This window comes from Quercus lobata, chromosome 4 (assembly GCF_001633185.2).
Source record: "Quercus lobata isolate SW786 chromosome 4, ValleyOak3.0 Primary Assembly, whole genome shotgun sequence".
NCBI classification, from domain to species: Eukaryota; Viridiplantae; Streptophyta; class Magnoliopsida; order Fagales; family Fagaceae; genus Quercus; species Quercus lobata.
The window spans coordinates 1,003,271-1,066,443 of record NC_044907.1 but is presented as its reverse complement, the minus strand read 5'-3'; the positions used below and the strand labels follow the sequence as shown (position 1 = coordinate 1,066,443).

General features: G+C 37.0%; 1 protein-coding gene across 2 annotated transcripts; it reads left to right on the top strand.

Annotated features, from left to right (window-relative positions):
• Positions 1-7,407: 7,407 nt before the first annotated feature.
• On the top strand, positions 7,408-35,955 carry LOC115986857 (callose synthase 2-like). Of its 2 annotated transcripts, none has more exons than XM_031110208.1 (43): positions 7,408-7,623; positions 8,014-8,239; positions 10,036-10,136; positions 11,834-11,955; positions 12,057-12,150; positions 12,346-12,456; positions 12,542-12,658; positions 12,741-12,833; positions 12,926-13,017; positions 13,272-13,398; positions 14,578-14,715; positions 14,812-14,888; positions 14,984-15,077; positions 17,502-17,624; positions 17,719-17,836; positions 20,964-21,298; positions 21,491-21,543; positions 21,638-21,698; positions 24,471-24,552; positions 24,629-24,678; positions 24,771-24,857; positions 26,207-26,344; positions 26,734-26,828; positions 26,954-27,035; positions 27,117-27,277; positions 27,384-27,507; positions 27,595-27,692; positions 27,778-27,910; positions 29,566-29,717; positions 30,001-30,113; positions 30,220-30,342; positions 30,451-30,519; positions 30,615-30,804; positions 30,888-31,047; positions 31,405-31,524; positions 31,783-31,901; positions 32,018-32,101; positions 33,292-33,404; positions 33,499-33,728; positions 33,818-34,612; positions 34,700-34,750; positions 34,916-35,101; positions 35,286-35,534. In XM_031110208.1, exons 2-43 carry the CDS (start codon positions 8,056-8,058, stop codon positions 35,532-35,534), a joined length of 5,844 nt encoding a protein of 1,947 aa, XP_030966068.1. In that variant the 5' UTR covers positions 7,408-7,623; positions 8,014-8,055. The 2 variants fall into 2 exon arrangements, with proteins under 2 accessions (XP_030966068.1, XP_030966067.1); XM_031110207.1 differs by having other exon boundaries at positions 7,409-7,646; positions 35,286-35,955.
• The last annotated feature ends 27,218 nt before the right edge of the window (positions 35,956-63,173 follow it).

Here is a 63,173-nt window from a genome sequence, read left to right as displayed (position 1 = left end):
TAGATCTCTTGGTTGTTGTGCTTTTTGCCATGTTTTATGTTCAGATCTACATCCTCACATGCTTATATGTTCAGATCTATATGTTTAGGGTTTATGCCATGCTTTCCCTTGTTTCGTGCCTCTTTTTGCTTTGAGTTAATGCTAGGGTTATGTGCTCACATGCTTGTCATGCTTTGCTTGGATCTATGTGTTTATGTGCTTTTTGCCATGTTTCATGCTTAGATCTACATTCGTACATGTCTATATGCTTGGATCCATGTTCTACCATGTCTATGTGCTAAGCTTTCACATGTTCACACACGCATTTCCATGCCTATGCTTAGATCTATGTTTTCACATGATTGTGTACTCGGATCTATGTTCTCTACACACTTTATGCTATTTTCCATGTGCTTATGCGCTCCATGCCGTGTTTGTGTGCTTAGGTTAGGTTATGTTTGTCATGCCATATGCTATTGTAGCCCTTTTGTCGCTTTATCTTTCTTTCTTGTGTTTTGGCCTATTGGTTCGGACCCAATCTAGACCCTATGGTCTTTGTCACTATCCGTTCGCCTTGGCCCATATCAAAGGGTTTGGATCACCCAATTTTCATGTCTATGCTTGCTTACTTTTATGCTTTATGCCTGTGTTAGTCTCTCTAGTTCTAGGCTTTGCCACGTTGACACCCTTGGCGGGTTTGCGGTTGTGTAGCTGCATCCGACACCTATGACGTTGTGTTCAGATGTAACCACTTGAGATGCATCTTCGTGATGCCGGTTGCCTTATGCATACCTTTCCCTTTTTCGCTCCGTGAGATGATATGCTTGTCATGCTTGTCCGTGCCACCTGTTGGGTTTATAAGCAGGCCAACATAAATCCAGCGGCTGCAGTCAGTAGGTTTAGGAGTTTAGCCTTCCCCTTTGGTTATGTACTTTTTAAACCCTCTCCTTCCTCCTCTCTTTCTCCTTTAGATGACTTGTATTAGGTATATCATGCTTTGTACCATTCGTCCTCATCTCTTGAGTATGGCGATCCCTGTTTACTTTCCTACATCTATATTTTGGGCCATGCTCTAGGGATGTAGACATTTACTTTCCCGTTCTGTGTGCTTGCATTATGCATGATGTATGTATATACTTGCTCTCCCTTTTCGGTGTGATTGTCACAGTCTGTGTCATCTAAGGTAAGCGATATCTAATTTCCGCTATGAAAGTGAAGTGACATGTTGCCGAATTTTCGCTGTGGAAATTTGGTACTCTACCAAATGCCTTAGGAAAGCATAGATTGAGACCACATCCATTTAAAAGCCAAATCTCATGACCTCCATGCATGTAAAACCCTGAAAGCCAATGCCAAAATCTTGTTTTTACTGCCAATTCCAAAAATTAAGGTTTTATCAAAACAAAGGATTGTCCTTGGATAGGCGTTGTGGGGGTGCCTAACACCTTCCCCACACGTAACCAAACTTCCGGACCTAAAAATCAAGATTTTTTGCCATCCACATTAGATTAGGAAAAATGCCCATTTTCTTAACCTAGGGTAATAAAATCAACTAGAAATAGGTGACCAATCACACTTTAGAAAAACCCAATGATTGGTAGTGACTCCACTTACCTTTGGTAATCCCTTAAAATTTGGCCCAGATTTCTACCATAAAACCAAAATGATAGGCTAAGAATATATTGACCCCTTAAGTAAATTAACCAATTTATTAGCCAAGTGAATTAATTAAGTCAATTTAACATGCAATAAGCGTGGTAGTACAAACAAATCACTAAATAACTAAATGCAGTGGAAATTAAATTTAACACGGGTGATTTGTTTACGAATGGGGAAAACCACCGAGACAAAAACCAACCGGGTGAATTTAAGGTCACCACTCCCGAGAATCCATTATTATCAAAACAAGCGGTTACAAGTAAAGGAATTCCAATACCTTATACTAACCTACAGTTGAACCCTTATCGTAATACACAATTAGACTTGTAATGTAGTGACAATCTCTCCTTTTCAATGCACGACTCCAAGTACGTGACTAACCAATCGATGCGTAGATCCTAGTACGTGACTAACACACCAACTTGAGAAGGATGTTGGTTGCAAAGTTTTTCAGTTCATTCACATGATGAAGATCAAGAAGCTCTTTGGTTACAAAACCCTATGGCGCACAAACGTAGTAGCTTCTTCAAGAGAAAGATGAACTAGGGCAAATTGTCTCCGGTCACAATTTGAGTGAATAGTCACTTTGCATCAAGTTGCATCACCTTAGACGGCCCTTAAAATAATCCTTATATATCTTTAGGGTTGTGAGAAAAGAAACCCTACACAAATAGCTTGGATATGTGTGAAAAACAGATCTGGAAATCTAAATTTCGTAATTCTCTGTAGATACAGTTTCTGTCAAGAAGTTGTTAAGAATTTCTCATTAGATCTTGATAGATACATCTATCGAGCTTTAATGAACAACACTTCTTCACTTGATTCTTGGACAGATTTGCATGACTTTAATATTTGGACTTAAACTCTTGTTCCCTGAAGTATTAAACACATCCTAGATCTACCTAATTACAAGTAAAGTGTATTTTGTCAAAGGATTAGCCAATTCTATATGACATATGTTCTTAACATGTTCCACATATGTCTTAACAATCTCCCGCTTTGGAAATCCATGACAAAACCACAACAAACAAATGAAATATGAAAGAAGTCATAAATCACTCAACTCATAATCACTTGTTGAATACAATAAATCTGATCCTAACACAAACTCTTGAAAAACTTTGCAAGAAGAGAGTTCATGGCATGATAGATTTTGACAACTTGTCTTTCTGAAATACTTTAAACAAAACTCATCAAGACATCTTAGTGTAAAACAGAAATAAAAGATTGCACACATAAGAAACATGTGTATAAAGAGAGAAAAGAAACAACACATGAAGAGATAGGTGAAAATGATAACAACATCATCAAATATATATATATATATATATCAAAGATATATACAATGTTTGCTATCACTAAGTGGTCACAATACTGATGTACAATAAGATAATGTATCTAAAAGAACTTAGAAAAAAAAAAATTAACGAAGGTATCCGGAGTTTAAATCCCACTCCCAACAATTAAAAAAAAAAAAAAATCAGCAATACATCTCGTCATCAATGGCTATGATTTAATAATCAACACTTTTGAACCGGTCACTACTAACATGAAAATGCAGACTATCTTTTGACCATTAATCTCTACCATTTTGGACACATGTAGCTTTTATTTTTTGGGCAATGTTTTCGTAATTGTATGTAAATTATTATTGACAACTATCTTAAGAGCACATGTTAAAGTATTAGCAAAAAAAAGAGCACATGTTAATGAATATTTAGTTTTGAATTGTAAATGATTTAAAATAGAAAAATAAAAGACTTGATCATGATTCATTGGTTGTTTGCGTTTCCTGTGTATACAAATTCAAAATTGCTGTATGTTTTTTTACTTAATATTTGTGTAGTGGTACTCTAAATGAGAAATTAATATAACATATAAGAACATCATTTTACCTAAAGCTAAACATATGAGGTAAGCCCCAATTATATTGTATTAACCACTTATTTTTGTCATTAGTATTTCCTGTGTGACTTTAAAACATAACTAATCACACAACTCACAATGAATATTGTAACAAAAATACTGATAATGTGGTAGAATTCATGATGATTTAATCCATATATAAGTCTTGAATTAAAAAATTTGGATAGAAGTTTTTATTTTATTTATTTATTTATTTATTTTTTTAAAATTTTAGAATATTGATATTAGGTTTGATTTGTGACAAACCTAACATCCAAACAGTTAATTCTTCAAATTAAATGTTGAAGAGCCAATTTAACACTTAGGTCAAATTCAATTAATTTTTGTAAAAATAAAACCCCTTATAATCAAAATAGTAATTTAATTTTAAATTTAGTATTAAGTAAAATAAAGTTTTGCATAACATAACTTTTTCTTAACAAAAATGAGGCTGTGACAAAGCTAAAGAAGTTTTGAAAATTTTTTGGTAAATGAAAATATAAGATAATTGTTCGTTTGCTAGAAGCCTCAATTCTTATTCATAAGAGAAACGAAAAAGAACCTCAATTAACTCTTCTTCCATGCGCTTAGCTCTTACTGATGAAAACTTGGCTTAACCAGTAGTACCATAAAATATGAGACCATCTCAAAGTCACACCCGGCCATTCATATGATACAAGAGTCATATTAAATTTTGACAAAAATACACTAGTGGTCCATAAAATTTACCGATTAAGTGCTTTTGGTTCCTGAAGTTTCAAATGAGCATTATTAGTTTCTAAAGTTTAAAAAATAAGTGCTATAAATCCCTCCGTTAACTTCTGTTAGTTCCTTTTATTATTTGTTTAACGAAGTGGTGACAATTCATTTTTTTATTCACATGACAACTATTTTATTAATAAAAAATTACACATCAGATTCAAAGCAACCCATTTGTATTACCCACCCAATTCAATCAAGTCTAATGGATCTGTCGCTCAAGTTCCTCGGAAGTCTAATGGATCTCTCTTTCCCAAATTAAAACCGGTTTGAAAACCTCCAAACGTGGTCTGGTCACCAGCCTTCCTTTTTGTCGTTATGATCTCTCAAGTTACTTGTCAAGACTGCAACTTTAATGCAAAAGTGTTGTCCCTAGGAATTTTACGACCACCTCTTTATTCTTGGTTTGTACTTCATCTTTGATGATATTTTGTAGTTAACTTTACACCATCTTCTAGATTGTAGAATAATCCCACTGAATCAAGATCTAAAGCCCTAACTGGAAAAGAGAGTGGATAGATTCAAAATTAACCTCAATTACAAGATTACAATTACTGGGTGGATCCCCATTGTGCAAAGTTGATCTCTTGACAAATAATTATAATTAAATCACTCTTTGAGGCTGAGCCTTCTTGATCTTGCAATGCAAATCATTGGACTTTGGGGTTCCTTTCGCTTCGCAGTTTTCTTTTTTCTATTCTTTCTCTCCTGTTGTTGATCATGAAGCTCAATAACGGGCGAAGGAGACTCGACAGAAACCGGTTTGAATTGGGTGGGTAATAGAAATAGGTTGCTCCAATGTGTAATTTTTTATAAATAAAAGGTTGCCACATTAGTTAAAACATGCAATGTTATTGTTTCATTAGACACATAAGCAAAAAAAAACTAACGGAAGTTAATAGAAGGACCAATAGCACCTATTTTTTAAACTTCAAGGACTGATAGTGCTTACTTGAAATTTCAAGAATCAAAAGCGCTTAGTAAGTAAACTTTAAGGACTAATAATGTAGTTTCGCCGTAAATTTTCAAGGGAGCAGTGATCATCTGTGCTCAATTCTATCCAAGCAAATGACGTCATGACTCATGACTCAGTTATTGAAACTAAAATATTAACCCAGCTTTGCTTGTACTCTAAAGTCCTACCAACTCCTAATTTTTCAGATTCTTCTATTATTATTATTATAAAAAATGGGAGAAGGGGATGTTACGAATGTGATTTGTAAAGCTATAAGGGTTATTAATCTAAAAGGCGTTTTAAGATTAAAAAAAAAAAGCTTTTGAAAAAGCAGTTTTATCCAAAATTTTGCAAAAATCACCTTTTAAAAAAGGTATACCAAACCAAGATTAAAGTGTGAAAAGTTAAAACTATTGACAAAGATTCTATGATATCTTTGTGTGTTTATGTAGCACATCTATTAGTAATAGAAAAAATACAAATGATAGTGGATCTCTTAGTAGCTCCCATTTTATACAAAGGTACATCACGAACTCTACTAAAAATTTATGATAACATTTAAGAAAAGGTGGAGCAGGTTAAGTGACTTGCAATCTTCTTAAACATTAACTTCATAGTTTTTGTAGATTCTAAATAGTTTAACTCATAAAGTACTATGTCGTCAAATAAAGAACTTTAGTTCAAATTCCATCTACACCAATTACCAAAAGTCAATTGATGTATTGAGTCATCAATCATCATGAAGTAAATTTCATAAGTTTAATCTTATGTATTTATCAAAACTTCATAGTGTTTTAGTATTTTTTTTTTTTTTTACTTCATTTTTTCTCATTAGATTATGATAGGTCAAATAAGATAGTGTCTATATCAAACCTAATGGTAAGTTTGGCCACATCATAGGATAACCCATGCTTCTTTTTTCTTTTTTATTCATCTTGTACTAAAAGTAAAATAGTCACACATGATACTGATTTTGTTACATTCATCAATCCATAACAAGAACTTTTTTATTATTTTAACTTCTTAAAAAAGCTATTGTTATAGATTGAACAACGGCTATATGCTATATCGTACCTGAAAAATATTATAGATACCATAGAAGGGAGGTGGTATTTTAGAGTATTTACATCTAGCTTTTCAAAAGCCATTGAAAGAAAAAAATAGATAGTACTGTACATAAAATGACATAAAATCGTTCTTATATCTAGCTTTTTGTTATTGTTCAAATTTTTTTAAAATGCTACATTATTATTAAATTTTAAAGAGCACTATAGTGTTTTATATTGGTTATTTTTTAATTTTTCTCTCTCTCTCTCATGAATGGTGGTTAATCTAGTCGTAAGTTGATGTCTTCAATGATGGCAAATTTGGCTATGGGGCATTGTGATGGTGGTCGTTAGACAGTAGTGCTGGAAGCAAGATAGAGTGAGATTATTATTTTAGAACATTTTAATAAAATATATTGCAAAATAAAAAGTAAGATGTATGATATATTGCAAAAATGAACCGCTAATGTGAAAAAAAATTAATTCTTTAAAGATGCTATTTAGGGTAAAAAAAACTTTACAAAATGGAATGTGACTCAGATGTTGTGCTTAGTGTCTTGCAATAGTGGGGTCGAATAGTTATAGGTCTTGTTGTAATATAATATGCAGGAGCCCTTCTAAAAGGAAAAAGAAAAGTGTTGCATGATGTTAATCCATATTTGTAGATTGCGTGCAGGTGCAACCGATTTACAAAAATATCTTTCTCCCTCCGATTGGGCATCCAATTTCACACGAATCACAGCATGTTGCCACTTGCCAAAACCGGAAAAAGGAAACGTTTGAATGACTTGGCATGTTGTGATTGGAGTATTAATTAAAACCCATGAAACAGAGCAATTTGACTTTCGACGTGTATTAATATTTGCATCCGCATCTTCTGATTCTGCGTTGCATTGGAACAATATTTGCCATTTGCTTTGCAATATTATACCTCACTTTCCTTCTTCCTTTTTAGCCCCTAAGTCACTCACCAACCTCTCTCTAGATCTATCTTACTTTTATATATATATATATATATATGTAAGTTTTCACTCTCTCTCCTTGTTTATGCTGTACTATTTTTATTTATTTATTATTAACAATAAGTGTTTGCATGTTTAAAGCTATATTATATATTTTTGTTTACTTAAAAGTCCTCTGCAGCTGTCACACTCTTTCTTCTTCCACTTCATTTTACTTCTGTTCCTGTTTTTCTTCGAAACCCACTTCTTCAAATTCGAAGATTTTCTCTTTTGCTTCTTTGGTTTTCTGTCTAAGACACAGTTCTCTGTGTATATCTGTGCCTCAGTAATTGAACAAATGCTTCAACCATTTTCAGAGGTACATATAATGGCTTAGTTGAGGTATGCTTTACATTTGGATTTGGAAACACTCCATTATTTCTTTTGTTTCTGTACTTCGTTATTACAGAAACAATACTATTCCACTTTGTTTGATACTAAGGAAGTGAACCAAAAGAATAGTAGGTAACTAGATACACAGTTTTTGCCTCTTCTGTCTTTTGATGTTTCTCAATATCTTGAATTTGGGGGAAAAAAAGGGAGTCAAGTATTGAGTTATGTCTCAGTTGGGTGAAGTTTTTTTTTTTTTTTTTTTTTTTTTTTTTTTTTCAGGGGTTTATACTTTTATATATAGTGAAATTGTGGCAGACCTATAATTTGGATTCAAACTGATGGGAGTTTGTCTATTTTGCTTGATTGGTTTTGGCAGGTAAACAAGGTGGCTTGAGTTGATATTTATTGGGGTCTAGAGATGTCAAGTAGAAGGGGGTCTGATCAGCCACCGCCTAGGCGGATTTTGCGGACTCAGACTGCCGGAAATTTAGGAGAGCCAATCTTGGATAGTGAGGTGGTGCCTTCTTCCTTGGTCGAGATTGCTCCAATTCTTCGTGTGGCTAATGAAGTTGAGTCTAGCAACGCAAGAGTTGCTTATCTCTGTAAGTTGCAGTTTTATTTTATATGATTTGAGTTGTATATATGCTTGTATGCTTTGTGTATGTATCTACACCTGATTAAGTATACTCTTTGATCCACTAGAATTAAGAAGTCAGTGGATTTAACATATTTTAAACTATGTTGATTTTTACTTGCTTTGATCTGTATCCAAATAAAGAAAAGAAAAAAACTTGCTTTGATCAGTTAGCTGTATATGATGTAAATATTGGGTCTTCCGTTGTTTTCTGGAGGTAGAACTTATGTTGGAATTTGGATTAGCAAAAGTGAATTCAGAAAAACAAGAAATAAAAACATTCATATAAGATATAGAATTTTAACATGGTTCTGCCAACTTTATGCCTACATTCATGGATGATGCAACCAAAATTCACCATCAACAGTATCACATGATTAATTCTCTTAAATCAAACTGACAACTCTCATGATCATTACAAACATAAACACTCTCAAAACTCTTATGAACATAAACTAACCCAGATCCCATTACATCCAAAGTAAACTTTCAATATCAATTAAAAAACTCACAAAGGAGACACTCACTATCCCAAAAGTACAATACATCCAATGATGCTCTCTCATTCACACAATTATTTGAAGAAACCCACTCTATGTTTTTCTAAGAGTCTTTTCCTCTCCCAATGTGGGAGGAGCCTTTATCACCACTATATATATAAAACTTCACTACATATTCCTTGGCAGAGTATGAATACCTTCCATAGTTAACAATGAATACCAAATTACTTTCTTAACGAGGCATAGACTATAAACCCACACTAAGAAAATTCAAACCAAGTAAAGTTAAGAATTTGAGGCAAATTCTAAATAATATTCCACCAAGCAATTCACCTTAATCTAAGAAAGTTTTCATGAACAAATTGATCATTTTTTCTACATCTGAAGTTAAAATTGAGTGTGCATATATTAAACCAATTGCAAAATTGTACAAAAACTCTTTTCTTGAACCACACTAGAGCTTTGATATCAGTTTGTAGGAATTTTTGGGGCTAGAGAAAGTGCATTAAAAAAAAATCATATAAGACACAAAAGTTTAATGTAGTTCGGCCAACTTCATGTATCAATGGACAATGACAACCAAAATTTTGTATCAATGATATCACAATATCACATAACTAATTCTCACAAACCAGACTCACAGACACTCCCAATATAATATTGATGATATTTTCAATCACAAACACGCTCAAAACTCTCACAAACACAAACTAACCCAAATCCCATTACACCCAAAGCAATCTCTCAATACCAACTAACAAAATCACAAATGAGACACCCACCATCCCAAAACCCCAATACATCCAATGGTGCTCTCTCACTTAAATAATAGAAAAATACTCAAAATACTCTCTAAAGAAACACACTCCATGTTCTTCTAAGTGTCTTTCCTCCTCCTATGCGTGAGGTCCCTTTAGCAAGAAAATATCCATTCTGTCTGTTTGACAGTTTTTCACTTTTGGTAACTTATAACAGGAAGTACTGGTCTTTTATTTCTAACTCACACTTATACTATTTATATGGTTTTTTCTATAATCAATAACATTTGAGTTTGCTGTTCAATTGCTAAGACATTCTTTTCTTCGTTGATTCTATTGTTTATCCTAACTAATAAATCACCACATTTGGTTTTGTCTATTTTTATATGTTATATTATGTCAGAATTTAACATGGTGTATATCTCTTAATGAATACAATGGGATGCTTTCTGAACTCTGATATGTATCTGAACTCAAATGCATATTTTTGTCAATGCTGGAATTAGGTCGGTTTTATGCCTTCGAAAAAGCTCACAGACTGGATCCTACATCTAGTGGACGTGGTGTTCGCCAATTTAAAACTGCACTTCTTCAACGTCTAGAGAGGGTGAGCTTTAAAATCACTTGCTCATTAAATCTACTTTTTCTTCTCTAGTAAGCAATATTATTCTAGAAGGATCATGATCAAAGGTGTAACAATTTATAGAAAGAAAATTCATATACCTATCATGATTTGCGTTTTTTTAGTGAATTAGTAATTTCATTCAACTGAATGGAGAAATATAAGAGGAGAAACTGTAAGCACAGTACAAACATACTGGCAAAAAAACTGCATACAGAAAAAAAGGAATATGCCACGTACTATGGAGAACCCTGTTCGGAATGGAATTTTTCACCTTTTTTCTTGTTTCAGAATGCAAATTCTTCATTTTTGTGCTTGCAGCAAGTATCAATCTAACAGCATTCATGATGTTCTGCCAAACTTGTCTCACTATCTTCATCGAACACGTAATTAATATAGTCTGCCAAACTCTCTTAGTGAAATGATCACTCAGAAAGTAGGTGACAGCTGCTTTCCAGTTCATTCCTACAATCAGTGCAGAGAATGTCTCCCATATAACTGCAATTAACCTGTTTGATCCCTGGTTGATAGCTTATTCGTGATTGCAAGTTAGTTTATAAAGGAATGATTTGGAATAGATTTTGTAAACCATACCAACTTCCACCAAGAAACAAAGGGGAATTTTGTTCTAAGTGCTTCCAAGTTTCAGTACATTAATATTTAGCATTCTTTGAAGGAAGCTAATTAATTGAGTCTGTGGTACTCAAAACAACTTCATGTAGTCTGGTCCTAATAGACAGTGAGTGTGTCCTCAGATCTAGCTAGGGGCCAACATGGCAGCACCATTTATCATCTTGAAGTTAAATTTTTTTTTACTGTCATTTTGTTTGCCACGTCACAGAGAGCTATATGGTCGTATTCATAATATATATATATATATATATATATATATTTTGATAAGTAATGAACTTCATTGAAAAAAGAGAAAAAACAGAGGAAATAAATTAGAATATGGTGGTCCATCAGGATGCCAAAAATCATGACAAAAGAAGATAGTATCTCCTTGTCCCACTGAGAATTTCAAAAAATTTCTTGCTCTGTTCCTCAAGCTGAGGATCCTTTTCCATTCTCATATGCTCTCTTGTGGGACTCTAACTACCCAAATGCTTATTGCTCTAAGATAAAGCTTTACCCAAGCAACCATGATAGAGCATGCCTGAGCAAAGAGATTCCATATTTGTCTCATAACTGCAGCTGTATTATTCTACTCTTCCACCTTCCTCAAACTGTTAGGACCAAGTTAGAACTCAATGGAATCAAGAAACAAAGGAGGACACTCGAGAATTGGAGTTTCTGACCCTAAGTGCCGATCAGCACTTAGCTTAGAAAACACCTCACTCTAACCAGAATTGGCTGTCAAACCAGACAACATTTCAAACTCATCTTGTATCTGCTTAATAGTCTCAATTTTGATTTGGTATTTTTATCTCAGATATTGCTTTTGTGTGAGGACTGACTTTAAATGATATACATGTTCAGTGCCTTCTATTTGGTTTCTCCTTTTTTTTTTTTTTCCTTTCATTTTTCATTTTTCTTCCTTTTGAAGTAAAAGTAATTTGCTCTACCTTAAAAAGTGTTCCATAATGTTTCAGGATGTCATTACCTTTTGGCTTTAATTCCCTACAATTTCTAATCAAGGGTCTCTCTGAAGAAATATTTATCCACTCTTATTTTATTTTCAGGAAAATGAAACGACATTGGCAGGAAGGGCGAAGAGTGATGCTCGAGAAATGCAGAGATTTTATCAGGATTACTACAAAAAGTATATTCAAGCTTTGCAGAATGCTGCTGATAAACATGACCGGTTGGTTCTCTGAGAGAATTGATGTCTTGTTGATTACTTTCTTGATGGTTGGCTCTAGTGCATTATATTTATTTGATATTAAGTTTATGTTCCTGACTCAGTGCCCAACTTACCAAAGCATATCAAACTGCTTCTGTCCTATTTGAGGTTTTGAAGGCTGTAAATCAGACTGAGGCTATTGAAATGTCTGATGAGGTGAAACTGAATGCATTTTACATCTTACTTCTGAATGATATCAAGCTATTGGGACTTTCTGAAAAGAATACTTTTTTTGTCCAAGAACCCTCATGTGCTGTGGTTGCATTTATATATATGGATGAAGTAATTATTTTCATTTTTCTCTTTTGTTGTGGTAATTGGACAGTATTTCCCTTTTGATTTCTATTGTAGATTTTGCAAGCTCACACTAAGGTCGAGGAGAAGAAACAGTTATATAAGCCTTATAATATTCTTCCTCTTGATCCAGATAGTGAAAATCAGGCTATTATGAGATATCCTGAGGTTTGTTCCAGTTTTCTGGTGTGAAATAGTTGATTTTCCTTAGTTCTTGCACACTTGAGTTTGATTTTGAATTATTTATTTGCAGATTCAAGCTAGTGTTTCTGCACTTCGTAACATCAGGGGTTTGCCATGGCCAAAGGACCACCAGAAGAAAGTAAATGAAGACATTCTAGACTGGCTTCAGGCCATGTTTGGTTTTCAGGTGACTTGCCAAATTGTTTGTTGACAATTACTTGGTTTTTCATGTTTAATCAGCAGGCTACTTTCCATTTGTTAATATACAGAAAGATAATGTTGAGAATCAAAGGGAGCACTTGATTCTGTTGCTTGCAAATGTGCACATAAGACAATTCCCAAAGCCTGATCAGCAACCCAAGGTCTTATTTTCTTAGATTGCTCGGGATTTTATTTTTACTTTCTGAGACCATCTTTAATTTTCCATAACATATGCTACTTTTTGCCTCTTTAGTTGGATGATCGTGCTCTGACAGAAGTGATGAAGAAACTTTTTAAAAACTACAAAAGGTGGTGCAAGTATTTGGATCGCAAAAGTAGCCTTTGGTGAGGCTTCCTATTTTTTATTTTTTATTTATTTCAAAAATATGTTTTGTTTTGAAGTGCCAAGTGGATTAGTTATAGTGTTGTGTGCAACAGTGCTATACTGCTGCTTCCTTGTGCTGTAGTTGGTACTTAAAAAGCACCTTAATTTCTCTGTTTCTGTATTTCCTATTCTCTTTCATGCTAGTTGATGCTAAACGGTCAGGCACTCATGATTTGATATATTGCTCTTACTTTATGGCTTTTTTAATTGGCAGGTTACCAACAATTCAACAAGAAGTGCAGCAGCGAAAATTACTATACATGGGTTTATATCTTCTTATATGGGGAGAGGCTTCAAACTTGAGATTCATGCCAGAATGCCTCTGCTATATTTATCATCATGTATGTACAGTTCAAATTGTTCCTGAGATTGCAATGAGAGAAAAATGAATTAGCTTTTCTTTTTCATTTCTTTAGGGCTCTAAATCATAAGGAGATGTATGAGAGATTTAGATGCTTATGAGAATTAATTCAAGTGTGGGGATGTTGCATGGAAGTTGAAGGAACCATAAAGACAAAATTACTTTTAATAATACTTTACTAGATATTATAAAGAGATTATAACTGAAAAAATGTACATAATTTGTTTTTTCATTTGATTTTTGATGTGCTATAGTGAGTAGTTGGGAATGCCAAGGTCATGATGTGAAGGGCTACACGTTTGTTCCTATTTGTAATTTTATGATCTATTGGTAGGAGAGGTTTGGAAGATGTATGTGGGGTTGAATGGGCTGCAAGAATATGCAAGTCAACTCACTGACTTGGTGGTTTTTTGAAATTACTTTATACAATATGATAGAGGTGCCACCCTAGTTGTTCTCATAGACTTCATAGGTAGTGTAATTTTGCAAGCTAAGGACTTACTAATAAATATATTAATTAGTAAGCAATATCTAGCTTGTTCAGTCTAAACATTTTGATGAGTATGTACTAATTATGTCCAAATATTTCTTTTCCCCCCTGTTTTAGGAAACAGAGATAGAGGTTTTTCTCTTAAAATAATAATTCCATAAATAAACCTTTACGGTTTATTCAAGTTATGAGATATTGTCAAGTGTCTAGTCATTAGAGGTTGGTAGGTTTAAAGTATGCAGTGATATCATTGTTACAAGTATACCATTGCAAATTTCTAAAACGTGGAACCATGGTGTATATTAGAATTTTCCATAAACTTATTTGTAGTACATTCTGGTCATTACCATGTTTCATACATTCTGCCTTACACTTAAAAAAATTTCTTTAGTTGAGTTGTGGAATTTTGGGTCTCAAACCAAAAAAAGTAGAAGAAGAAGAAGAATAGGTATGGAGTGGTTGAACTTTGGCCAATTTAAAAGATAAATTATGGATGTTCAGAATAAATTTTACTAGACTTGCTCTGAATTTTCAGGTTCTTATACATGTTTCATATTTATAGTTTTTATGATATTTATAGTCTCATTGAATTGGTTACTATCATTGAAAATTGAGTATCTTGATTGATTTAAGTATAAATATTCATTTGTTGTACTCCAATCTTTATAGATGGCTTTTGAGTTGTATGGAATGCTGGCTGGAAGTATTAGTCCAATGACTGGTGAGCCTGTAAAGCCAGTCTATGGTGGTGATGATGAGGCTTTTCTAAAGAAAGTGGTAACTCCAATATATGAGACAATAGCAAAGGTGTTGCTTCTGCACGTTCTGTTGGGTCTATAAAAATGCAGTTTGTTCTATTGATATTTGACTGCTTTGTCTTACCATTTATTTTGTGCTTTACAGGAAGCTAAAAGGAACAAAGGAGGAAAAGCAAAGCATTCTCAGTGGAGAAATTATGATGATTTAAATGAATACTTCTGGTACAACGGGTTTTTTTATTTATTTATTTTTTATATGAATTTCATATGTACAGAATGTAGTATATTATTAAAAATTATGTTGGTGTGAATTGTAGGTCAGTTGATTGTTTTCGGCTAGGTTGGCCTATGCGTGCTGATGCTGATTTCTTTTGCCAACCTCCGGAAAAGCTTCGAGCTGACAAAAAGGATGTATGTTGTAATTTTGGGTTATATGTTGCTTGTTTGTTAGTTTTCTAGTCTTGTTTATCTTTCTTTGAAACATATAAATCTAAATTTATTTCTTTTATTGATGAAGATTTTTTTTAATGAATCTTAACTTATTTCATTGTAAATTCATGAAATATTGTCCCTTGATGGAACGGGGAATTTTCTTGCTCTATCTTAAGCTTTTTTGTACTAAATATGCTTCAAACATATATCCATACAGTCAGGGTATGTTTGGAATGGAGGGAGATGGAGGGAGAGAAGATGAGAGTAGAAATGTAAAAGCTGTGTCTTGAGGAGACGGTTTCATGCTCCTAGTTATATTTGTAATATTTGCCTCTTACATGTGGCTTATATTGCTGTTCATTACTTACATGTACAGAGACACTGCCTAGGTGAGGAAGAGTTAGAGAAGAGAAATATAAGGTTGGGGTAAATACTAAATAGGGAGGAATCAGATGTAACAAAAAGTAAAGGCTAGGTTACTGTAATTATTGAAATGAAAAGAGAGGGGATAAGGGAATTGAATCTGAGAAGAAAGAGCCAAATCCCAGGGTTTGGGAGAAAGATATAATGAAAGAGGATAGACTAGAGCAAAAAAGCCACTTGTTGCAGACCTAGGTTTTGCGGTAGAGCTTTAGTGGGATTGGAGAACCTTACTAGAATAAGTCCTGAACAAGTTTAAACTGGGGTTCAACAAATCAACAACAAACAGCCAGGAAACAGTAGTAAGTCAATTGTAACCAGATTAATTTGAGGAACTATTTAGATCAGGAGAAAGCTAGCAACTATATCAGGAACTTGAGTAGAAAGCCACAATTGAATTTGTCCAATCAGTCTTTTCAAACTCATTATGGAAAGAACAGGAAGCCTATAATGGATGGTAAACAGTGCTGCCTTTCAAAATACCATGCACTAATTGATTTTTTCTTTTTTCTTGTAAATATGTGTGTGCGCACGCGCGCGCGCAATTAATCTTACCAAATTGGGCGAGGATCTTTGAAGACAACCTGCACATGAGCACTTATTCTCTGGAGTAAGGCCCCGGACTAACTGAAGTATCCATTCCCTGTGTGTATGTTAATACAAAATTCAGATGCAGGTGTACAAATATGGATACGTTGATGCCCTTCTTGAGAGCAGTAATGACTTAAAAACTACTAGTAGTACTAGCATAGTTAGTATCAACAGCTATTGCTTTTGTTGCTATACCCTTAATTATGATTAATAGATTTATAGGTTTCTGTTTTTGTATCTACACATTTATATTCTGCTCTCTGTCTTCCTAAATTCCTGTATTTATAGTTACTGTCATAGTCAATGATATGGATCTTTTATACAATATGCCACTAGTCCACTTAGTTTCTTAATCTTATTGATGGCATTTTAGAGTAGCACATACATTGAAGACCACAAACTGCTCCACTTAATAAACAACATTCTTTTAATTTTGGGCTTTAAATAGCTGACATGTATCACTCTGGGCCTTACACACACAAACACACACACACACACACACACACACACATATATATATATATATATATATAAGTTACACCTAGTGTAATTTTAGGGAATATGACATCTCTCAATATCTTTTTATTGGATCCAACTTTTGACAAATCCACTTTTGGATTACATTTTCTTCACATCCCCTCCATGATCGAAAAATTTCAAGACGATCAAACATTTGTAACTATGTCATCATTCAAATTTTTAGATTTCAAGTTTTTGTACTTTAAAATTATGTATAAAAGATGATTTTGTGGATTGAATAGAAAGATGATTAACACGAAATTTGGAGTATGTTAAAAACATAGAGACCATGTAATCCAACAGTAGGATTTTCATAATATTAATAAAAGTAAATAAGTGGTGTAATATTGGTTAAAGTCACACTAGGTGTAACTTGAAATCATTCCATATGTATATATATATATATATATATATATATCAACTTAGTTAACCATGGTATCAATACTCAGCTTGTAAGTTATGTTCCCCTTTTGTAGGAGAATATAAACCCTATTGCTGGAGTTGACAAAGTAGGATTTTTAAGAATTATAATTTGCATTTAAAAAAAAAAAATTTGGCTAAAATGCAAACTGCACTCTCTAAGTTTGACAAAAATTCATTTTAGTCTTTTAACTTTACTTTTCTTCAATTGAGTTCTCTAAGTTTCAAATTTATCTAAAATGCAAATTGCACCCTCTAAGTTTGACAAAAATTCATTTTAGTCTTTTAACTTTACTTTCGTTTAATTGAGTTCTCTAAGTTTCAAATTTATTCAATTGCCCAATTTCATTAAAAAATTGCCATTAAAAAAATATTTTTCTCACTACTAAATCTGTCAACCTGATTTTGGTTAAAACTATTGCATTTCTAATTGTGGAAATTATTGATATTCAGGATGAGAAACCTTATACTGGTGATCGATGGATTGGGAAAACTTATTTTGTTGAAATACGCTCATTTTGGCATATCTTTAGAAGTTTTGATAGAATGTGGAGCTTTTATATTTTGTGTTTACAGGTAATCCTTTTTCTAATTTTCTTATCATTGTGTTTCCTGCCTTTTTTCCCTTCCTAATATTATGAACAATGTTCAAATACTCTGTCTAATTTAGGCGATGATCATCCTTGCTTCGAATGGGTCAGGGAAATTAAGTTCCGTATTTGAGGGTGATGTTTTCAAGAAGGTGTTGAGTATCTTCATAACTGCTGCAATATTGAAGCTTGTACAAGGTAGGAAACCAGTTGAACGGGTTCTGTTGGTGCATTATTTATTTCTAATCTCATGCATGTGGACAAAACTGTATTTGGCTATTTTCTTTCTATTTATTGCTTCTCTCCTACTTGTACTATATCTCTGTTCTTCAGCCTTAGAGAATTAACATCAGATGTTCTAAAAAAATGCTATTTGGACATATCAAAAAGTTACTTTATCTTTTTTAACACACCACTTTACAATACACCCTATATCACATCTTCTATTTTTAGATTACAACAAATTAAAATAATCTAAAATAAACCTGATCTATGTTAAAAAAATTAATAAAAAAAATATATTTTATCATGTGGCTCCATTTGATGAAGAGAGGCAGAGAAAGAGGGAGAGAGAGGACGTGGGGATGTGTGTGGGAGAGAAAATTGAATAAAAATAAGAGAGGAGAGAGAGAGAGGACGTGGAAATGTGATGTGCCAGAGAGAAAATTGAATAAAAATATCAAAAGATGAGAAGGTAAAATCTATATATTTTTCAGTTTGGCACAAGGAAAGAAAGGAACAAGGTTTCCTCTATATTGCTATGGTATAAAATGCCTTTCTCTCTTTCAAAAAGACATGCATTAAGTGGTTTATATAGGTGCACAAAATAGGGTAAAATTTGAGCACAAATCCTTCTTCTAGCAGGACTCGGATTGCAAGTCTTAATTTTTTTTTTGATAAGTAATAAGAATTCATTGATAATAAAAAAGATACACCCAAGCACACAGGGAGTATACATGGGGGAGCAAGTCAAGAACGAAAATTACAAAAGTCAAGTAAATCCAAAATAGAAAAAGGATGGTTTCTCCACACAGAGAACCATTCAAGTAAGGTTCGGATGAAAAGAAGCTTGAGGTCAGGCATAGCACGCTCAAAGTCTTCAAAGCATCTACTATTCCTCTCCTTCCAAATACACCACATCAAACAAAGAGGAACGACCTTCCAAATAACTCCATTGCGGAGGCGACCAAAGTGACCTTGCCAGCAAGCAAAGAGACCAACAACAGACGAAGGCATGATCCAACACACTCCAAATAAACCAAAAACCATATCCCATAACTCCGAAGCAACCGGGCAATGAAGGAAAAGATAGTCAACACTTTCACTACTACACTTGCACATATAACACCAATCCAAAATGCAAACCTTTCTTTTCCTTAGATTGTCAATAGTCAAACATTTCCCCAAGGCTGCGGTCCAGACAAAAAAAGCCACTCTAGAGGGGATCTTCTGCTTCCAAATACTTTTCCAAGGGAAAATATGCTCACTATGGCCAACAAGAAGATGGTAGTAAGCACTAACCGTGAACCCCTTACTCTTACAAGGCAGCCAAAATCTCTTATCCTCCTCGATTCCCCTTACGGGAGTGCTATAAATGGAGTTGATGAAGCTCCAGAAAGCTTCCAATTCACGATTATGCACCTCCCTACAAAACTGAATCTCCCAATGGAGGACTCCATTGGAGAATCTCATAAGATCCGCCACACTTGCCTCTTTGCTACAGCTAATCCTATATAAATCGGGATAGCGGACAGCGAGAGAGGAAGTCCCACACCAACGATCTAGCCAAAACTGCACTTTTGAACCATCTCCAATATCATACATAATAAACTGAGATAAAGAGTGCCACCCCCTGCTAACATTCGCTCAAGTGAATGTTGGTGAAATACTGGAGAAGTTTCTGTCTGCATTATTTTCTTGCTCGAGTGAGTCTTCATTTTTCTTGCACAAGATTCATTTTGCTTGAGCAAACTTAGTTGCGCTTGGGCGAAAAATGAAAAAGTTGTTCTTAAATTCTTTCAACGGGAGCTCTTGACAGATTTTTAAGCTAACCCAAAATACAACCAATTCAAAAACGTTTGACACGTTTTTTCATAGGAAGCAGCCAACACTAAAACCTAACAGATATGTTTTCATCAGAATTGCATCTAGGAGTCATGGCAAGATAGGGTTGTGGGCCCATTTGATAATCTATGATTTATGGATTCTCCAATCTGAAAATAGGCTTGCCAAACACTTCGGAAGCAACATCCATGTCCAAAAATAATATCCAAACTAATAAAATATCATCTTCATTTTTTTTTAGTACATTTAGAATTATAAGATTGTTAAACATAGTATCCTTATTAAATGTTTCATTATACATTGATTTTTGGCATGCAAACAGTGAAATAAATATGTCAAATATATATTCAGTCAAATACTTGCCATCTCCACATATCTAGATTTTTGGGATTTACCATTTATGACACCCATGTCGAACTGTGAATGAGTAGACATGTCTGTCTCCAAATCAATTATCGGAGGGAAAATCAGCTGCATAGGAATTAATACAGCTGCTTGGGAGTTTTGGTGAATTGACGAAAAGAAAAAAAATTTCTTATTTTGTCTCTAGTTTGCTAGTCCTTAGGCATGATGACATCAAATAATTTTGCCACAATTCATAATAGTATTAGATTGACTAAAATTTAAACTGGCTGTCAACATACCGCAACCTTCCACATTTTTCCGGGCTTGAGGCTGGTTATGAACAAAATCAATGACACAAAGCATAGGCATAGGTGATAGGCGGAGTTAAAATGACCCACTAATCTATTCAAGGAAGCAATACGTGGCAAGAATTAATACAATGTACCAACAAGAACATATTTCTCCATCAAGATGTCAAAATCATTAACATTGCATAAAACTTAAAAAAAGAAGATGTACTTTATTAGGGCCCAAAATAGAGATAGTGAATTCAAGCACCTCGATTTACAAGATTAACAAAAATATCGAAGTGTGTCCTAGAGGAGAGTGGGGTGAAAATTCCCTAGCAACCATTAGTTCTCTTCAACATTTTCATGATTTTGGTCTTTTTAAGTCTCCTGCTTGTTTTGCTAAAACCTGTTTGGGGTTTTTGGTTTTCGTTGCCTAAGCATATTTTAGTTTTGGAAAAGTTTGGGCATTTTCTTAAGACTCAGTGATATAAAGAAGCCCACCATATCCTTCGCATACATCTTTACATTCAATTATCAATATGACATTCTCCTGCTTTATAAGATAGTTGTGATTTGATTATTTTTGTGTTACTGCTATTATTATTATTATTTTGGAACAATTGCAGCTGTCCTTGATATAGTCCTGAGCTGGAAAGCAAGGCAGAGCATGTCATTACATGTCAAGCTAAGATACATTTTGAAGGCTGTTTCTTCTGCAGCATGGGTCATACTTTTACCAGTAGCATATGCCTATAGTTGGAAAAATCCTCCGGGGTTTGCACAGACCATTAAGAGTTGGTTTGGAAACAGTCCAAGTTCACCATCTTTGTTCATTTTGGCTGTCCTCATTTACTTATCTCCAAACATGCTCTGCACAGTGTTGTTTCTGTTCCCATTCATTCGCCGATTTCTTGAAGGATCAAACTATAAGGTTGTGATGCTCATGATGTGGTGGTCTCAGGTATGCAGATGCATGTTTTAAAACTTTTCAATGATAATTGTCTATTGCTGAATGAACATTACATTTTGCATGCCTATGGGTATGACATGTGAAGCTCATTTTTAGGTTGCTGTTTAACTTAATTCATTCCATACAGCATCTCTACCATCTTAAGTTTTTCTTTCTTTCTTTCAACCTTTTGATATCTTGCAGCCTCGGCTCTATGTTGGAAGGGCAATGCATGAGAGCACGATTTCTCTTATCAAGTAAGAGAACAGTGTTTGATTTTTGGGTCAGCATGGCTTGAATGCGATTCACTGATGCTCTTGCTGATTATCTTCTAATTTTTCTGATTTCTAGGTACACTGTGTTTTGGGTTCTCCTGATTGTATCAAAATTAGCATTCAGTTACTACATAGAGGTATTTCATTTATCTTTCTTCAGAGCTTATGTATGAGTCTTATTATTGCTGCTATGTCTTTCTTTGTTGTTATTTCTTGTATGGTATACCTTTATTTGTCTAAATCATATACATCAAACAAATTAGTGCTAATAAGTGAAATATTGGATGGGTTTATTTACCAAATAATCATTGATTTTATTCAACTTTTATGGTCAAATTATTATCTATGAATTGCTCTGGCAAAGAACTGACCTTTTGGGAAACATTTGTGCTTATTGTGGAAGTTAAGGGAATTTTTTTTTTGGTATTGATTAGTTAGTTCTGCACGTCTGTTCATTCTCATGATATGTAATTACAATATCCTTGGGTGTTTTACTGACAAAGTTGTGGGTGAATTATAAATGCTCACTATTTTTTTTTTTTTAGTAGTCACTAGGTATTGCTAGTAGATAAATTATGGTATTAGATTTCAATGAGTGGATTGTTTCAATTGGCAAAAAAGTTGAAACATTTTGGATTGTTTTTGAAATTCAATGGAAACAATTTGAAAATTTGGAAAAGCATTAAAGCTCTAGGAAATATGAAACAAAGCTTCTTACCTTTGATGCTTGACCAACTGGAATGCAAGAGATGTTTGGATATATGGAAGGAACCTTTCACTTTCACTGATAAGCCTTGTAACTGACTATTTAAGGTATGTTGCATGCATATTGAGCATCGTTATCCAATGATATTAGTGAGGAATGGAAGAAAGATGCTACCATGACTTTAAACTACTTTAAATATTTGCTCTGAATTTGTTAATCAGTTAAAAAATTCAGAAAGGCATGAAAATGTTTGGACAAGCAGGGAAATTCTTGGTAATATAGAAGGAACCTTTCACTTACATTGATAAGCCTTGTAAATGACTATTTAAGGTATGTTGCATGCCTTTTGAGCATCTTTATTAAACGATACATGTCAGGAATAGAAGAAAGATGCTGACATGAATTTAAACTGCTATAAATATTTTCCTTGAATTTTGTCAAGCAGTTAGAAAGTTCAGAAAGGCATGAAAATGCTTGGAATGGCAAGGAAATGTTTGGTAATATGACAAAAAAATTTTAACATTACTAAGCATCCTTTTTTTTTTGATAAGTAATAAGAATTTTATTAATCAAACTGAAAAATAGAATAAAGCAAGTACAAGGTGTTCATGATGGTGAACACAGAAATGCTACAAACAAACAAACAGCAACAAACAAACAAACAGCACCAAACAACAAAAATAAACTTAATGAGCAATACTAAGAGACGAAATAAACTCCAAGATAGTGGAACAATCTGAGAAGCCCCAACATCTAGACCAATCAAATACAGTCCTTTGGCATAGCGCTTGTAACTGAACCAAGGATTTCTCGGTATCCTCAAAAGAGCGCTGATTTCTTTCCGTCCAAACAATCCACATCAAACAGCCAGAAACCATATTCCAAATGTCTGAATTAAATTTTCCCAGCCAAAAACTCCAACAATACACCAAACTTTCCACAGAACCTGGCATGACCCATTGTGTCCCAAAGATTTGAAACATATAAACCTACAAAGAGTGAGCTATAGGACAGTGGAGGAAAAGATGATCCACTGTTTCCTCATTCCGATGACACATACAACACCAATTCACCAAAATGCGACCCCTAGGCATAAGATTATCCAATGTAAGGATCTGCTCATGAACCGCTGTCCACACAAAAATAGCGACCCTCTTAGGGATTATAGCTTTCCAAACACCCTTCCACGGAAAAATGGATACAGCTGCATCCCTATTGGTATTATAATAGGACCTGGTATCAAATTTGCCATTCCCTTTGAGACACCAATGAGAAGTGTCACTCCCACCTCCCCTAGGGATCCGAGGTTGAATAATAGTACCATATACTATTAATAGTATTTTGTAGCTTGTTTGTGTGGAGGGGAAGGAGAGAGGAGTAGTGAGGAGGGGAGGACTGAGGAGTATGGTTTAATGTACCTTGTCTAAAAGCTTTTTAAGGGGGGAGGGGGAGGGGTTTGAAGGGATTTAGGAGGGGTATCTTACCGCTCCTAACCCCTCTTTTTTAATTCCCCAAAATTGGAGGAATTTGGAGGGGGAGCGGAACGGAGGGGTTCCAGTTCTGCCTATATTAAAAATTTTAAATTGTCAGCTTTTCCCCTATGATGCCAATTTGTATCTATTTCTTTGAAATTAGCAAATGAGAGTCATAATTGTCAATTTATAAGACCATTCCCCTCCCCTCCCCTCTCCTCCCTCTACTTAATTTTTAAAACATCCAAACAAAGGATATGGATATCTATTCCTGTTCCCCCGCTTCATGTTTAAAACATCCAAACAAGGGTAAGGGGTAACCATCTCCCTCCTTCCCCTCTCTTCTCCTCCCCCCTTACCCCTACTCTCCTCCTTTTCCAAACTTCCAAACACACTTTTTGCCTGTGTATTTAAGACTATATAACATATACAAAGTACAAAAATTATTTTTAGAATTATAAGTTGCGAATGAATATATGTGCATATGCATGGGTGTGCAAAAGAGAATTTTCTGCAGTCCATAGGAGATCAACCATGTATAACATTAATTGTAAGTTGGATAGAATCTAATATGGTAAAACCATGAACATTTGACTGAATTGGTTTGACTGATTCCACAAATTCATGTAGTCGAGTGATTTAAACATATTGTTTGATGTTAGATCTATAGATGTAATATATTCTAGGATCTAGCATTGGTTAAATCCATCTGAAAATTTTCTTCTTTGCAGATTAGGCCTCTTGTGGCTCCAACAAGACAAATAATGCAAGCTACTGTGAGAACATTTCAGTGGCATGAGTTCTTCCCTCAAGGTAATAGCTTGAGTTGGAAGAATTTTTTTAATTTATTGTGGACATGGTTTGTAATGTCATTAGTTGCTGTTTGCAGCCAAGAACAACATTGGTGTTGTGATTGCAATTTGGTCTCCAATAATTATTGTAAGTTATGTTTGTCCTGGTGTCTATCTGCTCCATAATTCTTTAGCTTTATTCATTTTCATATGAGTTTCTAATGAAAGTAACTTTTTCAGGTCTACTTTATGGATACTCAGATTTGGTATGCTATCTTCTCCACGATATTTGGGGGTCTATATGGTGCATTTCGCCGTCTTGGAGAGGTTGGTGGAGCTCCTTCTTTTGTTCTTTGTTATTATATGGCTTGAATTTTAAAAGGTTGCATGAATGGCACCAAGAGGATTTTTTCCTGTTGTCTACATTTTGAGAGAGAGCTCTTTGGGTGTATTTGGGTTTGGGTTTTGTGATGCTCGTGTGCCACTCTTGTAATCTCCTTATTTTCCCAGTAAAACATTCTCCTTGGCACTATCCATGGATATAGGTCTAAGACCAAACCATGTAAATCTTGAGTTTCTTGTGTGATTGTTTTTTCAAATTTTCTATTTCTATTTCACGTAAACCCACTATAATTGACTACACTCACAACAAATTGATATCAGAGCTTTCACCTTCTCAGCATTCTTGGTAACCTATATCCTTAGATTCAAGACTTTGATGTTATAATGGGGAAGATGGTTTAGAGTATAGTTGAATACCATACACTTCGTGCATCACCAAACAACAGTGAAAGGGTCCAATCTGTATAGTTCTTTCAAGAGGAAATCTTTATATAAATTATTAGTGGTAGAAGAAGTTAGAAGAAAGAAAGGAATTGATAAGTTTGCACATGTAGTACAGTTCAGATGTACCTGACCCATTAATAGTTGGTGCTTGAATGGAGGTACATCACTCTTTCCACGTGCTTTCAAAGGATTTTGGTCTATTATGAAACTATTGATTATTAGAACATCGTGATAGAAAATGAGAGAGAATATGAAAAGATCGTGAGAACACACACACACACACACACACATGTATATGTTATTTCCAAGAGACTTGTAGTTTAGTGGCATAGCCTACTCTCCTTTAGTAGGAGAACTAGGGTTCAAATCCTCCCTCCCCTCTTGTTATAACTATCAAACTTTCAATATGTATTATTTATTCTATGTTTATATATTTTTAAGTAATCTCCACTCTCTTAGTCTGTTATCATTTTTGATGGGCCTTAATGTAGATTAAGATGTTTTTTGCTTGATTAATTTTACTTTCATTGGTGCATTGTTGGCATGAACTCCATGAGGATTTATATTTTCAAGCATGTTTTGACCTTTACTCCTGATTTGCTGCCAAGGAATTAAATGTCCTAATGTAGATATATAACGGGATCTTGAATTCCATGCATATACATGTAATTTTCTGGTTTTGACTACTCTCAAACCTTCTGTTTAGATAAGCTCTTACATGAGTACCCCATTCCTATATGTTAATAGCACAGAATTGCTCTTTCTCCTTTGTTGTTTACATAAAATTTATATAAAACCATTGAAGAGTTTAATAAAAACATTGAGGTTTCCTTTAGCTTGAATTCTTTAATAAGTGTCTTGAACACTCAACCCATTGTTTGACTTCTCAGATTCGAACATTGGTAATGCTGAGGTCTCGATTCGAATCACTGCCAGGTGCTTTTAATGCCTGCTTAATTCCAGTGGAAAGGAATGAGAAAACAAAGAAGAAGGGACTGAAGGCCACTTTCTCTAGCAAATTTGATGAGGTTTGGTTATTGTTTTTTATTATTAAATACCATGATAATGATCCATTAACCCCATTAGAAGTATGTTTAAGCGAATTAAATTCACCATTTCTTAAAAGCATAAACTTTTGGGAGAATCGGTGATTTAGCATGGTATCAGAACAGGAGATCTTGAGTTTGATCCCTGTCTCTACTTTACCTTCCATTAAAAATGTTAAAAATCCCATGTGCTGGGCCTACACGTGAGGGGGAATGATAGAATTATGTTTAAGTGAATTAAATTCACCATTTCCTAGTAGTTTAAGCTTTTTGGACAATTTTTAATTTAACAAACCCAATTCGGCACCTGTTTCTTTTGGTGCCTACAAGGCAGTTTTTTCGAGTCTTAATGAGTTGCTTGTTTATTTCAGGTTCCATCTGATAAAGGGAAGAATGCAGCACAGTTTGCTCAGTTGTGGAACAGAATAATCAGTAGTTTTAGAGAGGAGGATCTAATAACTAACTGGTAAAATGATGTTCCAGCGTTGGATATGTTTTCCTTGATTCTTGGGTGAACCTTAAGTGTTGCTCTTCTTTTTTAATAAATATTTTGGGCCTTGGGAATTAAAACCTTAGATGTAAAATTTGCAGGGAAATGGACCTGTTGCTTGTTCCATACTGGGCAAGTGGTCTGGATCTTATCCAATGGCCTCCATTTTTACTTGCTAGCAAGGTTAATCTACTTCTGAGTTAAATTTCTTCCATTAGCTACACTAAAACCTGTAACTGAATTAAACCTGTACCTGCTGTGTAGATTCCAGTAGCATTGGATATGGCTAAAGACAGCAACCAAAGAGACAATGAGTTGAAGAAGAGATTGAAAAAAGATCATTACATGACTTCTGCTGTTTGCGAGTGCTATGCTTCATTTAAAAATATAATAAACTCTTTGGTTCTTGGAAAACGTGAAAAAGAGTGAGTTTGCTACTAATTGATATATATCTAATCAAAAGAGCAAGGGAGTATAATTTCATCTGTCCTAATGTATTGTGTTTTCTCTTTGATGGTTTGCTCTGTCCAGGATTATAAATGAAATTTTCTTGAAGGTTGACAATCACATAGAAAACGAAGATTTGATAAAGGAATTGAATTTGAGTGCCCTCCCTAGCCTCTATGAACAATTTATTACGCTCATTAAATATTTGGTAATTGTTTTACCGATGACCTTCACATTTTTCTTTTGAACCAAAGTTGGCAATAAATCATAACTGGATTCTAAATACTTACAACAGTTAGAGAATAAAAAGGAGGACAAGGATCAGGTTGTAATTGTCTTGCTCAACATGCTAGAAATTGTGACCAGAGACATACTGGAAGATGAGGTTATCAGGTAAATTATTTGGGTGCAACTATCTCCTTGAAGTAGATTAATGTGCTAATGTTATTATCATCCTTTTGTTATTTTTCTTATGTAGTTTGGTAGAGTCAAGTCATGGTGGTGGTTATCATGGAAAAGATGAGGGAATGAAACCCCTTGATCAACAATATCAGTTTTTTGGTGAACTTGGATTTCCTGTTAAACGAGAAACAGAAGCTTGGAAGGAAAAAGTAAGTTATATTTGTAGTTGAAAGATAATACCTAACACCCTATGTATATATTTAGACACCAATTACCAATTTTATGGTTAAATCACACGTTGATGTTGGTTTTTCTCTGTATACCTGGCAATTTTGGCGATTTATTAAAGTTTATTACTTATGAAAAGAAACAATTAATGCCCAATATAAGTGATTAACCAGATTCCATTTCATGCATATTCATATAGAAATGATTACAAAGCAATTAAAGTATGGAATAATAAATAAGCAAACCAAACAAAAACACAGGAATGTGTTTTTGAAGAGGTAACCAATGCCCCCAACAAAAAACCTCTCTGTGGCACCGTTGCAAAATCTCCACTAGTGAATAGTTGCATTACAAGATTGAATAAAGACCCTCCAAGCCTAAACCTCCCCTAGTACTTGAGCCCTTCAAGCTCTAGCTAGCAACTGACTTCTCAAAGTCCACGCGTTGAGTGGTCAACGGTAAGCCACCAAGACCTCTTGAATTTGTGGTGTTTCTTCTCCAATGGTTCCTAGCAATAATTACTCGAGGTATATCACTCAAAGATAATATGGAGTGTTTGGGAAATCACAACTCAATATATGAATATGGTGAGAGGGAAAGAAAAGGCAAAAGCTATGGATTTTCTCTCTCAAAGGATGAGCACACTAAACTTTCACAAAATTCTCCATGTACTCTCTTAGGGTTTTCTCATTTTGTTCTTGCGGATTGGAATGGGTTGGGGATGGTACAAATTGAGCTAGCTTAGGATAAGAATGAGGTGCTGGAATTTTGTCCTCAGGCAAGTAGTGACCGCAACTAGGTTGCAACATGCTGAAATAAAGGACTCTCCTTTTTATTACACTTGTGCAGCTCGTGGGCAACTCAATTTGCAGTCAGGTTGCAAGTTTTACTCTTCAGCAGCTTTGACCACGGCTCAAGTATACAACCCAAATACATGTAATTCCCAAGAATACATCAAACACCAGAAGTACAAGCAAATTTGGCATGGAATGAAGTCAAAAAAAAAAAAAAACAAAGACTTTACTGTAATATTACAAGTGTAGCTCAAAACGTGAAAGTTACTATGAGTAATTTTACCATGGAATACCTATGTTACATTTACAAAATAAAGGAGCCAGTTCTTGCCTACATAATTCCACCAATGGACCTAGGGGAGGGCTAACAGGGCCATTGCATTGATTAATACATCAACCCTACTTTAATATTCTTTGTTGCAATGATGTTAAAAAATTTGATCATGACTCCTGTTAACTTCAGGAAGTGTGCTTAGGGTTCATTAATATATACCCTAACACACATGAATGTTATTTATATGCAGGTAATTACACTAATAGCAAAATTTTACAATTTTCCCCCAACCACAAACGTACTCATAACAACTCCATACTCCAAAATTGAATTCTTCTTTGAACCAAAGCCAATTAAATATGTAAATCCTTGTTATGTATAGATTGATATAATATGCGTTTTAGTATTGCAAAAAATAGCCTTGTTCTTGTTCTCTTATTTGAGATAATTAAGTGCATCTAAAATAAATTGCATACAATAGAAAAGTTCCTTTTAATTTTCAACTTTGGCACTGCTTATGATTAGTTCCAAGTTCTGTTCCAGCATAACTCCATTATTGTCTAGACAGATTAAAAGGCTTCATCTACTGCTTACCGTAAAGGAGTCTGCTATGGATGTGCCATCCAACTTGGAAGCTAGAAGACGTATTTCTTTCTTCTCCAATTCATTATTTATGGAGATGCCTCCTGCACCCAAAGTTCGAAATATGCTTTCTTTCTCGTAAGCTCTCTAAGCATTGAACTTTTCTGACAGAAGCTATTGCAGTTTTCCTTGTATACATGTACTGCACATATTGCTGTAAAACTTAATGAGTTGTAGCCCCTTGGGTTTGTGGGTCTGGATCAATTCTTACTTTTAAGTCAAGATCTGAAGGCTGGTTTCACCTTTTTCTCTTTGTTTAAAATAATTTTCCATGCAAATTCTCTCTCTCACTCTCTCTCTTTTCACAATATATCTTAGTTGCAACATATATTACCTGACATATTTGTTATTTCTTTTGTAGTGTCCTAACTCCTTACTATATAGAGGATGTTCTTTTCTCCATAAACGACCTGGAAAAGCTAATTGAAGAGGATGGAGTTACAATACTTTTTTATTTGCAAAAGATATTTCCAGGTTCTCCTCCTCCTCCACCTCTTTTGGAACTACTTATGTTCTCTTTAAGTATCATTTCTGTTGGCAAAACTGACTTGCTCTTCCATAAAATGGTCATTTACTGCAGATGAATGGAAAAATTTTCTAGAACGGGTCAAGTGTAGTAATGAAGAAGAACTCAGAGGAAATGAACATGAAGAAGAACTCCGTTTATGGGCATCGTATAGAGGCCAGACATTGACCAGAACTGGTATAAGTTCTCTCTCTCTCTCTCTCTGACATGAAGAAGCATTCTTTTGCCTTTATCTGATAATGAGTGCTCTCTGCATATATCATCACCCTACTCTCAACAAATAAGTTCGAGGCATGATGTATTACCGGAAAGCTTTGGAACTTCAGGCCTTTCTGGATATGGCAAAGGATGAAGGTGATTATGGAAAACATGGTTGTGAACTTGTAATTTCATATTTTCTTTCGTTGTGCACCATCTTATTTTTATAAATGTTAATTGCATTTATTCAGATCTAATGAAAGGCTACAAGGCTGCTGTATTAGATATTGAGGAAAACTCAAAGAGTGAAAGGTCATTATGGTCACAATGTCAAGCATTAGCCGACTTGAAGTTTACATATGTGGTGTCATGCCAGCAGTATGGCATTGACAAACGCTCTGGTCATCCTCGTGCCAAAGACATTTTGAGGCTTATGACAAAGTATTTCTTCCAAATTCAATTATTGTCATATTAATGTTTCTCTAAGCAACTGTTATTTACATATCCTACTTTCCTTCTCTCAGGTACCCATCTCTTCGGGTAGCTTACATTGACGAAGTTGAAGAACCTTGTAAAGATAATTCCAAAAAAACTGTTCAAAAGGTCTATTATTCAGCTCTTGTAAAGGCTGCTCCACCAACAAAGTCAATTGATTCATCTGAGCCAGTACAAAATTTGGACCAGGTACAAGTGTTAGATTATTCTGGAAACTGGGTCAGATAACTCAAGAAATTAAACACTGATGGTACTTTTATACAGACTTTTTGTTTCTCTGGCACAGCCTCCTGTATTCACAAGTGATACATATATAGAGATGACCTTGTGGTCCGTTTCAAGAGATTATAATGATTGACAGATGATTGAACAAAAATTTTTATATTCTGTCTTTTCTTTTTCTATCCTGCAGTTCTCAGAATTGGAATGATATTGTGATTGTTCATTTGAATCCAACAATAGGCATGATATGACCAGCATTGTTCCGTAACTTTTCCCAACCAGGTGTAATGCTTCATGAGTTATTGTTTGGATATTCTATTGCAGGTTATTTATCGGATAAAGCTTCCTGGGGATGCAAAATTGGGTGAGGGCAAGCCAGAAAATCAAAATCATGCCATTATTTTTACACGTGGGGAAGGCTTGCAAACAATAGATATGAATCAGGTACTGCAGGAATATATATGGTTTTTTGTTTGTGGATCTATGTATGTGCGCTTGTGCACACTTTTTTTGGGAACTTAGGGCCCGTTTGGTGGAGGAGTTTGAGTAATGTTGTTTATATTTTTTTGAAATATGTGTAGGTGAAAAAGTATGTGGAAATGCATGTAATGTTGTTTAAAAACTGAAAATGAGTTGTTTAACAATTTTACCAAACGGGGTTTCATAGGCAAAAGTCATATTGTTAAGTGAACTGTTCAACAGGATAACTATATGGAAGAAGCCTTCAAAATGAGGAACTTGCTTCAAGAATTTCTTAAAAAACATGATGGTGTGAGACTTCCAACCATCCTTGGACTTCGGGAGCATATATTCACTGGCAGGTACTTTTATGGGCATTGCTTATCTCAATCCGGATTTTGGTTGTAGTGCTGCTGGTAAATGAGACTACATATATGTGATTTTTGTGTAGCTCATCATGATTTTGTTATTATTGCAGTGTCTCATCTCTGGCATGGTTTATGTCAAATCAGGAGAACAGTTTTGTAACTATTGGGCAGCGACTGTTAGCTAGCCCTCTAAAGTAAGATTTCTCTATACATATATTATCTGTGTGTGTATAAACCTATCAAAAAAAATATGTGTGTGTATGAACATATATTATCTTAAAGTATAAGTTTACAAGAAATCTAAGTTCCATTTCATCTAGCTTAGATAGTAAACCCGCATGTTTCAGTACAAGAAGCATAGAACAAAATCCGGCCTACACAAGGGTTATGGGTTTTAAGGGATGGAAGAGAGCTACCTCTCATTTGAATAGCTCATACGCCCAATGGGCCAAAAAATCTAAGTTTCATACTTGTGCAGCAAATTATGGTTCCTGCAATGCTTCAATCTTTGTGCCATTTGTGGCTTGAGCAGGTTTTTCTGATCCATTATCTATATTGTCAAGTTATTGTTGGTAGGCCTGAACACTAGGTTATTAAGTCTAAGGAAGTAAAATTTTCTAATGACATAATGTGAAAAAAAGTCAATACTTAGTGCATAAGCTCCTGCTTCTGTGGGTTTGGGAGAGGTGATAGGTAGGTTGCCTTACTCCCAATTTTTGGAAAGACCAATTCCTAGACTAGGACCCACGACACATCACTTGGGCAGAGGGAACTGGCTATTGCACCGGCATCAAACAATGTAAATTCATGAATCAATAAAAATAAAATTCAATTCAGCACTAGGATCAAATCCTTTGAATGTAAATTGCTTTTTCTTCTTTTATTTAGATTGTTAAAATTACAGTGGAGTCATGATGACTCAAAATTTCAATGTTTCTATATAATTTTCCAAAGTTCAAATGTTTGGGTTAAAAATTCTCCTTAGTTGACCAATGGTTATCTCCCCTATAAAAAATTCTATACAACCAGTCTTTTTGAAGTTTAAACCATTTTCTCTTAGTTCTCTTAACATATTCAATGGTGTTCAAGGTTTCTACACCCATATTTTACCCCTATATCATTTTGGGATTTTTAAGCCTAATACAAGTGACCAGCTACAATTGATAGATGAATTCCAAACTGTGAAATGAAATGCTTGAAGCTATAATATGGACAGTTACCTTCTTAAGCTTGTGTTCATGTATGAAATTATGATATGAATGAAGTTTCTCCACCCAAAATTTACATTTTTTTTCAGTCGCATTTTTCCCACTTGATGTGTCTTTTGGTTATTTAATGTTCATATCTGATTCACTGAATCAATAATTTTCTGCTGCTCATTCAGAGTTCGGTTCCACTATGGTCATCCAGATGTGTTTGATAGACTGTTCCACATTCCTAGAGGTGGTATCAGCAAAGCTTCCAAAGGCATCAACTTAAGCGAGGACATATTTGCAGGCATTTTCTAGCTGGAGAGCTTGTCTTGTACTAGACTAAATTAGTTTGTGATTTAGCTTGGCCGTTTATCTTAGCATCTCTCCATGGTATGCAGGTTTCAATTCTACATTACGTGAAGGCAATGTTACTCATCATGAATATATACAAGTTGGTAAGGGGAGGGATGTTGGCCTTCAACAGATCTCAATGTTTGAGGCAAAGATAGCTAATGGAAATGGTGAGCAGACATTGAGTCGTGACATATATAGGCTTGGGCACCGATTTGATTTCTTCCGAATGTTGTCATGTTATTTCACCACAGTTGGATTCTATTTCAGTACCTTGGTATGTATGAAATATTACTTATTTTCCTATATATATTGTATGGTCCCATATAGTTATGTGAATCATTACTCTATTTCTGGGTTTGACAGCTGACTGTGCTCACAGTCTATGTGTTTCTCTATGGCCGCCTTTATCTTGTTCTCAGTGGACTTGAAGAGAGTCTGAGCACTCAACCTGGTATTCGAGACAATAAGCCTCTTCAAGTAGCTCTTGCTTCTCAATCTATTGTGCAAATTGGATTTCTGATGTCCTTGCCTATGATGATGGAAATCGGTTTGGAAAGAGGCTTCCGTAGTGCATTAACTGATTTCATATTAATGCAATTACAGTTGGCTCCTGTCTTCTTCACATTTTCTTTGGGAACAAAGACACACTATTATGGAAGGACATTGTTTCATGGGGGTGCACAATATAGAGGCACTGGTCGAGGTTTTGTAGTGGTCCATGCTAAGTTTGCTGAGAACTACAGGCTCTATTCTCGCAGCCATTTTGTTAAGGGCATTGAATTGATGATTCTGCTTATTGTGTACCAATTATTTAGCCAATCATTTAGAGGTGTAGTTTCATATGTTTTGATCACTTTTTCAATATGGTTCATGGTGGGGGCATGGCTTTTTGCTCCTTTCCTCTTCAATCCATCAGGCTTTGAGTGGCAAAAGATTGTTGATGACTGGACAGATTGGAATAAATGGATAAGCAACCGTGGGGGGATAGGTGTTCCTCCAGAAAAAAGTTGGGAATCTTGGTGGGAAAAGGAACAAGATCATCTCCGATATTCTGGGAAGCGTGGTATTATTGTTGAGATATTGTTATCATTGCGCTTTTTCATCTATCAATTCGGGCTTGTATATCATTTGAACATTACTAAGAGCAAAAGCTTTCTGGTATATGCTGTGTTTTTCTTCAACATTAAGAAATGTTAATAAACTGGGTAGCTACAATAATTCTAATTAATTTGATCTGGTTAACAGGTTTATGGAGTTTCATGGCTTGTGATCATTTCAGTATTGTTTTTGATGAAGGTAAGTAGCAAAAGCCTTCAGACTTCTGTTGAAGCATAACCTAAAATGCTCCTTCTCATGTTTGAGAATAAACTCATAGGAAACTCTATCCCTTGATATCACATCATGACAGCAACAAGTTTTAAATTAAATTATATCTTAATATTTTGATTGAACCTTTTGCAGTTTGTGTCAGTTGGAAGGCGACGATTAAGTGCAAACTTCCAGCTTCTCTTTCGATTGATCAAGGTTCTAATTTCCCTGACATTCCTTGGTGTTTTCATTACCTTAATAGCAGTTCCTCATATGACAGTTCGGGACATCGTAGTGTGCATTCTTGCATTCATGCCAACGGGTTGGGGATTGCTCCAGGTCAGTAAACTATCTTACTATCACAGTAGTCCTTCCATATGTTATTTTATTTACTCTCTTTTGGTCTTTACCTTCTCTTTTTTCCAAGGTCTATGCAGATGTGGGCTTCAATTGTTGTTAATGGTATTTATCAAACCTAATATTTGTTTCTTTTCTTCCTTCTTTCTTTTTGTTTTCATTTTAGATTGCACAAGCTAGTAAGCCATTGATTGAAAGGACTGGATTTTGGGGATCAATCAAGGCGCTTGCTCGTGGATATGAAATAATCATGGGCTTGCTTCTGTTCACCCCAGTTGCATTCTTGGCTTGGTTTCCATTTGTTTCTGAATTCCAAACACGAATGCTCTTCAACCAAGCATTCAGCAGAGGTTTACAGATTTCCCGTATTCTTGGCGGAAAGAGGAAGGAGCGCTCTGCTAACAACAAAGAGTAAATGCATTCCCAGCAACAGTTCCCTTAATTTAGAAAAAAAATATCTTACTCTTCAGTGTTACTTTTACCCTTGCACATCATATGGAAAAACCATTTCATTGATGTGTTTGTATAACATGTCCCACTTGATCATGTAAATCAATGTCTCTTTTTATTAGAAACTTGAGAAGATAGCAAATTAGCTATTTGTAAATTGTGCTAGCTAGCTACTTGGTTACGCTTATTGGGCCTTGCAATCAGTTTAAAGTTGACTATGTAAGCAGCTTTCATTGCATGCCTTTTTCAGTAACCATTCACAGGAAACTTCTTATTTTGAGTTTTGTAATTTTTAGAATTTTCTAGAATGTGGTTTTATTTCCTTGATTTTGGATATTATTAAGATTTTCTAGGCAAATTCAAATCCTTATATGGTAATATATTAAGGGTGTGTCTAGCTTTGCATCAAGGGAGAGTTGAAGAGCTTTATGGAGATGCAAAGCTCTTTCGCCTTTTGTTTTGTTTTTTTATTAGTAACAGTGCTTCCCTATCTTTAAGGAGCAACTATTCATTCCCTATATATATATATATATATATATAATTTTTTTTTTTTTTTTTTTTGGATAAGATCATTCCCTAAATATTTGTTTAATGATTTTAGATATTATTAAAATTTTCTAGGCAAATTCAAATCCTTATTTGGTAATATATTAAGGGTGTGTCTAGCATTGCACCAATGGAGAGTTTTGAAGCTTGATCGAATTGATTCGACCCAAAGTGTTGCACCTTGCAAGTGGTTTCGAATTGATGGGTCCATTAGTAACATATGCATATTTTACGCATACTAATGTATTTTTTAATAAAATTCTTGTTTATGTACCCAAAAAAAAAAAAAAATCGAAAAATACGTGTTTTCAGCAATTGAATGTATTAAACATGTATCAAAAGTTTCTTTTATCTTTTTTTTTTTTTTTTTAATCTATATATTAAGAGGATTCAGAAAATTAGTTATAATTTAAAAAAATGTCAAAAATACCCTTAATCTAATTAGATAATCTTTATTCTAAAAAAAAAAAAATAGGGACAAAATTGTAACTCAAAAACATTAAAAAAAAATACCAGAGAAATTTTTTTCCCTAAAAATTAACATTTTCTATTTAAATATATCCCATGTAATTTTAATACATTTTTTCCTAAAAATTAGCATATACTAAAACCCAATTGTTTAATCAATTTCAATTTCAAATTTTAAATTTTAGTTTCTTAAAAATCTTTTTGTGTGTAACCTCACTAATAATAGATAAATTCAAATTAAAAAATTATATTAAATTCAAAAAAAAAAAAAAGTCTCATTGAACATGCGGAGCATGTGTGGTGTGACTAGTTATCTATAACAGAATTCCCCTTTTTGAATTAGATTTTTATGTGATTCAGAATTAGTCCTAGACTCTATGTTTAATAGGGATAAAACTTGAGGACAATCCGGTAAAAGTATATCTTCATTTTTATGCTTACAAAATAAGATACTCTCATACTAATCTATGTCTTCAAAGCAAACTTTTCTTAAAAGTTAAAATTAAAAAAAAAAAAAAAAGTTCCCAGTCCACTTTGATATTTCCCTCAAGACCACATTCCATTTTTTTTTTTTTTTAATCAAAACTCACCAGTTTCTTTTATTTAAAATTTTTTTTTTGAATTTCTAGTGTGGGTTTGGATACAAGTCTGCATTTTAAGTCTGCGTTCCACCCCTCCCCCCCCACTTTTTTTTTTTTTTTTCTTCAGCCGCAATTGTTCACTAAGTCAGCAGTGAATAGTGCACCTGTGCATTGTTCATGGATCCCATAAACTTCATTTTTCAGCAACTTTTTCATTAAAAATGGGTCCCACGATACTATTCGCACATTTAAAAATTATTTTGCTACAATGTTTTCAGTTTTCAGTTTCAGCAAAATAAGTTTTATCCAAATGGACTACTAGTTTCCTTAATTCCTATTGAGAATGTAATTGTTTATTTTGTTAAGGTTTGTCATTATATATAACAAATAGAAAATAGAAATTAATATTTTTAGTTCCATATTTTATTATTTATATTAAACATCAAAATTTTCATTTTTTATTATAATATTCAAAATGTTTTTATAATCTATTAAGATTTTTCTATAATCTGAATTATTAGATCTTATTTTCATATATAATTTATATACCGGATTTAAAATAAAAAATAATATCATTTAAAATTATAATAATATGAGACAATAAATACTTAATTTTTGGCTAAGTAAGCACACAAAAAAATATTAAAAATTTAAACATCATCTCCTTCATCACTTGTTATATATTTGTCTTAAAAATACAACTAAAATTTGAAGAACAATATTTACTAAAAGGAATTTTTTTTCTAAATAACAATAAATATTAAAAAATTTAGTTAATTGTCATGTTTCTAAACAATATTGAAAACTAGCATCTCGAGTGTCTAAAACTCGAGTTCCAACATAAAAATCGAGTTTTTAAGTCTTGATTTGTAAGTGGATTAGTTCAAAGTGGAAAAAAATTAAGCTGAAAATCGAGTTCTAAAGACTCAATTTCCATAAATTGAATGAAAACGCCGCTATAGGTCTATAAAACGTCACTATAGGGCTTAAAAACGCCACTATAGGACTCCATAAATCTGTACTTAAGAAAAAATTTTTCCAGGAAAATGCCGCTATAGGGATTTAAAACATCACTGAAAGGCTTAAAAACGCCACTATAGGTGAAATTTTTTTCGCATGAAACTCGAGTCTTAAAGACTCGAGATCTATGTGGGTTTTTTCTAATAATATGGATCTCGAGTTTCTAAAACTCGAGATGTTAGTTTCCTTTATTGTTACAAACGTTGCCTAACTAACTATATACAATTCTTTTGCATTGCTGTTTTGCACATTACCTCGTACTAAAAGTATTATATTCTTAATTAGTTGAATTTTCATACAATATTATAAAATTATATTAAGATAATATAAGTATGCTTCTAAATTGAAATATAATAAAAGTAACTTAACATATATATAATTCTTTTGTTCATAATTTTTTGTTCTAATTCTTAATATAGCTGTACATATGTATTTACAATTTTTTTTTTCATTTTTGGTTTTTATGCCGTATTCTGTCAAAAAACTAGTTGCAGTCTTGCAGACTCATGTGATACTTGGAAATATATAATTATTTTGAGATCTAGTATAATGTATAATTTAGTCTTTAATTTTATTTTAGATAATTTTTTCTCCCTAAAAATTAAACAATTTCTAAAAGCAATATATATTTATATATTTTTACAAATATATAAATATATAAATTTATTTATTTATTGGTATTTTTGATTGATGTTATTCTTTTGTGAAGTGGTACATATTCTTCTAACTATTGTTATTGTGCATTATATTTTTCTCATTTCTTTTGGTACAACTAAAATTTTTAAGTTTTAAATTTCTCATTCTCTTAAGGTAATTATCTTAATAATCATAACTTATAACATAATTACAATTGATATTATTTAAATAATTGATAAGCACATTCAAATATATAGCCATGTCGATTGTGTTTTGATATAAACTAAAATTCTCACTTCCAAACTAAAATAAATTCAGACAAAAATCAAACCAAAATTATGAGGGCGTTTGGGCTCCGCGTCTGTGTGTCCACGTTTTCTCCAATTCACGTTTTCTCCTTTTTTTTTTTTTTTTGGCCTGCATTTGTTGACTTTGGGAGACAAATTTTATTGTTATGAACAGTGAATGCACTGTTCAGCACTGTGCTGACACTGTTTACGTATTAAAAAATATTAAAAATGGGTCCCACGGTACTATTTACACATTTAAAAATTATTTTGCTACAGTGTTTTCAGTTTTTAGTTTTTAGTTTTCAGTTTCAACAACAATAAGCTCAATCCAAACGGACCCTATAAAGGGGAGAGAGAGAAGAGTTGTGATGGGGAACTCAAAAAATACAATACCAAAACATATCTGTACGGCACCTAACGCCCAAGTTCATATTGAGCCTTGGACCATGAATCAATGATATGGGCCAAGGGTCTAACCTTCACATCAACAAGAGCCCCGGCCCAAACCCATGAATAACTACCAATCTAAACTGAGCGTTGTCCAGACACTTAAAAGGCGGACTGCGTACGCCCCGCTCACAGGGTGCTCAGGAAACCATTTCCGGGCACTATGCACCTGCTTGGTCACATTGCCCGGTCACATCGCCATTTAAGTGCCCGGCAGAACCTTAGAAAACTCCGCTGCCAAACACATTTACTGAAGTGGGAACCATTTCCAAAGCCACTCATACCTAAAAATCCACTTAAGTTCATTGACATTGGACCTTTCTTTGCACTAAGGGAGAAGATAATGATGATCATCCCATTAACAAAGGCTATAAATAGGAGAAACGAATGGATATTTGGGGGATACAATAATGAGGAAAGAAAAGAGTGAGTGAGATAGAGAGGAGATAACATTGAAAAAGAGAGAAAAATGATCTCATTGAGTCCTTTAGCCTAGGACAACCCAAGGTAGGATACCCAGACCCACTAGATAAATAAATTGTGAGCCTAAATAGTGGTTTGGCTCAGCAAGCCCGTCTTTGGAGCCTACAATTAGCGCCCACCGTGGGGCTCTCCTACGACGTTGTAGTTCTAGAGGGACTCAAACTCGGGGACAATGTCTGAAAGGCATTTGGGGGACCATGCGGGAATTGGATCCGTAGGGTCCTCTCGGGAGTCAAGTTAGCGAGAGCGCAGACAGAAAGAACGAGAAGATAGGAGGCATGACCAACTAGAAGTGATGTCCGGCACGGGAAAGGGGTCGTACCAAACCCAACGGATGGTTTCTGGTGCTACGGGACGTAGGCAGAGGGAGGAACGGGATGAAGAGCTCAAACGGCTCCGCAGACTAGTCAGGGGTTTAGAGCTGGAGGTGAGAGGTAGGCGCCGGGAAGGAGACAGAAATGACCGGCAACAGGAGGACGGGATTGGGGGAAATAGATACAAAGAGGGATCCAATCAGTCTGGACCTCGACTATGGTGAAGTCATTCACATTCCCGGGAATCCCATTGGTACCAAGACCGTTCGCACTTGAGAGGGTCTAGATGAAATAGGAACCGGTCTCCCTCTCGGGAATTGGGGCAACGTTAAGACCGTTCACATTCTCGGGAAAATCAAGTGAGGGACTCACTCTCCCCGAAAGAGAGGCGACCCTGGAATGCTGCCATGGACGCCATAAGTCGCGCTCTGCGAAAAGCAGCTCGGTCTCCGTTTTCAAACGAAATCGAGCGAGCCGAAATGCCGGACAGGTTTGCACGCCCACCGTTCAACTGCTATGATAGGAAGACTGATCCAGTAGAACACATTAGCCATTATATTCAGATGATGTCTTTGCATACTCATAACGATGCGCTCATGTGCAAGGTATTTCCTTCGAGTTTAGGACCGACTACATTGAGGTGGTTTAATGGATTACGGAAAGGATCCATACGTAGTTTCTCCGAGCTGATTCAAGAGTTTGGAGTCTGGTTTGTGACGTACAGCCGAGTACCTCAGCCAGTAGATGCGCTTCTCTCAATGAAAATGAGGGCGGGAGAGACCCTCCGTAGTTACGCCAGCTGGTATTAGGAGCTATATAACAAGATAGGCGGGGATAACGAAAGGGTGGCAACAAGCACATTTAGGATGGGGTTGCCCGAGGATTCCAGGCTACGAGAGTCATTAACTAAGAAGCCGCCCGAAGGCATGCGGCAGCTTATGAGACGCATCGAGGAATATAAACGATTAGAAGATGACCAGTTGTAGAGTAAAGGCAAAGCGCCGATGATAACTCGTCCCTGGCAGGCAGGTTTCCCGTTCAGGCCTTATGGGGGTCTGGCGATTTAAGAGCCAGCCGCACAAATAGGAGAAGTGAACGTGACGTTTAAGGAACCGGTACACAGGATTCTTGACCGGATCAAACACGAGCCATATTTTCGATGGCCGAACAATATGAGAGGGGACCCATCCAGAAGGAATCAAAGTCTGTACTACATTTATCACCGAGACAAGGGTTACACCACCGAACAGTGCCGAGTATTAAAGGATCACCTCGGGCAGCAAATCAAGGCCGGGCACTTAAAGGATTTCATGCTAGACTCGGGGGACAGAGTCGTAGGGCAAGATACTCGGCAAAGGGGAAACCCTCTCCCACCCCCTGTGGGGGTAATTGAAATAATCCATGTTGTGCCGGAGAAGCTCATTGTAGGAAGGAGGAAAGGAGTGTTGACAATGGTACCGGTAGAAGGTAACCCGAGTCTACAGTCGCCGGGTAAGAAGATGAAGTTTGCATGGGAGCCCATCTCGTTTGATGATGACGATTTAGAGGGGACGATTCAGCTACATGATGACGCATTAGTGGTCACGGCCCGGATAAACGGCTTCTTAGTAAAAAGGGTGATGATAGACCAGGAAAGTGGGGCCGACGTGATGTACCCCGTTCTGTTCAAGGGACTCGGTCTTAAGAATGAGGACCTTATGAAGCACACTTCACCCTTGGTTGGGTTTAATGGCAAAGTAGTGATTCTTGAGGGGCAAATCTCCCTCCCCGTGATTATGGGAGGGAAAGAGGTATTAAATTCCCAACCGAGCGGGGTGTCATTGTAATAAAAGGAGACTAGCAAGCGGCTAGACAGTGCCTTACTGCCGTAGTGAATTGGTAGCGGGGGAATCAGGTCAGTTAGGGAGAAATCACTGGACAACTGGTAGGAGACGAGGAGACTGGGCGGCCGAACAGGGGCATGTTGAACAGGAAGATGTGTCCCGGAAAGACCCATTATAGCAATTAAAGGATCCCCGAGAAGGGATGGGGGCTGGCTGCGCTGAGGAATTAGTAAAGGTAAAAATACTGCCGGACACTAATAAATATTTTTAGGTCGGAGCAAGCATGAGTTGCAAGGAAAGAGTCCAAGTATTACTGTTTCTGGTTCAAAACTTAGATGTTTTCGCTTGGGATCCTTATGAAGTTCTCGGGGTCGATCCCAGGTTTATTGTCCATAAACTTAATGTAGACCCCTCATATCCCCCGAAGAAGCAGAAGCCGAGAAGGTCGGCCAAAGACTATGTTGAGGCAGTAAGACAGGAGGTAGAGAAGCTGAAGGAGGTAGGAGCAATAAAGGAGACCTTTTTCCCGGAATGACTGGCGAATACTGTGGTTTTCCGGAAGAAGAACGGCAAATGGAGGGTTTGTGTGGATTTCACGGATCTGAACCGGGCATGCCCAAAGGACCCGTTTCCCATGCCAAAGATTGATCAATTAGTGGACGCCACTTACGGGCACCCGAGGATGAGCTTCCTAGATGCTTTCCAAGGGTATCATTAGATTGCCCTGGCCGGTGAAGATCAGGAGAAAATGGCGTTCATATCCCCCGATGCTAATTATCATTACACCGTGATGCCTTTTGAGCTAAAGAATGCCGGGGTGACATACTAGCGGATGATGACGAGGATGTTTCGGGATAAAATTGGGCATACGGTCGGAGTGTATATCAACAATATGGTGGTAAAAAGCAAGCAAGAGGTCCGGCATGTAGAGGATCTTTGAGGAGTGTTCGAGGTGTTGTGAAAGCATAGATTGCGTCTTAATGTAGAAAAATGCGCCTTTGGAGTGGGGGCCGGCAAATTTTTGGAGTACTTGATCACCAAGAGGGGGATAGAGGTCAATCCCGACCAAATAAAGGCCGTGAAGCGTCTCCGGTCGCCGAGCAACCCGAAAGAAGTACAGCTGTTGACCGAGATGCTGGCCGCTCTCAACCGGTTCATCTCAAAATTTTCAGATCTGCTGTCCTTTTTATCAGCTTTTGAAGAACTGGAAGGGGTTTCGGTGGGATGATGAATGTGAAAAGGCTTTCCAGAACCTTAAGGAGTACTTAGTGCGAGCACCGATGTTGAGTGCACCAGAGCCCGGAGAGGAATTGTTCATGTACCTCTCGGTATCCGAACATGCTGTAAGTGCTGTGCTTTTAAGGGACCAGGGAGTACAACAACTCGTGTATTATATCAGCAAGACTCTAGTCGACGCCGAGACTAGTTATTTTCCCTTGGAGATATTGGTGTTGGCCCTAGTGCATGCTACCAGGAAATTGTCTCAGTACTTCTAGGCTTATACCGTATATGTGCTAACCGAACATCCCCTACAATCATTATTGAAAAGATCTGATCTCACGGGGCGAATAGCTAAATGGGGGACACGGCTCGGGGCATTTGATGTGAGGTATAAGCCGAGAAGTGCAGTAAAGGGGCAGGTATTAGCAGATCTTGTAGTAGAATTCTCTCTTAAAGGGGAGATGGTCTGTCAGGTGGAGCACCGCCCGTGGAAGGTACATATGGATGGGGCTTCCAGCGCCAAAGGGGCCGGAGTCGAGGTAGTCATAATCACCCTGGAGGGAATTCTCTTGGAGCATTCATTCAGGATGGGGTTTAATGCCTCCAACAATGAGGCAGAGTATGAAGCTTTGCTTGCCGGACTGAGGGTAGTTTCACGGTTAGAGGCCCAGGATGTAGAGATTTATTTTGATTCAAGACTCATAGTCAACCAGGTGCAAGGGAGTTTTGAGGCTCGAGATCCTTGGATGAAAGCATACTTAGACTTGGTGAAGCAGGTCATAGAGGACTTTTGTACGGTGAAGGTGATTCAAGTGGCCCGAGCATAGAACAGACATGCTGACTCTCTCGCCACTTTGGCATCGTCAATTGTCAAGGATATTCCCCGACTTATCAGAGTGGAACTTGTCCTCGAGCCCAGCATTAAGGTGGCAGGAAATGAGGGGGCTATGAGAGTCGAAGTCACAGCAGTCGCAACACTTGGATCGAGCTGGATGGACCCCATCATAGATTTTTTGGCCGATGACCGAATTCCGGACGATGAGAAGGAGGCCAACAAGGTCCACAGGGTGGCTACCCGGTATTGATTGTCTGGAGGGCCATATTTGTCATGCTTACACCCAAAGAAAGTGGGCTAACTCCTGGTCGAGTTGCATGAAGGGGTATGTGGCAGCCATATAGGGGGACGGTCACTGGCACACCGGGCAATGACTCAGGGATTCTGGTTGCCCCAGATGCAGAAGGACGTCGTGGAATACGTTTGGAAGTGTGAGCAGTGTCAGAAGCACGCCTCTCTGATACACTGATCTGCCGGGCATTTAAACCCGATTAGCAGTCCTTGGCCCTTCGCACAATGGGGGCTGGACATACTCGGGCCATTTCCTCGAGCAACGGGCAATCGAAGATTCGTGTTGGTAGTCGTTGATTACTTCACCAATGGGTGGAGGTAGAGGCTTTGGCCAATATCTGGGACGTAGACGTGAAGAAATTCATATGGAAGAATATAATCACCAAGTTCGGGGTCCCGGACTCCCTTATATCGGATAACGGGCTGCAGTTTGACAGCCGAGGTTTCCACTAATTTTGCAGCAATCTCGGCATCAGGAACAGGTACTTTACTCCGGCGTATCCCTAGGGTAATGGCCAGGCTGAGGCCGTGAACAAGGTAATCGTGAACGGCTTGAAGTGAAGGCTGGAAGGAGCGAAGGGCAACTGGGCTGAAGAACTACCTAATGTTTTGTGGGCATACCAGACAACTCTTCGAAGATCCATGGGTGAAACCCCATTCTCTCTCACTTACAAGGCTGAAGCCATGATACCAGCCGAGGTCAACCTATGTAGCACATGAGTTTCAGAATTCAATACGAAACAGAACGAAGGTCAGCTGACAGAGTGCCTAGATTTACTTGAAGAATATTGAGAAGCAGCAACCATAAGGCTAGCAGAGTATCAACAAAAGCTTGCCCGGTGCTACAACCAAGGTGTAAGGGTGAGAGAATTCAGCGCCGAAGACCTGGTACTAAGAAGGGCAGTAGGAAGCATGCGAGATACAAATGCCGGGAAGCTAGCCCAAACTTGGGAAGGACCGTACAGAGTTACAGCCATTGCAGGCGTGGGGGCGTATTATCTTGAAGACATGAACGAAGTACCATTGCCACGACCTTGGAATGCTTATAATCTTAAGAACTTTTATCATTGACCGTCCATGCATGAAAAAATGTACATTGTACTGACTCATATGATAAAGATGCAACTAGTTCATTCTTGTCGGGCAAATTCTTTTTGTTCACTATGTCCGGTTGATGGACAAGGGGGAAGCTAAGGAAATTCAAGCAGCTAAAAAACTTTTCTAAGGACAGAAGCCTGCTTCTCGGTTCGATGCCTATCACCGAGCAGGTAGAAACTTTACTCAAACTATTTTAAGGACAGAAGCCTGCTTCTCGGTTTGATACCAATCACCGAGTAGGTGGAAACCTTACTCAAACTATTCTAAGGACAGAAGCCTGCTTCTCGGTTCGATGCCAATCACCGAGTAGGTGGAAACCTCGCTTAAAACATTTCTAAGGATAGAAGCCTGCCTCTCGGTTTGATCCCCATCACCGAGTAGGTAGAAAACTTACTCGGAATTCCAAAGAGCATAATCCGACTTCTCGGTTCAACCCCTATCAACCAACGAGGGAAAACCGCACATATATTTGCGGAAACTTTGAAACATACACAAGAAGGATATAATATACATGCATTATCACAATTGATCGGCAAATAACACAAATTTGAAATCAAGCATGATAAATCAATTTTGTCATCACCAAAACCCGGTGATACTGAGATTCAAATTCAGAAATCAAGCAAACTATTAAAACCAGGAAATAATTGTTTAGTTGCCACAGCCCAGTGAAATGGGCAAACCAACATGAAATTAAATAAAAACTGTAAGAATAAAAGCAAATAGAAGAAAAGTAAAGCAGGTTCGGCAATTACGAAGAAAGATCCACGGGTTGCGTTTCAGAGGTCATCTCGGCGGAGTGGTGCTCGAGTACGGGAGGCTGGGAATGGACATCTTAACCTTGAGGGCCTTCAGTGGGAGGGTTGCTGGTTACTTCTGCCTTGATCATCTCCACGTGGGCATCAATTTGCTCCACCAGCTCCCTCAAGCTATCCGTCTCCTCCTCTTTGTTTGGACCGGCGGGGTTATGAGTGACAGGGACAGAGACTGGAACGGGGATCTGACCAGGGTCCCTAAGAGGGGAGTCCTCGGGCACCCCTAGGGCCTTTAAAGCAGCCATCCAGCCCTTTCGGAAAGATAGCTGCTAAGCTTGCATTACCACCGACTCTACACTCTTCTCTACGTCAGCAAACCCCTCATCATACCACTTGCTCTCACAAGCTTCAAGGGCTACCCGCAGATCAGCAACCTTTTCGGATAGAGTGGAGTTCAAGCTTGCTGTTTCGGCCAACTTCACTTCCGTTTTATTCTGCTGTGTCACCAGCTCCGCCGATTTCTTCTTTGCCGAAGCCTGGGATTTCTCCGCAGCAGTAGCCCTCTTCTCGACAGATTCAGCAATTTTTGTTTTCTCCTTAGCCGCTTTCACAGCCTCTTCCTTACCGGCTTTCTCCCAATCAACCTCCTCGGTAAGATCCTTCACCCTCTCATTTAGTATATGGGCTAATTGGACGGCTTGTTAAAGACAATGTTATTCACGCACGACAACTTAAAGTTACAATGAACACAAAAAATATAAGGATGTGCACAGAAGGAAAATGATAATAATAAGAGTGCAAAGGAAGAGGACTTATTGCGATGGTGTGCCATTGGAGTCTTCTCCCCATGGACTCATCGGTCCCATCAGCAAATGTGCTCACATCCTCGAGTAGGAGGAGACCGTGGACAAAGCTTTAGGCAACACGGCCCCCTTCACCCTTCTCCCATGCCTGGACGCTTGCGCTAGCCGGGAGGGGCGTGCCGTCTAGCTTGTATGTTGGTTGCCACGGTTGCGCCGGTCTGGAGGATGAGGCCACATTTGTTCCAACCTAGGTCGGTGGCTCCCGGATGGTGATACCCTGAGAAGGTTGAAGGGGAGTTTGGACTTGACCTTCTCCCGGGCCAATGGAGGATTGATCGGCAAGCCTTTGCCTCTTGCGTTACTGCCCGGGAGCAGGGGGAGGCGTAGGATGAGCAGGAGGAGCCGGGACGTGCCCTTGAGGTGAAGGCTGCTGCTGAACGGCTTGGCTTGCCCCAGGAATGAAACGGCTGACAGTTAAAGTCTTTTTGGTCACCATGTCTTCGGGAGTGGAATGTGTCCTGGAAAGTCACTAGACTCCACGGCTTCTTGCGCGGCTACTTGAACTGGATTCGCGGGTTCGGCTCGTACGGCTTCACGCTGAACGGCCTCGTGAGCACGTTCTTAGAGATGTCTGGATGCTGCTTCAGCTGATTCGTCCCTTATAGGCACGAGTTCGTCCGAACAGGTATACCGCGGGCCGAGGTCTCGGGCTTCACCTACAGTAATGCTGGGAGGGAGGAAGTTCACGTGCCGAACTTCTATATAAGAAAGAAATGAGCTGTCTATAATGAGGGCTTGGCTGAAAGGTTACCAAGTGGAGTACACCGGGTCCACGCTGAGAATGAGGTGAGAAGCATGGAGTTGCTCGTCCCAGTGCACAAAGATCTTGGACATTAGCACAAAATTCAGGTCCCAGACGTGAACTGTTCTGATATCCTGAGTGAACACTGAACTGTCTGCAGCAAAAAGAAAACAAATCAGGGTTAGAGTAAATAAAGTATTTAAAAATTTAAGAAACATGAGGAATTGAAGATTAGGATGAACCAACTTCGCGCCATGACAAAGGGGGAGGGATGTCACCGGCAAACCAATTGTCGCGCACCCGGATATATTCCCTAGCGGAATTCCTATTAGAGTCCGGCAAACAAGAAATCAATCGTACCCTGTTATCTCTAGTCTTTAAGTACTAATTTGATTTCTTCTTTCCACAAAGGCTGTACATGTGGTTTATGTCGTGGTGATCTAATTGCAAGCCGAACATTTGGTTCAGCCTACCCACACAACTCACTACCCGGTAAAAGTTGGAGGGGAGTTGCTCGGCACTCAATCCGTAGTATCTAAGGGTGTTAAGTAGAAGCGGGTCTATAGGAAACTTGACCCCGCCTTCTAGGACGGACCTCAACGGGAAAAAGGCTGTGCCTGCCCCTCTGTGGAGGGTGATTTCACTTTTGTGACAATAAGCCAACTCCACATCATCAGGGACGCTAAAGGCTTGCCTAACTACAGGCGTCTAAGGGCGCTCCAGCATTCAAGAGGTAAGCAAAACCCATCCTATGACTAGAAATTAAAAAGGGCTCTGGGGAGGGAAATAAAAGCAAAGGAAAGGGGAAGAAGACTTACTTCTGGCTCTAAGGGAGAGGGGGATTCTGGGTTAGTGGACTGGAGCGCAGGAGAATGCTCGGCAGAGAGAAATTTCGGAGTGACGGAGAGTGAAAAGTGAGAAAATGGATTGAGATGAGTTATTTATAGGAGACAAGGAAAACATCAGTTGGTATGCAATAAGTGACATTAATTAGCAATGATGAAGTAAAAAGGGAGTGACCTTAGAGATGCCCAGAGCAATCCACACGCGCGCCTCGATTTGTGAACCGCTAGGTAATAATGACGGTAGAACCCTAGGGTCTGAAGCGACGCGTCTTTTAAGGAGCACATTTATGGACCGCTGTAACCACCCAAGCACATCCGTTGGACTTCTCGGGCAAAACACTGCCTCTCCGACTCCTTAATTCGTCCCCGGGGGCCGATGATGAATCAAGGGGGGGCTATTGTACGACACCTAACGCCCAAGTTCATATTGGGCCTTGGACCATGAATCAATGATATGGGCCAAGGGTCTAACCTTCACATCAACAAGAGCCCCGGCCCAAACCCACGAATAACTACCAATCTGAACTGAGTGTTATCCGAACACTTAAAAGGCGGACTGCGTACGCCCCGCTCACAGGATGCTCGGGAAACCATTTCCGGGCACTATGCACCTGCTTGGTCACATTGCCCAATCACATCGCCATTTAAGTGCCCAGCAGAACCTTAGGAAACTCCACTGCCGAACACATTTACTGAAGTGGGAACCATTTCCAAAGCTACTCATACCTAAAAATCCACTTAAGTTCATCGACATTGGACCTTTCTTTGCACTAAGGGAGAAGATAATGATGATCACCCCATTAACAAAGGCTATAAATAGGAGAAATGAATGGATAGTTGGGGGATGCAATTCTGAGGAAAGAAAAGAGTGAGTGAGATAGAGAGGAGATAACATTAAGAAAGAGAGAAAAGTGATCTCATTGGGTCTCTTAGCTTAGGACAACCCAAGGTAGGATACCCAGACTCACCAGATAAATAAATTGTAAGCCCAAATAGTAGTTTGGCCCAGCAAGCCCGTCTTTGAAGCCTACAATATCAATTCAAAGTAAAGATATTAAAAAACACAAAAATTCATCAATATAAAGTAGAGTTGCAACAAAGATTGAAGGAGAGAGAAAGAGAAAGAACATAATGGAAAAGGTGGACTGAAATAGACCAAATAGATCAAAATGGACCAAAATGGACAAAAGTGAATTAAAATGGACTGAAGTAGACTGAAATGGATTGAATTGATTGAAGTGGAATGAGTGGACCGAACAGGACAGAAATGTTACTTTGATGTGGCTCAATAGGATCATAGCAATAATGAATGTTATGCTTCGGCTTTTAGATATTTTGTAGATTTGTAGATTGTCATCAACACTCTTGCATTTACAACAGCTGAAGTGGAATGAGTGGACCGAACAGGACATAAATGTTACTTTGATGTGGCTCAATAGGATCATAGCAATAATGAATGTTATGCTTCGGCTTTTAGATATTTTGTAGATTTGTAGATTGTCATCAACACTCCTGCTTTTACAACAGCTGAAATGCTTTACTATCTTCTTCCTCATTGTCCATGGATGGTATTCTAATATATCAATTCATGCATTTATTTATACAGGTTGTGGCAAAGCTGATAAGCAAGTGGAAGCTCATTTTTGTGTTAATAAATGTGTTATACTCCCCAATGATTAAACTTTGGCCACAATGCCTTTGTAGTTCAAAATTATCCTAAAATTGTCAAGTGGTTTACGTACTCGATGTTCTGAATTATTTGACCTTTCTCTCCGGTCCTTTGTGAATGTTCTTCTTGTAACTTGTTAAAACAGTTAGTCTGTTTTGTTGCAAGAATGATCTTACAGCATAGCACTTCATAGCACATATGACCGAGTGCCGGCCATTCGTACAATTCGCAAGGTCATTTTGGTAACAATAGGATCATACCTTTTATCATGATTAAGTAGTTGAAGAGAAGAATTTGACAATGTCATTGACCTTGTAGAGATGATTACTTGAGTACAAGCTTTTGTGCCCTTAATATGTATTGCGTGTTACTGACTTTAACTTGGAGTTTTTTTTAAGCTTTAGCATCACACAGGAAACGCCTATATGGCATATCGGTATTACAAGAATATATAGTTAGGATCATCTATCTACAATGTGAATGTGAATATAGAGTAACTTATACTAAGCTACCTAAACAAATTGATTTTGATTTCTTAAGCCTCATGAAGTCTGCATCTAATTGCATATTGTGTTTATAATATGTTTTTTTTTACTACTATATACTACAATATCCCCCCGAATTGCCACTACAGATGCCTTTAATAATTAGCTACAATTAACTATCAAACTTCCATTCCAGCCAGCTCAGAAGTTGATTGGCAAATTCAACACCCTCATTGCCAATAATAGAAGTTGACATTGACTCTGTCTATCACATTATTGGTTGACTTAGCTCGCTAGACTCGACATTATAAGCTTGGTTTGCACTATATAAGTTTAATACTTCAATTGCACAAACCAATTCTGAGAGATCAGAAAGAGAAAGCGGTGGGAGAAAAAGTGAGCTACATTGGTATAATGAATGGCCAACCTGAACCTGAAATTCACCATTTCAGCCACCAACATCCATTACAGCTCTCCAACTATCTACCACAACAAACCCTAAACTTAGCCTTGTGTTCAGGCTGCAAACTCGGAGCCTCTGGATCAATTTATTGTTGCACATTCTACAGCTACTTCCTCCATATCTCATGTTCATGATTGCCTCAGCAAATTACTCACCCATTTGACCAAAACCATATCCTTTCTCTATTCCCAAAACCTTTATACCCAGAAGGATTATTCAACTGTGATGCATGTGGGAAGGAAGGTAATAGCTTTTCCTACCATTGTGGATTGTGCAACATCGATCTCCATACTACTTGTGCTTCCATGCCATTAATGCTTAGTCACCAATCCCACTATCACCAGCTCAATCTCACATTCTCATCTCCTCATGATAACAAAAGCTTCTCATGCGATATATGTATGGAGCAGCTGGGGGTCAAACAGTGGCACTATCGATGTAGCTTGTGTGATTTTGATGCTCATTGGGGCTGTACTAAAGCAAATCCAAGACCTCCTCTAACCCAAAACTGCATAGTTCCAGCTAGTCCTCATTATCAGGTTCTTGGAAATCAATCACAAACAGGACCTCTCATGCAAAACTATATGGCTCCAAGAGCTGGTCCTTAGTTTCAAACAAGGTATCCTGTGCAAAATCATGTGAACTATGCCCACCAGGGTTCCTATGGATCTGTTGGGACTACTGGAAGTAGGCAAAGAAATGGTATGCTGAACCAGACAATTAAAGGAATTTCAGAGAGTTTAGGCCAGACATTGGTGCGAGGACTACTAGGTGGCGGCAATGGCAGCAATGGTGTTATGAATACTTCTGGAGGCGATGGTAGTGCTAGTGAGGGTGGTATATTTTGGGGATCCGCAGACAATTCTGGTGGAATACATAACTATCAAGATTATTCTAGATTTTAAGATTTACACACATGAATTTTACCTAGTTTGTTGTTTGTTTTTGTTATTGCGAATGAGTAAGTTAACTACTATGAGAATACAGTTAATGTGATCATATATACCATGTGGCAATTACACAAACTTGATGATAGAAGCTTGAAGTTGAGATGCAAACAAATGAAGCTTTGGAATCAATTACGATTTAAGTACTTCAGAGTTCCACTCAATTTATTATAGCATTGGGGATATGAGCTGCCAGGAAAGAATAATTATAGGACCATGCTGTACCCTCTAATTTTGAAAATAAATCTACATGTCGTCCAAAATTTATATTTGCATTTTATGATGATGATTTTCCAGTAAGCTTACTGTAAGCATAAGCAAACATGTAGATTATTTTCCCATTTTAAGACGCAATATGCCAATTATTTATCTTATGGGATAGGTTGGATGATGGATGAGGATCTGTATTTCTCTTTGCCTCAAACGCAAATATTTAGTGAAATTTTTGTTCATATACTTTGGTTATGTTGTTTAAACAACAGTTTTCGTTGTTTAAATAACACAACACATATTTCCACAAAACTTTTTCACACACGTATTTTCACAACATTTAAACAACGTTACTAGAATAATATTACCAAACGGGCCCTAATACTCTGTAATAAAAAGCTTTGTTGGGGAGCACGGCTGCACAAGGGAAGTGAGGGTACTGGGTAACCGTGTTATCATGTTTAGCACAGGCTACAATTAAAATGACTGTATATCCTCAACATCAAATTTAAGTCCTTTTTGGTATTTCTTCTTTAAAAAAAAAGTTCTTTTTGGTAATTTTCATCCACAACAAAAAATTTATAGTTTTCAAACCGCAATTTTTACAAGTTTTACCAAACGTTTAATTGTGGCTTTCAAAATTGAGGACCCGTTTGATAAGAGATTTCTAGTAACGTTGTTGTTTTGTGAAAATATGTGTGGGTGAAAAAATGTGTAGAAATGCGTATAATGTTGTTTAAATACTGAAAATTGTTGTTTAAACAACAATACCAAACACCCTCCGAGTTTTCAAAATGCACATTTTTAAAACGCTATTTAAAAAAAAACCCAGTTTTCAAAACAACCTATCCAAATAGACTCATAGTCTTCTTTTTATTTTATTTTACACAAGATAGAATTCTACTTTAACTTAATCTAAGTGTATATGTATCTGAAGGTTCCTCTTGGAGACTTGAACTCGGCTCTTGCCCCCTACACCGCACAAGTACTTATACTTGTGGAGTGACCATCGCATCAAGGGTGTGCAGCGGTTTTATTTTTATTTTTTGGATTTGCTTTTCGTAGGACATGTTTAATTTAAATTAATTTGCTTCCTCAAAATATCCTTAAATTGATTTGCTACTGAAAGCTTAAATAGTGTAAAACACTATAGCTTGTTTAGAGCCCCAATTTTAAACTTATGCCTAAATTACTTTTATTCTATTTATCTAAGTGCGAAATAAGAGTAAATGAAGAACAATAAACTGAAACTACTTTAGTGCATAAATATAGGCGTTACACAATAAATGTAAAGCACAAGAGTAAGGGGAGAGAGATGCAAATATAAGATAACACCAAGACGTGTTATCGAAGATTAAATTGAAGATCTCGGTGAAAAATCTCTTCACGACTTACCAAGTCGAAATGATCCACTAGTGAATAAGTTGGAGTACAAAGATATCAAAAAGACTCACCAAGCCTAATTTACCCAAAGTACTTGAGCCCTCCAAGCTCCAGCAACCAGCGGACTTCTCAGAGTCTTATTTTCACTAGTTATCCGGATCCCGCAATACCACCCTTGCACTGCCAACCCTTACCGGCTTCTTTTGGCAAATACCTATTGCTTCCTAACTCCAGAACACTTTCTACACTTTGAATATGTGAGTTGTATTTTGGTACAAATCTCCTCTCAATGTATAACAATGGGAGAGGGGAGGAGAAGAAACTACAAAGGAATTCTCACTTAAGCATGAGTAATTCTCTCTAAAATGGTGGGTGTTGTAGAAACTTCTCTAGGATTTTATTCTAAATAGTCTCCTTACAATTTTGTGAATAATGAGGGTATATATAATATGGGTGAAGCATATAAGAGTCACACTTAAAATCCCAGCTATTTAAGGCTGTTCACAGGTTGGGCCGGGTCGGGTTTGTGCCCAACCCGGACTTGACCCAAATGATTCAGGTGGAGGAAATTATGACCCGAAACCGACCCAAATGATCTGGTCGGATTTTTTGGTTTGGGTCTTGTCGGTTTCGAGTTGTGTTGGGTTGGTCTCGGGTTTTATCACTGAGGCCAATATTTGGCCGGATCTAGCCTAGATTTGGTAGGATCTAGACTAGATCTAGACAGATCTCGATGAGATCTCGTCAAATTTCGTCCGAAAAGGTTAAAGCTTTCAGTTTGGATCGGGTTTCACGGGTTTTGAAATGGAAAACTGACAACCAACCCGTTGGGGTCGCGTTAGAGAGTTAGGAACCCGCGTTCAACCATTGGAGTCGTCGAATTGAGTGGTATTGCTCTTTGTAATTGTATGTTGGCAACGTGAAGAAGTTGAACTTATAAATTTTCCACGTATTTTTAAATGATATTATTGGTTAATAATCTACGTATAAGTCAGAGTAAGAGATGTGGTATATCTGTCCTTGCTTCTAGTACCCTCATCTAAAAAATGTACTGATAAAACCGAGAGCTAAAATTCAAGATTATGGTGCAATAATTTATTGACCAGATCAAAGTTGTACTAATTAATACAGTTCATGCATGACATATAAATGAAGTAGTTTACGCGTGTCATATTGAAAGTGATGGGAGGTGCTCAATATATGCTCATGGTTGTGTCAAGTTGACCCAGTAATATGAAAAATAGAGATCTGACTCAGTGAGTGAGATCATGATTCTTTAATTAAATGCCTACGGTCATATAAAAATAAGATATAATTATCTTTTATATATACCATTTTGAAATTAATTCCTGGTTTTAATGAGGTCAACCTCGCATGTTGTGGGTATTTGGATATCTACAAATTAAATTGGCCTTTGTCCTTTTTCATCAAACAATCTAGCATTTTGTCCTATTTCTCAAACTAATTAGGCAAATGCCCCTTTTTTGAAACTCGATTTTCTCAAAATCGAGTTAAAAAAAAAATTTTTGGAGCCGTATAATGATGTTTTAAAGAGCTTATAATGACATTTTAAGGAGGCTATAGTGGCGTTTTAGAACTCAAGCTCCATGAACTCAAGTTCCATGCAAGTTTTGTTTTTGTTTTTGTTTTGTTTTGTTTTGTTTTGTTTTTTTTTTTTTTTTTTTTTTCTCTCGAGCTCCTTAAAACATCACTATAGACTCCTTAAAATGCCACCATAGGGCTTAACTCGATTTTGAGAAAATCGAGTTTCAAAAGATGAGCATTTCCCTAATTAGTTTGGGAAAGGGGACAAAATGCTGGATTGTTTGATAGAAAGGAGCAAAGGCCAATTTTGTCCACTCATTTTGTGTAATTCAATGTGTCATACATGTAAACCAACACTTGTAAGCATGCATATTGGGTATTATAATTGTATATGAGATTGAGAAAATGAGAGCGAAGAAAAAATAGAGAGTGAATTGTGGTTTGGGAAAAATGTTTACTAAAGTTTGTATTTTGGATTTTAGAATTGTTAATGAGATTGAGAAAACGAGTGGGAAGAAATAATAGAAAGTGTACTGTGTACGTGTGATTTTTTTTTTTCGTTTACACTTAACATGCTTGCCATTTAAATATTTATAGTTATTGTGGGTACCTAAGGCATGCTTGCAACGTCCTAGGCATGCTCGGCAACGTCCTTGGCCGACCTCGGCATGCTTTGCAACGTCCTAGGCATGCTTGGCAATGTCCTTGGCCGACCTTGGTATGCTCTGCAACGTCCTAGGCGTCCCACATCGAAGAGAAATCCCCCCACTTTCTGCCTTATAAGCTTTGAAGCGAAGGAGTAGTGTACTGATAAATTGAGTATGGATTAACTAAAATGGACATGAATCTTGGGTTTTGATATCTCTAACATTGATGCTTATAATACACCTTATGAAATGGCACACTGAAGTCTTCAAGGGGATTCTTTCTACATCAATGTTAAACACCCCTTTGTAACAACAAGGCAGAGGGTTAGACTGTGTGTTTAAATCCCACTCCCCAACAATTAAAAAAAGAAAAAGAAATCAGCAATACATCTCATCATCAATGGCTATGATTTAATAATCAACACTTTTGAACCAGTCACTACTAACATGAAAATGTAGAGACTATCTTTTGACCATTAATCTCTACCATTTTGGACACATGTAGTTTTTATTTTTTGGGCAATGTTTTCATGATTGTATGTAAACTATTATTGACAACTATCTTAAGAGCATATGTTAAAGAATATTTAGTTTTGAATTGCAAATTATTTTAAATGTTTTTAATAGAAAAATAAAATACTTGCTCATGATTCATTGGTTGTTTGCATTCCCTGTGTATACAAATTCAAAATTGCTGTATGTTTTTTACTTAATATTTGTGTAGTGGTACTCTAAATGAGAAGTTTTTTTTTTTTTTTTTTTTTTTTTTTTTTTTTTTTGAGAAAGAAGGCTTGAATTTTATTCAATTAAGGCATGTCTACCTGATAAACATTCAAACAATGGACTGAAACATCCTCTATTCATACATAATAACCTGTGATATGACGTGTATATTTAGCAAGGTTGTGAGCTACTTTGTTGCCTTCCTTACCAACATGTTGAAACCTAACCCCATTAAACCGATTCGCCAAAGTTTGTGCATCCCGAATCAGCAAGCCATAAGTTGCAAATGGTTGTGATGAATCTGTTAAAGCCCTTATGACAGTTTTATAATCACCTTCAAAGATAACTCTGTCGAAAACCAGCTCGGAGGAGAGTTCAATGGCTCATATGGCTGCCATGGCTTCCATTTCCACCATTGAAGTCGTGAGATGAATATTCTGTGATGCAGATACCATTACCAACCCCTTGCTGTCGCGCAAAATGACACCGATACCTGCCCTTTCATCCTCTTTGAACGTTGCTGCATCAAAGTTTGCTTTGTACTAGCCATCAGGAGGAGGTGACCACCTTGCACCTGTTCTGACCGATGTTCTTGTTCTGATTGTCCATTGCTGAGCTGCTCTGTACTCCATCATTTGCTCTCTGTGATATCAGATTCAGAGGGAAGCCTGGAGGAGCTGTTCTAACCTTATTTCTTCTGAACCAAACCATCCAAACTTGCATTGCAAATAGTTCCACACTGCACTCCGAGTTAAGGACATGTAGGAGCAATTGTGGGAAGTCATGGAAGGTCATTCGGTCTTTGAAACTCCACTGGTTGTCTTCATTCCACACCTGTGCTAGCTCTGGACAGGACCAAAGTGCATGGAGCACGTTCTCCTCATGTTGCGAACAGAGAGGGCATAGTGGATCATCAACCACACAATGGCGCTGCAAATTTTCATTGGAATGGCATTCCTACAAGCTCTCCACAGAAAATTTCGGACTTTACATGGCAAGGACAATTTCCATATTTTTTTCCACAATGGTCTCAGCATCTCGGTATTGTTTCGTCACAAAGGAATGGTTGATCTTGCTTCTGTTTTAAGGAAAAAATACCCAGACCTGACCGTGTACTCTCCAGATTGAACAGAAGGCCAGAATAGAGTGTCATTTACGGTGTATCGGCTGAGTGGAATTCTTTGTATCAGCTCTGATTCCTCAGCATTTAAAGAGTTTTGCAGCAAACTATGATCCCATTGCCTAGTGATAGGATTTATGAGAGAACTCACCGTGGCTCCTTGCATTTCTGCCGTGAGAGGTCCATGGACTGTTGGAGTATTTGAAGAGGGCAGCCATTTGTCACCCCATATTTTGATTTTTTTTCCCCATCACCAACTCTCCACTTTGCACCTCGCTGGATAACCTCCCTTCCCCTCAAAATACTCCTCCAAGCGTATGAACCACCATGACCTTCTTTAGCTTCTAGAATTGAACAACTTGGAAAGAAATTTGTTTGAACACTTTGTAAAACAAGGAATTTTGGTTAGCAGCAACCTCTAAGTTTGCTTTGCCAAGAGAGCATCGTTGAATAAAGCTAATTCCTTGAAGCCCATACCACCTTCGGATTTTGGTTCACACATATCCTCACATTTAACCCAATGAATCTTCCTTCGATCACCCCTTTGTCCCCACCAAAACCTTTGAATGAGCTTTTCAATTTAATCACAAAGGCCAATTGGGAGTTTGAAACAACTCTTTGTGAATGTGGGGATCGCTTGCACCACCGCCTTGATCAACACTTCCCTCCTTGCTTGTGAAAGCAATTTTTCTTCCCAACCCTATAATTTCCTCCACACCCTATCTTTTATATAATCAAAACTCGCCTTTTTGTGTCTCCCCACTAGTAAGGGTAAACCCAAATATTTGTCATAATGCAGAATTTCAGGAACCCCCAAAACTTCCTTTATTTCTATCCTCATGGCCTCAGTAGTCGACTTGCTAAAAAAGATGGAAGTTTTGCCTAGGTTAATTTTTTGCCTCGACAAACTTTCATAGGAAGCCAAAATTTCCAACACTTTTTGACATTCACTTCTGCTAGACTTGCAAAACAGTAAGGTATTATCTACAAAGAGCAAATGGGTTAGTTTTGAACCTCCCCTATTTAGGGAAAATCCATGGATAAAGCCTTCCCTTTCTGCCTTCACAATAAGACTATTAAGTCCTTCCGTGCATAATAAGAATAGGAAGGGGGATAGGGGGTCTCCTTGGCGAATACCCCTTGAAGGTTGAATCAACCCCTTTGGTTCCCCATTTACAAGCACTAAATATGACATTGTTTTGACACAAGTCATGATAAGAGCAATCCATTTTTCATTGAAACCCATCCTTCTCATCACTTCCTCCGAAAAAATCCACTTCACTCTATCATAGGCCTTACTCATATCCAATTTTATCGCCATATAACCTAATTTGCTAGATTTATGGATATTCATGCTATGCAAAGTTTCAAATGCAACAAGAATATTATTCGAAATCAAGCGGTGTTTGGTAAAAACACTTTGGTGTTCAGTTATTATGGAAGGTAAAATTTTCTTTAACCTATTTGCAAGTACATTAGAAAATATTTTTTAAAGAACATTGCATAGGCTAATAGGACGGTAATCAGTGACAGCCAAAGGGTTCTTTGTTATTGGGATTAGAGTTATAAAGGTGTGATTTAGGGGTGGGGTATAGTGGCAGAATTTAACCTGGATAATATTGTTTTAGAAACATCATCACCAACAAGACTCCAATAATTTTGATAGAAAAGAGGGGGCATACTATCGGGGCCAAGAGTTTTTAGGGGAACCATTTGTTTAAGTGCTTCTTCAACCTCCAACTCTGTGAACTCTTGCAACAGCATTGCATTCGTATCATCGGTAACACTTCTTTCCATGTGGTTCAAGGCTACCTCCCCCATTATTGGATTTGAAGAGGCAAAGAGTCACTGGTATGACTCAATGAAGGTCTCGGCAATGTCATTGGGGTGAGTTACCCAATCCTTTAAGGAGTTCTGTATGCCCAAAATTCGATTTCGTTGATACCTTTGGGTTGCCCGATTGTGGAAATATTTCGAGTTCATATCTCCTCCCACCAACCAAAAGGATTTTGCACACTGCCTCCACATTGTATTTTCTTTGATCAATAAATCATTTATCTCCAATTTCAACTCCTTAACCCAAAAACTACATCCAGTCTGCCTTGCCTCCAATTTAGCCTTAGCCAACCACTTTCTTTTCTCCATAATTTCCTTCCTAACATGTCCAAAATTCCTCCTACTCCATTGGGTAAGTTCAGTTCCACATTTTTCAATTCTTTTCAGCACTTGAGTCTCGGCCCCATGGTAGGAAGTATTTCTCCATACCGCTTCAACTACCCATCCACACCTTTATCCGACAATCACATTTCTTCAAAATGGAAAGGCCTTGACATGGGGGGGGGGGGGGTAGTATGTCACTTGGAGTCATCCATAAAGGAGAATGATCCAATGTAGTGCATGTAAGGTAACTGACCTTTGTACCGGAAAATTGGGTGAGCCACTCCGGTGTACATAGAGCTCTATCTAGTCTTTCCCATATTGAGTACCCATTACTGTAGTGTTTGCTCCATGTAAATTTTGAACTTGAATACCCAAGATCAATAAAACCACACATATCAATTGCATCCCGGAAGAGTTGCATTTGGTTGTTCTCCTATTTCCACCCAATATTTTGTCACTTTGAACTAGCTCGTTAAAATCCCCCACACACAACCATGGCAATCTGAATATCTGATTTAGCTCTCTAAGCAAGTCCCAAGATTCAACTCGCTTCTGTATGTCAGGTTCACCATAGAAACCAGTGAATCTCCACTCACCTTCTTTGTTTTTGTTGATGATGGTATCGATATGGTTCTTATCAAAACCCTTCACTGAAATGTCAACTGACTCCCTCCAAAAAAGAACTAACTTGCCTCCTCTAGTGTTTCTTGGTGATACAAACATATTTTCGAATTGAATTTTCCTTTTCACATCTTTTAGCCTTGCTTCGTCTGCTCATGTTTCGGCTAAAAACACGACAGAGGGATCATTTGCCTGCACCATTTCAGCAAGCTCGTTCCCTGTACATGGGTTCCCAAGCCTACGACAATTCCAGACTAAGCAACTTATTGTGATTGGCGGGGCAGATTCTCAGCCTCCACCCTTGAATAAAACGATTCCCTCTCATCTTTAGAAACCCGTTGATGTTTACTTGGTAACTCCAGATGAGACACTCCCCTCCGCTTCCCACAATTTTTTTTCTCCATTGCCAACCCGTCTGCTGCCCTCTCCTTGACCCCCTGCCCTTTTTTTTTTTTTTTTTTTTCGTTGGTGGTTGTGGTGAATTTTTTCCCGTGTTGCCCTAGTGCCAACTTGTCTAGCTCTTTTCCTTTCATCAGAAACGACTTGCTTTACTGGAGAATTTGATTGCGAATTAATTACGGCAGTTGGAATTTCCTTAAATTCTGAGTTATTCCCAAATGCCTTTAAAGCCTCATCAATCTCCCTTATTTGTATATCAAATAATTCTGCCTCTGAAACCGAATTTAGAATTAAATTTCTGGATTCCATATTAACTTCCTTAGAATTAGGAGCATTAATAGGAGGTGATAATGTTGATATAGAATCTGAAATTTGTTGTTCTTCCTGATTCGGTTGTAACGTTCCCTCCACGTCCGCGCAATTATTGTTCAGCGCTTCACCCTTTTTAATGCCATCAATGCTCTTGAATGCCTCAACATCAACGCTCTTTTTTGTCACCCTCTTAGCTGGTTGCACCACCATCGGACTGCCATCCTCACCTGCCCTCACCGATGAACTTGACTGGGACTGAACACCATGAAACTTAGCACGGGCTCTAGGCTTCGAATGCTTATAATAACCAGGGGCGTAAATAACATCCTTCCCTGCCGATGTATAAGGGGCTACCCTCAAAGTGGAATTAAACTGTTGTTGATCTGGAGTAAGAGTTCCTTTACTATCAATCCACAATTTGCAATTTTTGTCGCAATGGTTCAAGCATCCACACCAAAAACAAAAATTCGGTAGTTGTTCATATTTGAAGCTAATCTAGATTTTTCCTCCATTCTCCATTGTGATCAGCCTACCTCGACACAGTGGCAGAGAAATATCAATAAGAACTTGAACCTTATGAAATGTCCACACTCCTCATCAACTGTACTCGTGGACTTCTGTACCTCTTCGATTGTGTCACATATTTCTTTAGCTACCTTTTTCGTCTTGAAACGCACCGAAATTTCTTGGACCTGAACCTAAAATAGTGTTGTCTTGAAAACTAGATCTCTTACTGGAATATCCGAATTGTACCTTTATAGCATTACTAGGTGTTTGTTGAAACTCTAGGGTTGACTCTTCAGTATCCGATCCACATCACCCAAATTATGAAAGACAAATAACACCTGATGCTCCTTATGATTATGTATCTTGAAACCATTCGTGGACCTCCATAATTGTTTGAAAGTTTTTGTCATGGCTTCCATGTTAAGGAATCGTGGCGTCAGGAACTGTGCTGATAGAATGAACTCACCCGTTTGTTGGTCTCTTTGAAGTACAAAGCCTGTGTTCTCCCTCTCTGATAGAGTAAATTGACTCCATTTTTCAGCTAAGTCCTCCATACCCGTGATAGGTAGTATGCAAACTGACTATCCTTACCTACGATTATCATTGAAAACATGTAGTCATAAAATATGTTATTTATAAATAATAATAAAAACCAAAATAAAAAAGTAGGAATTCTTCACCAGACATACCATCCTTTTTTTTTTTTTTTTTGTTAACCCTTCTCATAGGTATTTTATCAAACATGTGACATAGAACTACAAATGGTGGGATTATCTTCAGCATATCACTTTGTTGGTGGTAATTTATAGTAAAAGAGATATAATAGAAATAGAAATACCACTTAACACTCCAAAATATCTAACATTATATATATATATATATATATATATATATATATATATAATACTAAACATATTAAATATTAAAATATTCAATATTGGACAAAAAAAAATCAAAATTGCATTATCAGTTTATGACCTTACACATTCTCTTGACTGAACATATGAATACTAAACTATTCCCAAGTGCATTATGGCAAAATAAATTGTCATATGAACAGAATAGTAGAAAACACACCCAATATTGCATTATGAGTTTATGACCTTACACATTCTCTTGAACGATCATATATTAAGTTATGCCAAAGTGCATTAT

Coding starts and splice junctions, on each gene's coding strand:
- LOC115986857 (XM_031110207.1), top strand. CDS start 8,056: ATGTCAAGTAGAAGGGGGTCTGATCAGCCACCGCCTAGGCGGATTTTG. Junction 11,956..12,056: donor GCTGCTGATAAACATGACCG/GTTGGTTCTCTG, acceptor TTCCTGACTCAG/TGCCCAACTTACCAAAGCAT. Junction 26,829..26,953: donor GAGGATCTAATAACTAACTG/GTAAAATGATGT, acceptor TAAAATTTGCAG/GGAAATGGACCTGTTGCTTG.